Genomic DNA, 72,089 nt, shown 5'->3' with positions numbered 1-72,089 from the left:
ACATAATTCCCTTGGAAATCTGTGGAATTGACTGAATTATCAACATGCGTTTTAACCACATGAGAGATGAGAATATTTCACTCTACTCCATCGTTAGCTATAGAACTTCTTCCACTGGCTCTCAGGATGGTGGGAGATGGACTGTTCATGTTTGGCTCATATTTTGTGAGCCACCTTCTCAGTAGGACAAAGAGAAACTATTTGAGTCCCAACTCTAGAATGATAAAATCAGCCCATAATAAGATTAGTATATTGAAAAAAGACAATAAACGAGATATAGTTCAGAAGAAACAAAGGGAAAAAAAAAGTCAAAAAATTAAGAATAAAGCTTAAACAAATCTAAGTCAATTTATATATATATATATATAAACAAATAAAAATAAAAATATCACACATAGCAACATAAATAGCAGACAAATTGGAGCTAAGGGCCAAAAGCATTATACAAGAGAAAGAGGGACACATGTACTTACAAAATGTAAAACCCACAAAGACACTAAACATTTATGAACTGATGACAAGAAGCCAAATAAAGGAATAAAAATTACTTTGAAATGGAAGGACAACTTCATAAAAGTGAAAGTTTAGTGAATAATTTAATATATCCTTTCCGGAACCTAAAGAGCCAAATATACAGAAAGCAATGTATTGCAATAACATAGAAGATTTGAATAATGTGTAATCAAAAATCTTAAATGTTTGTGTTTACAAACATTACATATATGTAATTTTGTTCTTCATAGAGAATGCAAACTCTTTTCTTTTATGCGTGCATCACTTACAAGAAACTATCATATACTTTATTACAAAGATACTCTTATTTAGTTCTGAAAGGGTAGATGTTTTATATGGTGTGATTCAATGAAACCAAAAAATCAAGAGTTGAAACATGATCAAAGAAGATTTATGTATTTAAAAATTTAGAAACATTCTTCAAAATATCCACAGGATACTAGAAAATATTAAAAATGGAAAGTAATTGCAAAGAAATCAGAAAACAATGAAAAACAGAACAATTTAGTAAACCTATGGGAATCAAGTAAGAACGCATTTGGAGAAATAATTATCATTGTAAATGTATTTATTATAAAAATCAGAGTAAAATTATGTAAATTAATACAAGTAACGGCTCTATCTGAAAGTTCACTTTATGCCACTTTGCTTATATAAAGACCTACCTTTGTACCTGTTTTCGCTAATCAAAAGAGATCAGAAGAAGATTTTGGCCTTTACGAAACAAGGCAAATAGCGAAAATACTGTTCAGTGTTTTGTTTGCAGCAAGCTGTTAAGGAGGCTAAGCAGTCAACCACACTGTGGTGTTTCCAGCCCTCCATATCAGCCACATCAGATGAGGAACTTTGACCTTCCACCTTGAGGCAGGCTGACAGAGAAGGTGTAGATGTTGGTGAACTGTCTGCCCTGATGGATTCAGATGATTATGAGATGTTAATAGTTGACCCCTTCCTCTCTCCTACACCCCAGTCTCCTGTACCTCCCACCACCCCAACCTCCAATGACTCAGCCTAACACCCCATCATCACCACCACCACCTCTCAGCCTTCCAGGGTGCTCGCTCTCTCCCCAATTCTGGTAAGTGAAACTATACTGTACAGACATTATTTCTACTTTCTGTAGGCTGTGTATTTCTCATATTCCTGCTTTTAGTATATGTTAGTGTTATTTTAGCTTTTGTGTGTTGTTTGGTATGATTTGGTAGGTTATTTTTTAGGTCTGGGAACGCTCAAAAATTTTTCCCATCTAAACTAATGATAATTTCTCTTTACTTTATGCCATTTCAGCTTACAAAAGTTTTCATAGGAATGCTCTACTTTCAGATAATGGGGAAAATCTGTGTTTAAATTAACAAATTGAACAAGACTACAAAATAAATCAAAGAATTGGGAAATTAAGTTATAACTAATGAAATGTGAAAAAAAGGAAAATAATAGAACTCAATGATAAAATCAAATGCATTTTTTAATCAAAAATAAATCTTTGGCAGTTTAAATTATGTTAAAAAAGAGAGACAGAATTTATAAGAGTTTTTGTTGTTGCTTGAGGCTCTGTTAATTTTCTATCCACAGTCGTTCTGCCCATTTCTGTTGCTTGTAAAACTTCAGTTTTTTTAATTGTCCTCCAAGTGATCAGGTCTTCAAGAGAATCCCAGGTGGTGAATCTTGATGGGTCTAAACAAATACTAACAAACTCAATCATCTTGCAAACACCTGGTTTACTTATGGACACATGGTGAAATTCTGGGAAATAAGAGATGAGGGAAAGGCAACTTGATGGCTTTTGATAAAAAAAAATTTTTGTCTAAAGTGGGACACTAGATAGGGATATTTTATTTTCTGCCTAAGGATACTGTAATTTGTATGAAATGCCTGAAAAGTTTCCAGCCATTTTTGGGGCCATGAGGGGTGTCAGTCAAAGATTGTTTCTTAAAGTATGATGCACCCAGCAGCATTAACATCACCTGGAAACACAAATCCCAAACCTTGCACCCATTCTAGCCCAGAGCTTCTAAAGCAGAAACTCTGTAGTATAACAAGCCCTCCAGGTGATTCTGCCGCAGGTTAAAGTTGAGAACCACTGCTTGGAGAGATGAAGCATCATCCTAAGAATGGCTGAGGGTAAATATTGAAGGAAACTGGGTCGTGATCATATTGTGGAGCTGCTGATTTAATGAGACCTGGGCCTGTCCTATCTCCAGAATTTTCTTTTTCTTTCTTTTTATTTTTTAAAGCAGTAAAATGATGTTTAATGCACTGTGTGACAGTAAAATTCTAAAATCCATAGTTTGGTAAAATCCATACCTTTATAGAGAGTTTTCTTTTTGCCAATGTCTTAGTCATCCATTTGAGCCCACTGCTGAGAAGACTGCTTGACCTCAAAAGATCCAAACAAGAAAATGGGAGTAAAAATAAAACCCTGGTCTATGCACGATTACTAAGCTTTGACACCTTAATTATTTTTCTATTTATCTTTTTCCTTTGTATCTTGCATTTTTAAAAATTTTATCACATTATGTCCATAAAATTTTTTACAATTAGGTACACAGTTATTAGTAAGCAGTGACAAAATTTTAATTATTATGACATATCTTGTTGTTTAAAAAGGTTATGTAATTATCCAGATTTCTTTTTGTTTTTTTTTTACTTGTTGCTTAAAGCATCATAACTTAAACTCTTAGAAGAAGATAAGCAAACCTACAAATGAAAAATTAAAATTATAAGAAGATATTACATGCAATGCAATGACAATACATTAGAAAATCTAGAGAAAATTGATTTTTTTTTAGCAAAACATAAATTAACAAATTTACATAAAAGGAGTTAAAAAACTTGAACAGGCAAATACTAATGAAGATATCAGAAGGCAATTAAAGCTCCACCTTTAAAAGAAAGACTTGGAACATCAATGTTTTAACAGCTGATTTCTATTCACCAATTAAAGAAAAGGTAATTTTCTTATGAATATTTTAGATTATACCAACAATTGGAATTTAACATAAACTTCATGTCTTAACAAAAATAAAGATAATTCAAATTTATAGTCACTTATAAGTACAAATAAGGCAGGCAAAATAATATTTGGTGTATTGAATTCAGCAATTCATAAAAGCAACATAATCAGTCAGCTTTTATTCCAGGAAATTCATTGCAAGGAAAAATTAAAGAAGAAAAACAAGCTAATTTCACAGTAGATTCTAGAAAACTGCCTGATAAAACACAGCCATTCATAGTAAAATTCTAAGTAAAATAGAAATAGAAGGAAAGTACTTAAATAGGATAAAGTTAATTTTCAAAGCACAGTAAAATCTATCAGACAACATGATGAAATGCTGAAGCCTTTTGCATAAATTCGAGAATAAAAGAGGAATGCTTTTCCTGACCTACTGTTATTCATGATCAGGGTTTTTTACACATTTTGGAAAGAAGTGCTATGAATATATATATTTTTGAAGAAAAGATTATAAACTTAGGGCCGGCCCCATGGCTTAGCGGTTAAGTGCGCGCTCCGCTACTGGCTGCCCGGGGTTCGGATCCCAGGCGTGCACCGACGCACCGCTTCTCCAGCCATGCTGAGGCCGCGTCCCACATACAGCAACTAGAAGGATGTGCAACTATGACATACAACTACCTACTGGGGCTTTGGGGACAAAAAAGGAGGAGATTGGCAGTAGATGTTAGCTCAGAGCCGGTCTTCCTCAGCAAAAAGAGGAGGATTAGCGTGAATGTTAGCTAAGGGTTGATCTTCCTCACAAAAAAAAAAAAAAAAGAAATTTATAAGACTTATAGGAAGTAAACACCAATTTTTAAGGACATTGAAACTATAAGAAGACATGGATAATTATACTATGCTCTTAATGAGAAGATTTAATTTCAAGAAAGAAACAGTACTCCAAAAATAATATATAAATATAATGAAACTCCATTGACAATCCCTGAGGAAAGTTTTCCAGATTCTAATATTAATAAGGAAGTCTACAATTCCATTAAACAAGAAAATATGAAGAAAAAGAGAATTATGGAAGACTGAGTTTATGAGATATTGAATTTTTCTGTAAAACCACAGTAATTATAACATGATATTGTCACAGGAATAGTGAATTAGATCAGTGTAACAGAATACATACTCCATAAAGTTTAATATAGAAATGTTTGCATTTCAATTCAATGGGGAAACGAGATTTATTTATTAATGATCTCATCTTAATTAATTATCCATCTGAAAGCAAAAACACACTTTCTAATTTTTCATCTCACTGCTATAAATAGATAATTCCCAATATATCAGAGATTTAAATGCAAAAAAAAAAAGACACAAAGAAAATTAGAGAAAATATTAGGAGAATACTTGAAAAAACATGGGATGTAGATCCTTACCTGCCACAAGGCAGAAAGGAAAGCCATGATAATAAAAGAAAGGTATCCGTGTTTAGCAATATGAAAAATTTTAAAAATATAGCAAAATATAAATTAGGCAGAGTCAAAAGGCAAATGACAGGTGTTAAAAATATTTGCAACCTATATGAATTGAAATTACAAATAATTCTCAATTTTACAATAGTTTAAGAAATAAATGAGAGAAATATGATCTGGAGAAAAATCTGAAAAGCATATGAATAGGAAATTCACCATAAATGTTAAGAAAAGGTGCTCATCTTTAGCATCAGTAAAGAAAATGCCAATTAAAATAAAATATCAGATTGACACAGGAATGCCTTCTATTGCTAATGGGAATGTGGGCACTCTCACACCGCTGAGCAGGTATTCGGAAAAACATATCTATCAAAATTTTAAAATATGCATAATCTTTCATTTCATTGCATGAAAATTTGCGATGTTAGCCTACAGAAATGACGTCACTCTTGTGCAAATATACATATACGTATATATATATGTAAGTGTGTTGTACATAACTGTTTCTATTGGCCAAAAATTGAAAATATTTACTTCATGGAACAACTAATAGTTATCTTGGCATTATCATGCTATATTACATAGGATTATTTAATATTTGTTGCATGATAATTAATACTTTTTAAGTAATTTATTCAATTTACTACTCCTCCAAAGTACTATCATTTCAATGTCTTCCAGTTCAATAATACCACAAATTTGATTATTATGTTAATCATTAGATCTTCCATGACTAATAAAATTAGAGCATAATATCTTCCTTTTCATTGAAATGAAAATGGAATATACCCACATTATATTCCATCTTTTACTGAAGATGGAATAGGCCTATTCCTATATCATTTGAAATTTCTCCCATAATGTTGGTGCACAAGTTGTTTCTTGACTGAATTAGTGATTATTTTTAATGTGAATATATTTCAACAACTAATTTACATTGAGGTTATGTTTTAGCACACTTTCAGAAAATATATTAAGGTTAATAACTATCTATTGGAGGCAGTGTAAGTATTTTCTGAGATTCACATTTTAGGTATATAATTTGTGAGGTGATTAGTACAAATTTACTATATAAATTACTTTTAATTGTAATCTACAAATAGTTAATCCAGATTGCCAACTGATTTGGCAAATTCAAATACATCTATGTTATTCTCATTGATACTGTTACACCATTCGGTAAAAAAAATTCTCACTCTGAGTATAAGTGACTCCTGTAATCATAGCTGTATCTCATTTGATTAAGTTAATAGAGTGTCTGAAATTGTGTATATCAGGAAGCTATTGAGATAATCTCAATGTACTTAAACTTCTGCTAATGTATCTCTTTCATCTCAACATTTACCAATTAAACTATGTTCCCATAAATCTCTTAAAAATAACACAGACAGACAGATAAGCAAGAAAAAAACAAATGGACCTGTTTTATGGTATCAACATTTTAAAGCTGGAAAAAGACATTAAAAAGTATCTCTTTTGAACCTATTACTTTATAAAATAAGATACTCAATTATAGTACCAAGCATAAAATCCTTTCTAAACATAATAGACACATTAAAATTCTGTTAAGGTTAATTTAAAAAAAATATATGTAGGAAGTTATGTAGATAATTAACAGGAGTGCTGAGAATCTAAATTATATTTTCTTATTCAAAAGTCCAGTCTGGCCTCAAATGTGCATGATCATAATACTTACCTGATGCGTTTGTTAAAATATATGTTCCTAAACCTTTTTGCTGGAGATTTCAACTGATTCAGTAGTTCTGTGTTTGTTATTGTGATCAGGGACGTGAGGAAGAACTGAACAATAGAGTTCCTGTCAATAGATTGGGATATTGCCAAACTTTAAATTTAACCTAGTAGATATACAAATCAGTCATATCTATTCTGTAGCATTTTCTCCTCCACTCATTCTTTCTCTGTAAAGAACACTCAACTCAGTTACTTGCCTTTTTTTTAAATAGGGATCACTATGAGCAGTAGGCTTTCCTTTCTGACTCTACTCAGAGTTAATATCGATATCTCCTCCTCTAAGATTCTTAAAGCTTCAATTAAACAAAAATTCGCTTCTCTTACTTAATAGGTTAGATGTAATTTTTTAACCTAGAGGCATATATGAGCACTTTATTTCACATATGTGAAATGTTTGTTGACCCACAGATATAACAAAACTTTGAGTCTATTAAAGTCATCAAACCTCTCAACAAATAATTAAGAACATATCCAATAAAAATATATTAAATCATCCATCGTTTATCTCTGTTTATTGATGAGGACTTCTCTGACTTTTATTAGCACAGTAGGAGAATCCTGTGTTGTTGCTAATATTTATTTTTATTTTTTTAGTATGATACCAATAGAGTAAGAAAATAGCGCAGCCAGAAATGAATTCAGATTTTGCAACAACTGGTAAGGTGGTTGAATTGAACAATCACAACAGGCAACAACCAAAGACAACCGAAGTAACCACACTGGTGCATATCAACTTTGATTGTATAAGGAAATTTATCGAGTGTTTAAATGAGCCAGGCTCTCTGCTGGGTGCTCAAAACAGAGAATACAGTAGTTGTACAGATGATTGCAATTCAGTGAGAAATGAGTATTAGCATTATAAACGCCTGGAGTCGTTCTTATTTCTTCTACTCATTATGTGTAAGACTTTTTGTAAAGATAATTAATCTCTGTAGGCTTCAAATATCTTATCAATATACAGGTGAAAAGATATCTGTTTTGAAGATTTACTATGAAAATTAAATAAAACTTCTCTTCTGAGCTCGAAGCCCATAACTGTAGCTCAAGCCACAACTGTCTACAAACATATTCTTGTCGACAGTTTCAAACCCAACTGTCCCAAACTATTGTACTTAGTATAATATCTTTCATTGATAGAGTATCTGTTATAGTTATTTAGTACTCATTATCATAAAGGTCATTTACAATTATCACAAATAATAACTTACACTACACAAAATGGAGACGACCAATTCAGCAGGGTTAGGAAAAGTTTCAAAGAGAAGATATCCAATTTTAGCTATGACCATGGATAATTATTTGTTAGACGTAGAGTGGGAAGTATGATTCTGGTAGAATGGAAACGAAAAGAGAATAGAAACTCGCTCAACTATACTGTATGTTCTTTGTGTCTTGCTCTTTGTTGTGTTTATAGGTCTTATTACAGTGCTCAATACGGTTTTTTGTTTTGAGTGCCAGTTATTGTGCATGTGTGTGAGAAAGAGAGAGACAAAGAGACAGAGACTGAAAGAGAGGGAACAATTTAGCACTATTCCTTGATGACTAGTCAACAAGTGAATGCTAATTTTTCTCTCCCCTTTCTATTTCTGTTTCACTTTTTGTCATTCTTTACTTTATTTCTTTTCATATCTTGGTATTCAATATCCCTCCTTTACTCCTCAATCCTTCTCCATCCTGCTCTAAGGCACTCTTGCAATCACTAAGTGGATGCCCTGGGAGTAACATGTTAGAATATAATTATGACCCTATTGAATCTCCTGGAGAACCTTAGTGCCAAATTCCTAAGGATCTGTTCTGGATAACACATGGCATTTAGAGATAAATGAAGGATATATAAATATATAATATATTTCAAAATTATTGATTCATCTTTATCTTTGATTGCAGTAATAGCCAAAAAGTTTATTGTACATTATTCACAAAAGCACTTGATATGGCCCTCCACACATAGAGATTTGCCTTCAAATCAATATTCTTAAGCAACTCACATCTACTACTTATTAGAATAAAATGAGATATTTCACAAGGTAGCAAGTACTTGGTCCTCTGAACTGCGTAGCATGAAAATAGAAAATTAATAAACATATATACTTATAACAGCATGGGATTAATATTGGCAATAGTTTTAACTGTTCTCTCCAAATTAAAAATATATATATTTTTGAAATTCAAGTGGATTTATTTGTCTCACCAAGATATAAGGTGTTCACTTTTTTCGTGCTAAATTAGAGTGGGAAGGGAATACAGGTCCTTAAATGAGAAGAGAATGTAGAGTTTGGAACAGCAAGAAGGGGAACTTTATTTGGATGAAGATGAGATGAAAACTGGTTGAGCACTCAGAACATCGACTCCACAATGCCTACTGCTTTCAGTGTCAATGTGAGCGCAGAGGCTCTGAACCGCCATGGCTGATGGTCCTGAAATATTCTCAACTATAAAAAAGAATAGGTTATTCAAAATTTTATGCATCTATATATCAATAACCACTATCTATCTATTTATGAAAGTGTAAAGGGACTGTTTGAGCATACACAATTTTTTACGATGACTTTTTGTTTCTTCTGGCTTATTTCCCATTGTGGGCATGAGATGACCTCTTCTGGATTAGGGAGATGATTCAGACCCCCTTGTTGGGACTAAAGCCTAGGAAGACTTCTCCACAACCTGAGTCTTAGAAAGCCTCTTGTATGTCTTCCCAGTTAAGATATATAAAAAGATTTATGTCAGTCTTCTCGGTTTGCTTTCTACAATGAAACCTATGGTGGCTTTTTACTGTGTCAATTTAGTTAAGCTGGAGCTATGTTTCCCAGATTTCCTTCACTGAATGGTTTCAAGTTAAGTTGGCCATAAGAAAAATTTGTATGAGGAGAAGCAGCCCCATTTTCCACGCTCTGAAGCTTGCTGTGGGGCCAGGTGTTGTTGCTGCTTCCACATATCTCTCGTCTATTGGCTCAACTAGTTGTTTGTGGGCAGCAGTCAGACCTACAGTCCTGTTCCCACCGGATCTCCTCCTTCAACTTTGAATCCTGGACCAGCGGGTGTGAGGTTCCACAGTGAAGGGTGCCAGGCCATCGTGTGGGTCACCTTCATCACAAAGGTTGGAGGTGGCGAGAGACAGATATGGCTTCCAGTTAGTCCTTACTCTGCCTCCCACTATGCATTTCTTTCCTTTCCTATCTCTAGACCTGAATTTATTTGTCTTGCCTAAAAACAGATGCCGAGGCCATAGCCACCAGACTGCTGAACCCGCTCCCACAAATGCACAAGGTCTAATTCTCATAATACATTTCTTTTTCTGTATCACTAAGAGTGCTTCTCCTCTTATCAAACCTTAATGTGTACAAAAGATTTTACATCAGGCTGTTTAGCTACCAGTCACATGAAGACATTTGTTTTTCTCTCATCCACATTAAAAAATGGAATATTTCATGACCAGTTTTACACGTACAGCTAAATGCATAAATAAAATGAAAGATAAGGCAGATACTAAGAGAATCGCAACTTTTTTCTGTCCTAGGAGGTACTGCTTCAAAGCTATGTGAGGAGGATTATCCTCTTTTGGAGAAGCAATCCAGATGCACACCAGGGCCACACCTTCTGGCCGAGTTTGGGAAGAAACACCTCCACAGAATACAGGCAGAGTATTGCTTTGTTTTTTGGAAGGTAAATCTCATCAGACCGTATTACTCTACATTATAAGGAAACCATTGTTACTTTCCCATGGGAGCAAACTTAGTTATTCAGGGTCTCACAGTATTTTGCTGGAGCGAAAGGAAAAGAATATTGGGTCAACATTTTGTCAGTACTTTTCATTGTTGATTACCCCAGGCTGAGTCACGAAACTGCTATTCTATAGACTCTCTCCCCACCCTTGGTCCACTGATGGGTGACCAAGTAATTCAAGGATATGTCACATCAACAGAGCAGCTGCCAGGCCATGAATGCCATTGCAGAAATTAGGAAAAGCGTCCCTCAATGCTGAACAATCCCTACATGGTGGCTTTGCACTTATATTTGTTTAAGATACAATTATAATGTTCCTTGAAGACCATTAGCATTTTTTCTAATAAAGATGCTCTGCTTCAGGGTGTCTGTCACTTGCAAACATTTTTTGATGTTAGTGTACCTCGCATCTTTGACCCTCCTCTATAGTTATCACACGTTTTGTAGTTATTTCTTCAAAAGAGAGAACTAATATTTAATGTTGGCCTTTCCTAATATCTTAGCTTATGATTTTTTTCTTATTTATAAAATGTGTTCCAAGAGGTCAGTGTTACTGATACACAAGGTTATCAGCCTCAAATACCTGTTCGATATTTAAAATAAAACCTCTTGGAGGAAGTCCAACCAAACAATGGTCCCTTCCTCCCTTTTTAATTTTCTCCCTTCCTCTCTTCCCCTTTCCTTCCTTCCTTCCCACCTTACTCCTTCCCTCTCTTCCTTCCTTCTTTCTGCCTGTTACTAATTTCTTCCCTCTTTGGAAGGAAAGAAGCTTAGCCATGACTGTTTTTTTTAAGTTTTTTTTTTTTTTTTTTTTTTTAATTTTAAGCTCAGACGCTCCTATTTAAACTATCTATATTGGTAAATTTCCTGATTCTATCCACATTCCTCAACCATGCAATTGGCTTCCTATTGAAAAAGCAGATTATTTGATCCCTCAAGATAAAGAATAAGATGTTATAGATGGGGCAGAGCATACTAATTTATAATTAGTATAATAATTAGTATCTTTCTTTTCAGTAAACTTATTTGTGTATTAGTTTCCTCGCTTACAAAATGGGGATAAAATTTGAGGACACACTTAAAAGATACCTAGGAAATTGGTGCTACATAAATAGTGAATGGAAAAGAAATAGTGTAATTACACTGAAGCCTAAAGATAACAACATCTTATTTATAGATTTCTACCCTTTTTTTGACTGAATTGTAAAAAGTTCTTACCACTGCGGTGTGTAGATTGACTTGTGAGCAAGCACTCAACAATTTAAAATTAGCCATTTGTATTCATTCAGGTTCTTCCTATTTATCTTTGATTCACAGAAGACAGGGATTTAATAAATCAATAAATTTCAAACATATTTTACGTTTTCCTTTTATATTTTTAAGCATTTATATTTTCAAAAATAATAGACGTAAGGTATGTTGAAATATCTTTTTCCTCAAAACTTCCAATTTATATTAGGGCTTTATTAAGGTAGTATATGTTGATAATTCAATGAAACAAATGAGTCATTTAAATAAGAAAGAATAGATTTTTCAGGATCTCCATCACATCTCTCAATATATTGAGAGGCAAAATTTTAGAAACAAATTTTGAAGGTAATTCTGATTTGCCTTTGCAAGTAACAGTTACTTGGAATAAGCCAACTACTCAGATATTGAATTAATCTTTCTTTCATTATATAACTCATTCCATTAATAATGTAGCAATGAAATATGCTTACATTCTAGCTCCACTTCCTATTCAGATAGGTCGGTATTAGACAATGTCATGCTAAGAAAAATATACACTTCCCTTTCTTTTCATCCTTTTTTCCTTTAAGTAATTCGCTATTTATCCCATAAGCAGAGATCCCATAACTATGTCTCCCATAGTTAACCTGTGAATATCGTTTTCTCCTATCTCCATGGTCAGTAGTTCTCATTAACTACTGTTTGGAAAAGCATTGACTCAGACACCAATTATTTTACTGGAGAAAAAATTTGCCACAGAAAGTAATATCTCATTTGCTGAGAACTATTCTTCATGTCATGCTCGTTATCAAATAACTGGTATTTCTTGAAACCGCTTTGTTAAATTGGTTATGTAAAGTTTTACCATGTTTCAGAGTTGATGGATTTTTATTCTCCCTTGTCTACTTTTTTCCCCAAATTAAATGATTTTTTCTACATTTTCATTTTCTAGAGACTTGACTCGTATTTATGGATTTTGCTTGGATTAATGTTGTTCGTGAAATAAAATAAACCTGGAGTTTGTCTTGTACTGAATAGATTAGTTTATTCATAATCAAAATAAACTTCATGTGCTCTTACCACTTAGCTTCCGTTGGAAGCAAATCTTTTTTCCACTCCTTCATTCCTGGCTTGTATCTATGAAAATAATGTGCCTGCTTAGATTTCAGTTTATTCATATACCAGCAAAAAAAGTGTTTAATGGGTTTCCCACATTTCCAGCTCTATGCTTTTAAAATGTTATGTTTGTCTTCTAGGCCACCCAAAGGTACATTAGCTATTGAAAAATTCATCATTCAGAAGTTCCTCATCATAAGTAATTAGAAATATAAATAGTTAAAAAGACTGATAAGAAGAAAAATATTCAAGAGCCATGTGTCTGTTTTGCCCATAAAAGAATATCAAAACATCATGAAAAGGTTGGCAGCAAGTTTTTTTTCTTTTAGTATCTTCTCTGAGTTCAAAATAAGAAGTAGCTACAGATGACAGGATGATATGTGAGGTACAAGAAGACCTTTCCATCCAAAATCAATATCTTCTTGTACATGACACTAGCTAGCTACAGCTACTCGACTTTCCAGTTTTCATTTTCATGTTAGTGACATTTCTGAAGAAATGACATTTGATTTATTTTTGTTTTGTGTCTGTTTTTCTCTTTATTTTTAATGGTCGTTTGTGGATTACTCTTGCTTCTTGTTCCTTAAATCCCGACTATTGTCCAGCACCAGTGATAACAACATAAACATTTGGAGGAGTAAATTCTGCGACATTTCTTATCATGGGATTCTGGAAGGAAAGAAATTTTCTACTTTAGACTCCTTTCATTAAGAAATAGGCTTGAGGGGCCGGCCCAGTGGCATAGTGGTTAAGTTCGCGGGCTCCGCTTTGGTAGCCCTGGGGTTCGTGGGTTCAGGTCCCAGGCATGGACCTACACACCACTTATCAAAGCCATGCTGTGGCGGCATCCCATAAAAAGTAGAGGAAGATAGGCACAGATGTTAGCCTTCCTCAGCATAAAGGAGGAGGATTGGCAACAGATGTTAGCTCAGGGCTAATCTTCCTCAAAAAAAAAGAAATATATAAAATAAAGAAATAGGCTTGAAGAGGTAGATTGTCTTGCCCAAACGTATGTAAGGTTAGCAGCAGAGGCAGATTCAGAACATAGCCAGTCCTCTTTCCATTACAACATGCTATTCAATTTCCCGTAATTACAAGAGCGTGCTCCACTATTCTCCCAGACTTCTTGTTGACGCTGGCAATGGAGCTTTGCCTTACTGGCTTTCAGTCAGCTGTCAGGGTTGAGCAGCCATCTCCAAACGTATCCATCTCATCATTTTTGTGCTTGTCAGCAGCTACCTTTTCCATTTCACTCTGTCATAATTTTTGAGGTCCTTTACAATATTTTATGAAGGATGACCTTCAGTGATAGTTTCACACTATGGGAGAAGTCTTGAGAGGATAAGTTCATGGTTCTGTATATGACCCAAAGAGAGATTTGTCCCAATCAGTCACACAAGCAGCCTTGCTTGGATCTAAGGTACAGGTTTAAAAGTGAGCTCAATTGAGGAGGTGAGTAACTTGGACTTTTAGAAAAGAGTTGTGACACTCCAGGCTGGAGATGCTTGTGGAAAGGTATAATGCCTTGGTCAGGAAGCTATTCTTGTTTGCTCTGAACCCCACTAATCAGCTCTGATGTGGACTTCCTACTGACTTCAAAGGATCTTTGGCCTGGGTAGGTAGGAAGAGTGCTGAGAAAAATGGAAAAGGAAGTCTGTGGTGGCTGAAAGTCACATTAATCCTCCTTGCTGATTCAGTTAGCCAAGTAAAAGGACAAAAAAGCAACAAGAAGAGATGCTTTAAAATACACGGAAATAAATGTGGAAATAAAAGAGGCACATGAAAAAAACATCTCTTTGGTCAGTGGTTCCTATTTTGTGAATTCTTGTTCTATTTTCAATGTGTCTCATTTCTAAAGCTTAGTAAGTGTCCTTTCTTTGAGCTTCACATCATACAGAAAAGGAAGGGCAAAAAGGTTTGTCCAACATAATACTCATGTGTAAGTGTCACCTACATAACTCTGATTAGTTATATCGGCAAAATTGGTTCTTTGTTTTTCATAATTAAATGAAACAATTTTGCACTATGTAGTGAATTTTTAGCTCACTTTATTTTTTATGAAAACCTTAATTATAGTGATAAACATTAACTGCAGATATCTACTGAAAACATAAATAATTTTATACCTTTTATTTTCATGTATATGTATATGTTTGTGTGTATGTGTGTCTATATATATAAACTCTAAAAGAAATTTCCCTTGTCAACAAACTGACTTAACACGTTTGACACAGAGGAGATAGAATTTATATACATAGAATTATAGTATAGTCAAATTGTCTTTAATATATATCTACTCTTTGTCTTTAGCGTTTTGTGCAACATGTATTTTAAATTTAGATAGCAAGAAATTAGGATCCTATGATATGTAGTAAATTACTTAACCATAGTTTAATTTCCTTGAGCAAGAATTTCATCATCTTCCCATATATCTACCACATTAAATATTTCTTTCGAAACAAATTATTGTAGTTAAGACTCTTTCTGAAAAAAAAAGTACAATGCTCACAGTTTTCTCCCAGTTACAGTTATCATGTTATCATAATAAGTTTAATGGTCAGAGTGTATAAAAATACATTTAAAAAATTGTTTGATTCAAGGTAAATAGATATGATGAAATATATATGGCCATCCTTTAAAATTATACTATTATTGTAATAAAAATCATCAGCATTTATTGTAATCTTTCAGTTGCTAAAACCTGCCTCTTTATTAAAGCTATTCTTCAGGAAAATATGCATTTTTATTTTTTCTCAATGTAATGAAAAAAGAATCTTTTATTTTTTCCCAACATTATTGAGATATAATTGACATAACATTGTGTAACTCTAAGGTGTACAACTTGATGATATGATACATGTATATATTGTGAAACAATTACCACAATAGACAATAGGGTTAGTTAACATCTCTATCACCTCACATAATTACCGTGTGTGTGTGTGTGTGTGTGTGTGTGTGTGTGTGTGTGTGTGTATTGAAAAGATTAAAGACCTAATCTCTTAGCAACTTTCAGGTATATAATACAGTATTGTTAACTATAGTCACCAGGATGTACATTAGATCCCCAAACTTATTCATCTTATAACTAAAAGTTTGTACCCTTTGAGCAACATCTCCTCATTTCCCCAAACGCTTAGCCCCTGGCAATCACCATTCCACTCCATTTCTATGAGTTTGGCTTTTTCAGATTCCACATCTAAGTGAGGTTATGCAATAATTTTCTATCTCTGTCTGACTTATTTCACTTAACATAATACCCTCAAGGTCCATCCATGTTGCCACAAATGACAGAATTTCCTTATTTCTCAGGCTGAATAATATTTCATTGTGGTATAATAATATACCAAATCTTCTTTACCTATTTATCCATAGATAGACACTTAGGATATTTCCATATCTTGCATATTGTGTATAATGCTGCAATGAATATGGGGTACAGATATCTCTTCATGATAGTGATTAAATTTCCTTTGGGTATACATCCAGAAGTGGGATTGCTGGATCATATGGTGTTCTATTTTTAATTTTTTGAGGAACTTCCATACTGTTTGCTAGAGTGGCTGTACCAATTTACATTATCTCCAACAGTGCACAAGGGTTCCCTTTTCTCTACATCGACGCCAATCCTTGTTATCTCTTGTCTTTTTGATAATAGCCTTTCTAACAGTTGTGAAGCAGTATCTTGCGATTTAGATTTGCGTTTCCCTGATGATTAATGACGTTGAACATCTTTTTATGTACCTATTGGCCATCTGTATGTCTTTTTTGGAAAAATGTCTATTCAGAGCCTCTGCCCATTTTTTAATCAGATTGTTTGGTTTTTTGCTATTGAGTTGTACGAATTCCTTATATATTTTGTATATGAACCTCTTATCAGATAGATGGCTTGCAAATGTTTTTTCCCATTCTGTAGGTTACCTTTTCATTTTGTTGATGGTTTCCTTTGCTGTGCAGAAGCCTTTTTATTTGAAGTAGTCCCACTTGTTTATTTTTGCTTTGTTGCTTGTGCTTTTGGTGTCATACTCAAAAAATCATTGCCAAGACTAAAGTCAAAGAGATTTTTCCCTATGTTTTCTTCTAGGAGTTTTATGGTTTCAGATCTTATGTTTAACTTTTTAAAACATTTTGATGTTCATTTAATCCATTATGAGTTCATTTTGTGAGTGGGTGTAAGATGGGGGTCCAATTTCATTCTTTTGCCTGTTATTATCTTGTTTTCCCAACACTATTTATTTTTTTTCAGTTGTACAACACAGTCGTTTGGAATTTATTTACATTACAAAATAGTTACCCTGATAAGACTAACAACCATCAAAACCATGGTGAGATATCACCTCACATCTGTCGGAACGGCTATTATCCAAAAGACAGCAAATAACAAGTGTTGGCAAGGATGTGGAGAAAAGGGAACCCTTGCGCACTGTTTGTGCAGCCGCTATGGAAAACAGCATGGAGGTTCCTCAAAGAATTAAATATAGAACTACCATATGACCCAACATCATTTATTGAAGAGATTATCCTTTCCCTATTGAGCGCTCTTGTTTCTCTTGTCAAGTACTAGTTACCCGTGTACGTGAGGGATTACTTCTGGGCTTTTGATTCTGTTCCATGGATCTATGTGTCTGTTTTTATGCCAGCACCATATTTTTTTGATTACTCTATCTTTGTAATACAATTTAAAATCAGGAACTGTGATGCCTCCAGCTTTGTTCTTCTTTCTCAGAATTGTTTTTGTTATTTAGGGTCTTTTATGGTTCCATATGAATTTTAGAATTATTTTTTTTCTATTTCTGTAAAAATTGCCATTGGAATTGTGATAGGGATTGCACTGAATCTATAGGTGGCTTTGAGTAGAATGGACATTTTAACAGTATTAATTTTTTCTAATTTGTTCCTTGTCTTAGAGGGAAAGCATTCAGCCTTTTGTTGTCAAGTATGATGTTAGCTATGGGCTTGTCATATGTGGCTTTTATTATGTTGAGGGGTGTTCCTTCTACACTCAATTTGTTGAGCATTTTTATCATGAAAGGATTTTGTATTTTGTCAAATGCTTTTTCTGCATCTATTGAATGATCATATAATTTTTATCTCTTGCTCTATTAATGTGGTGCATCATATTTATTGATTTGCATATGTTGAACCATCCTTGCATCCTAAGGGTAAATCCTATTTGATCATGCTATATTTACCATTCAATTTGATTTTCTAGTATTTGGTTGAAAATTTTTGCTTTTATATTCATCAGGGATATTGGCCTGTAGTTTTCTTTTCTTCTGGTGTCTTTATCTAGCTTTAGTATCAGGGCAGTGCTGGCCTCATAAGATGATTTTGGAAGTGTACTTCTTCTTCTAGTTTTGGATGAATTTGAGAAGGACAGGTGTTAATTCTTCTTTAAAAGTTTGGTGGAATTCACCAGTAAGACTATCTGGTCCAGAGCTTTTTTTTGTTGAGAGATTTTTGGCTACTGATTTAATTTCCTTACTCATTATTGGTCATATTTTCTATTTCTTCATGAGTCAGTCTTGGTAGGATATATGTTTCTATGAATTTATTCATTTATTTTAGGTTATCCAACTTGTTGGTAGTGTACCTTTTGCCTTCCCTAGAGTCGTGTTGTATGCTCAAGTTTGTGGTTTCTGCCAGGCTGTCAGGTTTGGGAAGACTTTCTGCACACACTCATTAGCAGTCTACAAAAGCTCACTCTCAGTGCTATTGGGAGCATGGGCAGGGAGCTGGCCAAGGGGTGGGGGTTATGTGGGTGAGGTTCATGGAGCACAGGGGATGCCAAGGGCAAGTTGGAGGATTCACAGGTGAGGCATGCCTGGCAGCTCCCAGGCAGGCCTCCAATGGAGACTGTGACAAGGTTAGTAGGATCCTCGTCCCTTTGATGTTTCTCTCTGAGCCCTCACTGCTGTTTCCCTAGCCACTCACTGCACCTCAGTCATATAGCTCATGACTCAATACTCTGGTTGTGGAGAGAGAGAAACTAGTCTCTTTGGCAGCATCCCACACAGCTAGGGAAGCCAGGCACTCATTCACATGCTCTCACTTTCCCTTGCTTGGAGAAAACCAAGGCTGAGAAGGGCTCTCTTTTCGCTGAGCTATGCTGCCTTTGGGGAGGGGTGATGTGGGTTTAGTCAAACAGTTCCTCTTACCCTCTTCAAATCATTCAAATCATCCAATCTTGTTTTTGTTTTTGTTTTTCTTTTGATACAATGGTGTATTGAAACTTCTCCACTCGACTCCTGGACTTCCACAAAGGCTCTCTTATCTATAGGTTATAGTCTAATTGAGTGTTCTCCAGGGGCTCCAGGACCAGGGCTGAGAAGGGCTAGAACCAGTTCAAGAGCCACTTCAGGGTCCACAGGCAGAACCAAGGTCTGTATGCCTACTACCCAACACACAGATGGGTGTTGGGAGAAGTCCCAGGTCCCTTGGCATATGGTGCTTATAACAGAACCAAAGCCAAATGGGGCTATAGCTGAGTTCTCAGGAGTATGGAGCTGTTTCTGGGTCTATAGATGGAACCATGGTTGGAGAGTCAGCTGTCTGGGTACAAGCCTGTCTTCTCAAAATGGCTCTTCTCATTCTTGGACTGCACTAGGGTTTCACAATCTCCTATCTGGATCCCACAACTCCCAAAAAGGCACATTTGTCCATGGATGAATGCCAAATTATTTTTGTTGGTGGAGGATACAAATTGAGGATGTCTTATTTGGTCATTTTGCTGACATCACTCGTTCAGAAATCCTTTAGATATGATAATTTTGAAGTTAAAGTGAATTTCAAGAATATACTCTGAGTATAGGGAAATGGCTGGTGGGATTTCTGAATCTGAAAGAGCACTTACTTGGTTGGGAAAATTGTTACCTCATTTATGCAGTCATGCACCACATACTGATGTTTCAGTCAGTAGCAAACCTCGTATCTGTCAGTGGTGCCATAAGATTAATATCATATAGCCTAGGTGTGTATTAGGCTATAGCAAGTAGGTTTGTGTAAGTGGTGTAGGGGAGGAAGAAATTTTCCTCTCCCCTTCTAGGTTCTTCTGACTGGGCTAAGAATTAAATTGACATGAGACAGATTAACAGGAGAAAAACAAACAAAAGTTTAATAACATGTACACATGAGAGAAACCCAGGAAAACTGGTTGAAGCCCTCACCTTAAATTCCATCCTCAGCTAAAGACAAAAGATGATATTGGGGTTGGGCAGAGTAAGGGACTTCAAAGGGAAGGAAGGCAATTCACAGGTAAGTGAAAAAGAGCAAGTGTTTGGAAAGCAAGTATTTGGCTGCATGGAAACAGAAATGCTCATGTTAAAGAGACACATTTTGGGGTTGCAAATTTGGTTCCCCTTCAGTACACTCTCTGATGTTCGCACAATGATGACATCGCCTATTGCATTTCTCAGAACATATCCCTACTGTTAAGCAATGCAGGACTGTAATCAGTTTAACATCATATATGGATGCTAAATGCTTATTGAGTAAAATCTTAGTAAAATAATAATGAATTCCTGGTTTTTCTAACATTAACTAGGATATATTCCTAAATTTTATGTACTATAAAGTATATACGAAATATTATATAATAAATATATAAAATGATAGCAGCTGAAGTATTTTTGACGTCAGGTAAAATACTTAGAATCTAGTATCTAGTTGTGCTCAGAAATGTTAGCTATAATTATCAGTATCATTATTGTTATTGCAAAAGAAGTAGAGAAATTTCACTGTATTTCTTGCTTCAGTTTCCATTAACATTATAATCTGTGCGCATTAATGGATTTGTTAATATGTAGTGACTAGTCAGTGCTGTATGAGTTTTGAAGCATGAACTCTGAGCTAATGTTTACATTACTCAGAAATAACATTCCTGTTCTTTGAATCTACCGCTAAAATGGTTAAAATATAATTTTTTCCAATGTGATAAGCCATAATTCAATCCTATTAAAAAAAAAAACAGCTAGTGATTCAGTCCAAGAGTCAGATTTACATGATATAAGACCAGACTTGTAAAATGAAGGACCTGCTCTATTTTTTGTTGTTGTAGAACTGTTGGTGTTAATATTAACCACTTTGCCTTCTAGTTTAGATTAATCACCATTTTTTTGAAAGAGCTTATAATATGAAAAAAATCTCAGAGAATGATAAGATAAAATTAAAGATATGGATCACAAATCTTAAAACTTTTAATTACTAATATATTTCAGAAATATTTATACACGTTTTATTTGTAATTAAACTTTTTATTTTGAGTTAATTGCAGAGCTACTTGTAGTTGTAAAAATAATAGAGATATTGCGTACCCTTTACCCACTTTCCCCCAATGGTAACACCTTGCAAAACTATAGGAAATTATTATAACCAGGATCTCGACATTGATACAGTCAAGATACAACACATTTCCATCACCACAAGGATCCCTAATATTGCTTCTTTACAGCCACACCCAGTTCCCCCTCTTTATCTGTTAGAAACCATTCTCCATTTCTGTAATTTTATCATTTCAAGCATGCTATATAAATTATATATTATGTAATCTTCTGGATTGGCTATTTTTCACTCAGAAAAATTTTCTGGAGATGCACTCAGGTTGTTACATATATGAATATTTCATTACTTTGTATTACCAAGTGGTATTCCATGATATAGTTGTATCACAGTTTGTTTAACCATTCACCCATTGAAGGACATATGGGTTCTTTCCAGTTTTTGGCCATTACAAATGAAGCTGCTATGAACCATCATATATAAGTTTTGTCTAGTCAGAAGTTTTCATTTTTCTAGAATAAATGCAGTTGTAGGTTTATGTGTCTATTCAGTGTTTTTTGTTTTTGTTGTTTGTTTATTAGACACTGCCAAACCGTTTCAAGTGTGGCTGCACCATTTTACATTCCCACCAGCAGTGAATGATTTATCCAGTTTCTTTGTGTCCTCACCAGCATTTTTATTTTGGACATTCTGAAAGGTATCACGTTGTGATTTTTTTTTTATGTTTCCCTAAAGGCTAATGGTGTTTAACATATTTCCATGTGTGTTGTGTGTATTTATTCTGTATATCATCTTCAGTGAAATGTCTGTTAAGGTCTTTTGTCCATTTTCTAATTGGAATTATTTTCTTTTTGTTTTTTTTTTACCTTTGAGTTTTGATTTCTTTGTATATTCAAGATACAGTCCTTTGTTGGATTCGTGTTTTGCAAATATTTTCTGCCAGTCTTAGCTTGTTTTTTCATTCTCTTAACAAGGTCTTTCAAAGACCAGAAGATTTGATGGAGCCTGATTTATCCGTTTTTTCCTTGCATGGATTTTGCTTTTAGTGTCAAGTCTAATAATTCTTTGCCTAGTCCTAGATCCCAAAGAGTTACTCTTATATTTTTTCTAAAGGTTTTTAGTTTTACATTTTACATTTAAGGCTGCAATCCATTTTGAGTTAATTTTTGTATGAGGTGTGAGACTTAGGTCAGTGTTCACATTTTACCTGTGGATATCATCCAATTGCTCCAACACTATTTGTTAAAAGGGCCATCTTTCCTCACTGAGTTGCTTTTGCACTTTGGCAAAAATCAGTTGAACATATGTGTGTGGATCCTTTTCTGGGCTCTCTATTCGTTGCATTTATCTATAAGTAAATCTCTCTTCCAATACTACATAGTCTTGATTACTGTGACTACAATTGAACGTGGATAGACTGATTTCTCCTATGTTTTTCTTCTTTTTCAAAATTGCTTTTGGTAATTAAAATTCCTTAGCAATTCCATACAAACTTTAGAGTGATTTTATCTACATGTAAAAAATATCTTTCTGGGATTTTGATAGGAAATGTGACAAATCTTTATATGAGTTTTCCCCAAATCCATCATTTTTACTATGGTGAGTCTTCCAATTCATGAAAGCAGTATGTTTCTTTATTTATTTGATCTTTATTTCTTTCATAAACACTTAGTAGTTTTCAGTATAGAAGTCTAATACATGTACATGTTTTGTTAGATTGACACTCTGAATTTCATTTTTCTTGATTAATTGCAAATATATCTAATATCAGTGTCCAGAGGTCCATTGCTGGTATATAGACCAACAATACATTTTTGTATGTTTATCTTGTATACTGTGACCTTGCTGGAGTCACTTAGTTCTAGGAGACTTTTTTTGTAGATTCTTTGAAATTTCCTATATAGCCATCATATCATCTGCAAATAGAGTCAGTTTTATTCCTCCAGTTCCATCTATATGCCTTTCATTTTTGTTTCTTGACTTATGGCAGTGGCTACAACTTCCAGCACTATGTTAAGTAAGAGTGGTGATAATGCACATCCTGGTCTTCTTCCTGATTTTAGGGGGGAAAATTCATTTATTCACCGTTAAGTGTAATGTTAGCTATTGTTTTTTGTACACCTCATTTATCGAGTTGAGCAAGTTCTTTCTATACCTATTTTTTTCTGAGCATTTTTATCATGTATAGGAGTTCAGTTTTGTCAAATGCTTTTGTTTTGCATTGACTGATAGAATCATGTAATTTTTCTTCTTTACCTTGTTAATATGGTGGATTACACTGATTAATTTTCAAATATTTAACCATTGTTGAATCCCAACTCCACTTGGTCATGGTCTATAATTATTTTTATATATTGCTGAAATCTATTTCTAATCTGGTGTTAAGGATGTTTGTATCTATATTGATGAAGTATATTGATCTGTATTTTTTTCTGAAGCCTTTGTCTGATTTTGGTGTCAGCGTAGTTGTGGCCTCATAGAGTAAATTGGGAAGTGTTCTCTCCTCTTCTATTTTCTTTGGGGAAAATTTTTTGAAGGATTGGAGTTAATTCACTTTAAATGTTTGTAGAATTATCCAATAAAACATCTCAGCTTGGAGATTTATTTTGGCGAATTTTTTAAAAATTATAAATTAAGTTACCTTAATAGGTATAGAGCTATTCAAATGATCTATTTCATATTGGCGAGTAGTGGTAGTTTTATGTTTTCTCAAGGAGTGGTCTATTTCATCTAATTTGTGAAATTTATATGTGTAGAGTTGTTTGTAGTATTTTCTTATCTTTTTGGTGTTAGAAGGTCTGCAGTGATATCTATTTCATTTGTGTTATTGGCAATTTCTACTTGCTCTCTTTTTTTCTTTGTTAGTTTTGCTAAAGGTTTGTCAAACATATTGACATTGTCAATGGATCGACTCTTTGTTTCACTGATTTTCTTTGTTGCTTTTCTGTTTTCTATTTCATTGATTTCTGCTCTTATTTTTATCTTATTTTCTTCCTTCTGCTAGTTTTGGGCTTATTTTGCTCATCTTTTGCAAGTTTCTTGAAGAGGTACCTTGGATTATTGATTTGAGATTTTTTCTATTTTCTAATGTATGTGTTTAGTATTCTACACTTCTCTCTCAACACTGCGTTAGCTGTGTCCCACAAATTTTGGTATGTCGTATTTTCGTTCTAATTTAGTTCCATGTATTTTTTGTTTCTCTGTATACTTCCTCTTTGACCCATGAGTTATTTATAATTCATGTGTGTTGGATTATAAATAATCCATATGGGTTATTTAATTTCCAAGAATTTGGAGATTTTCCTGTTATCTGTTATGTTGTTGATTTCTAGTTTGATTCCAATGTGCTTGGAAAGTATCTTCCATATGGTTTCAAGTAAATTTGTTGAGGTTTGTTTTATGCCCCATCATATTGTCTTTCTTGGTATATTTCCCATAGACACTTGAAATGTATGTGTATTATGCTGTTGTTAGGTAAAGTGTTCTATAAATGTCAATTATATCATGTTGGTTGATAATGTTTTGAGTTCTATTTCACATAGATATTTCTCTCTCCAATTGTTCATCAATTGTTGAGAAAGGGTTGTCGATGTCTCCACAGGTGCTGTAATTGTGCCTTCATCTTTTCCTCCTCTTTGTTCTATCAGTCTTTGCTTTACATACTTTTCAGTGCTACTTTTTTGGTGAACATACATATAGGATTTCTATATTTTTCTTGAGGATCAACACTTTTAACATTATATACTCTCTCTCTCTGTCTGGTAATTTTCTTTGCTTTGAAATTCACTGTATATAATGGTATAGCCACTCTTTCTTTATTTTGATTAATGTTTTCATGATAAATCTTTTCCCATTATTTTACTTTCAATATGCTGATAATGTTATATTTGAAGTGAGTTTCTTACAGATAGCATATGGATGGGTCATGTTTTTCAATCCACTCTGCCAACTTCTGTGTTTTAAATGGTATATTTAGTTCATTTACATTTAATATAATTCTTGATATGTTAGAGGTTATGTCTGCCATTTTGTTTTTTGTTTTCTGTTTTTTTTTTTTTATTTTCTGTTTACTTTTTCCTTCCTTCCTGTACCTGTAGGGTACTGAAACAGCTTTTAGAATTCCATTTTGATTTATCTATAGTGTTTCCAAGTGTATTTCTTTGTATAACTTCCTTAGTGGTTGCTTTTGGTATTGTGCTGTATAAACACAGCTTATCAGTCTACTGAGATCATTATTTTTCCATTTCAAGTCAAGTGTTTAAACTTTACCTCCCTTATGTTTCCTTATCTTCTGTTTATGACATAATTGATTTAAATATTTTCTCTATATACTTTTAGAACCAAATCAGACAGTGTCATAATTTTTGCTTCAACCATCAAACATAACTTGGAAGACTCAAAAGAAGGAAAGTCTATTTATTTATCCATATTTTTGCTTACTGTGTTCTTCTTTCTTTCCTGATATTCCAAGATTCCTTTTTGATTGTTTCCTTTCTGTTTAAAGAACTTCCTTTAGCCATTCTATTAGGGTAAGTTTGTGGGCAACAAGGTCTCTTAGTTTTTATTAACCTGAGAATGTTTTGATTTCCTTTTTATTCCTGAAGGATGTTTATGATGGATATCGGATACTGTGTTGGTCATCCTTTTCCTTTTGCACGTGAAACATGGTGTGCCACTTCCTTTTGGCCTTCGTGGTTTCTGATGAGCAATCAGTTGTCATTTGAAATGTTTTTCCCGTATAGATAATGTGATTCTCTCTTGCTGCTTTCAAGACATTTTTCTATGTCTTTAGTTTTCAGAAATTTGAATATAACTATGACTATGTCTCGATGTGGATTTCTTCCAGTTATCCTGTTTCGTGTTCACTTTGCTTCTTGCATCTGTAGGTTAATGTCATTTGCCAAATTTGATGTTTCAGTCATTAGTTTTTAAAGTACTTTTTCAACCTCACCTTCTTTTCCTCTTCTTTCAGGACTCTGATGACATGAACTTTTGATGTTTTGTTATAGTCTCACAGGTTTCAGAGGCTCTGGAACTTATGCAGGCTGATAAGTCCAAAGGCAGGAAAAACCTGATGTACCAATTCGAAGACAGCCATGCAGGAGATGTTCTTTCTCATTCACAGGATGGTGAACCTCTTTGTTTTATTCAGTTTTTCAACTGATTGGATGAGGCCCATCCACATTGAGAAGGGCAATCTGCTTTACACAGTATACCAATTCAAATATTAAGATCATCTAGAAACATGCTCACAGACCAGACACACCCAAAGTAATGTTTGACCAAATGTCTGGGCACCCAATGGCCCAGTCACGTTGACAAATAAAATTAACTTTATAGATGCCTTGTTATAATCTGGCAGGGGTTGAAGTCTAGGCTTCCCCTTGGCCTTTGATAATGGGTGGGAGTAGCACCACAGATTTAAAAAAAAATTATGGTATTTAGCTACAGAAAAGCAGTTATTGTCTAAAAGTTTTCTATTCTTCTCAATAAAGAGAACAAGTTTTTGCAGGGGCTTTTATTGTCTATGGCTGTTTGAGTTTCTGGGGGACTGGCATCTTCAGCCCCAAGTCTGAGATGTATAAAGCAAAAAGAAAACCAAGGGAACTTACCAATGTGTCATTTTTTGTGTCTTGAGTTTCCTATCCACCTTTGAATGTCTATATTGGTTTTATATATAATGTCAAGGTTTTTAGGAATACTTAGTTAGAAGAATAGGGAAAAATATATTTCCTCCATCATCCTGAAAGCAGAACCCACAAGAAATAAATTTTTGAATGTTTTGATCTGTGATCCCATCTACATATCACAAGGTCAAGAAGCAGCTTGGCAATTATCACACACAAGCTTCTGAGCTGGCATTTTATACTGAATTTTGGCTTTGTTTTTGACTACATTGACTAGAGAGTTGCCAAATTATCAATTCATGCTATACTTTGTAGACACAGTCTTTAAAAGTAACTTTAAATATGTGAATGCTGGTCTTCAGTATTCATGAGCCATACTACTTTTTTTCTCATTTTTGTTCCTGTGAGGCATACGGAAACATATTTGAAGTCAATTTCGGAAGGTTGTTCTGCTTACATGTAAAAGCCATTCAAGAAATAGACCTTATGGGAAATGAAATGATCCGGGCTGTGCTGTTTAAAACCTTAGGGGGAATGTATTTCTATGCTTTCTTTTAAAAACCTTGAAATAAATGAAAATGTTTCAAGCATAATTTTTTCTAGATATATTCACTTCTTTTGAAATGTTCCTATGTTTTTACAGTGCATTGTCTTTTAGCAACAATTTTCTCTGTGACAGTCCTGACTATATTTATAAAAGGTTATAAGAATGTAGTTATCAAATGAATACTTTAACTAGGCCTGAAGATTTAGAGGTCCACTCACAAATATTTAACTTTTATATCCAGCTGTAGTTTAAATTAGAATGCACTTTATGCCAGTGTTATCCTTCAATATATTTCAATAGGGTGAATTCGTAATGAAACATTTAAAATGCAATACTTGAAAATGTAATACATATGACTTCTAAATATATGATGAGGATGATTTTAAAATAAATACATGCTCTATTATAAGATGAACATTTATTTTAAATTAGTTTTCATATTTCAATGAACCATAAAATCAAGAAATTGTAAAATGCTAAATTAAATTTTGATAAATAGGAAAGTATCAGAAGATTAACTTACTATTCTGGATATATCGGAATATTATTTCCTCTTAAATGCCTACTGCTAGAGATGAGAATCGTGGAATATAAACTTCTGTTTAGATTTATCATTGAGCCATGCCTAAAATCCCATTTGGCAAATGTCATTAAAAGCCACTTCAAATTTATTGTATATGTTTTACTCCAATAGAAATTTCTTACTAGAACTTGAGAAGGGAATCAGGGTTCTAGTTTCTTTTAGTTTGGCATCTCCCCTTCATTTATTGAGCAGTTACTCTGAGATACTTTATGTCATTTAATCCTTACAACCCCCTAATGTATACATGTATCATTTGTAGACGCAGAAACTAAAGTTTTGAATTAAGACATTTCTTCCAAAATTCTTTCCTGTCATGGCACATAGTTCAATTACATTTTGTCAACATTTTTACCCTGAATTTTATCTTCTAAATAATATTTTCTTGCATTGTCTGAGTTGTAATCATATTTAATTTTTTTTTAAATAGAGCTTCTAGTTTTATTTTTATATTGAAAATATTCTTAAGGTATTTTCATTTTTAAAAATCATTACTGACGTTCACATATTCAGACTATTCTCTGCTCCCAATTCTCATGAAGTAGATTGTAACTACTTCATGAATGCTCCACATTGAGTAAAAGTATTTGTTTTCCTTAACAAGTGTTTAGTAACAATGAGCTTTATTCCTCCATTAAAAAATATAATTATAATATATACAATATAGCTACATAATTACAAAATATAGTTATACAAGTCACAATTTTTTATATATGTGCACATATATATAACATTTTTTAACCAATAGGATAGAAAATGAAGGACTTGTTTTAGTATATTTTTTAGAGAATTTATATGGAGAATTTATTCTGCTAGCAATGGCTGATACTGGATTAGATATTCTCATTTTGAATTCAAGTCAAGTATTATTTGTCTGAAACTCCAGGAGAATCACAAGCCCTCACTGTATGAAAATAGCTAAGTGTGTTTCTACATGTTTAATGTTTTTCAAGCTTTAAGTTGATGTTTTTATGTTCCTTGATATATTTGAAACGTAGAAATATTTACCGTTCTTGGAGTAAGAAGCCTCAATGTGTGAGTAATTTTTTCAAATGGCACAAATACATTTTTTTGTTTGTTTGTCTATGGAGACTTTATTTATTTTCCCCGTGATAGTTTACCATTTTTAGATTATTGGACTTAAAATTATGTAAATTGTTAATAAACATCCAGGACTTGATAATTCATCCAGTGAGTTTCTTTCTCATCATTAAGGACAGGTGTGGTCTGGACAGACTTTCTTTTTCAAAACTCATTTCGTTTTCTTTTATTTTGTTTTGATAGGGCATAAATCTATACCATGCCTTTCTGTGATATAGATTTTCTGACTTTACGTCACTGTTTATGTTTTTCTTTTGCAAATGGATAGCATCTGGAGATTCAAATATTACTGGACATTCCACTTCAATTATATTATACTTAACAACTCTTCTTTCAACTACATTGGTTTTCAGCATCGGCTGTTTACTGAAAAGCCATTGACTAGAAATTTCTTGGCTCAGTTCTAAAATTGGGAGGACACTGGGGGTTATATTTTTTTCTCTACTTTTTTATATTTTATATTTTTCTATTTAATACTCTAGTCTTTCTTCCTTTGCATTTAATTATAGGAAAAGCTGTAGACTTGAATTCTTCTGATTAACTGCTGCTTACAAGATGTACAAATAATTTTATATTTGTTTTACAGTCTCAAACTTTAAATATTTTTCACAAGTTGATATTGAAAATATAAGAACTCCAAAGTAATAACACTATGATAGTACCAATATCCAAATACTTTCTGGGATCTAAAGCAACTGAAAAATTTTAAGAAGGCTTTATTAGAGAAAAGCAGTCCTAGTAGTTACTATCAAGAAATAGTATTGATTAGGGAATGTGTAATAATAATATCTTCTATTTACCTCTCAACTTCTGAATCAATTAAAAAATAAGACAGAAGTCACACTTATAGTGATGAAATAGAAAATTTGGCCTAGAGCTGCAGCCAAATGTTTTCTAATATATATCCCCCTCACCTTTTGCTCTCTTGAATTAAGTTGTTCTGCTGGGTCAGAGACATCCCCAGAGGGACAGAGAGCTTACTGAATTCAAGAGAAAGAAAATACGTGCATCCTGAGAACATGCAGCCCTGAAAGATTCAGAGAGAAAGAACAGAAGAGTTGACATACACCTGTGTAGTTTATTCCTCCATGTTTGACCATGCACCTCAGTTCTTGAATGACGAGCAGTGAGGCACACAAAAAATGGTCCTTCCATATTTTTCCTTCTCAGGGACTTTGGCCAATGTCTTTCCCTTCTATGGGAAATGGAGGCATGAGCAATAATATATTCTAGCAAATAACATTTTAGGAATGCAATTAAAGTTTAAGAGGACATTGATTTTATTTAAGCCCTTAATATAACTTCAGATGTATGTGTTATCTCTTCCTAGGTAAGGTAATTTGCATTTTAAGATGGTTTTTTTTGACAATGAATTCTTAACCATAGGGTAACCGGAAGCTGTGGGTACTGCTGTATACTTGCACTGTACAAAGGCATCAGGCCAAGAGGAAAGTGAAGAGGTAAACTCTAGCACTGTCTATGCTTGCCAAATCCTTTGCTCTGTTTTGAGGCTGAGGCAGCCTGGAGGAAGGGTCTTGTATTAGCATGCTTAAAAGTGCTGCTTGTTTTGCAACTTGCACAAAGACCCTCTCTATAAGGTAGTGGAGGCCCCGCTTGACAAAAGGAGGTTAAATGAAGATCATCTAAGAAACAGTTTTAAATAGATGGCTATCATTTTAGAGCAGAGGGGACTTCTAGAGGCCTGTAAATCATATCTCACAGGCTGCTGTCTTGCTACTTAATAGTGGCCTTGACCGTAAAGAACAGTGTAGCATTTTAAGGTTTAAAAAAAATATCTTTGCTGGGGCCGGCCCAGTGGCGCAAGTGGTCAAGTGCGCGCTCTCGGCTGCAGCAGCCTGGGATTCACTGGTTCGGATCCCAGGCGTGCACCGACGCACCGCTTGTGGAGCCATGCTGCGGCGGCGTCCCATATAAAGTAGAGGAAGATGGGCGCGGATGTTAGCCCAGGGCCAGTCTTCCTCAGCAAAAAGAGGAGGATTGGCAGATGTTAGCTCAGGGCCAATCCTCCTCACAAAAAAAAAAAAAAATCTTTGCTATTTGAGGCCTTGGGTTGTAAACAATCCTGAATGAGGTTGCTATATGTTTAATATTTAAACACTTCATAAATACAAATGTTCTGATAGGCATAAAAGGGACAGCTTCTTGCTAGAATAAAACACCTGCTTCCTTCTGAGACATCTGCCCCCTGCTCATGTAGCATAATTATACTGTGTAGAAAGAAACTCAGAAACAAGATAGCTATCAGCTATCACGTTTCTATAACTATCCAGCTAACCTTATGTATAGCCTTAAAAAGTGGCTTTCATTATAGTAGACTTCTATTTCTTTTTAATTGCTCCCATTTTTCTTGAAGTCATTAATATTCAAAAAAATTCAGTCATTGCACTTCATTTCCTTTTCGAGATTCTTCGATGAAAGACTTCATAAAGCTATAAAATTTAAAGAATTATTTCCATATTGGAATAGTTTTTAAAGCAGGATTCGGAAGTCTTGCTTTACACAGAATAAGCCTGGCCTCTTTTGATACCTAACAGCTGAAAAATTACTTTCGAGAAAATGTCCTTAGGTTCAAGGCCTTTGTCTCCTCTGATAATTGCTCAAATGTCCATATTTTACTTCATGTTTTGTTCTCTTGAGATTTTTCTTTCATTCTAATCACATGCAAAATTCTGAGTACAGAAAATATGTTTTAAATTTAGAAATTTATTTCAGAAACATTGGCCTTTCTCTCTTTAGAGGGCAATGTTGAAAGTGCTATTTTGCATTCGTCTTTTTTATATATTTTGCTCTGTGAACCTCTGCAATTTAAAATACTTCAGTTTCATTTTTATAATAATAAGGGTTCATTTATTTGCAAGTTCTGGTAAAAAGATACTGTTGGAGATGTTTTAAAATTTAAACACATACATTAGAATGAATAATCTCATGTTTTTTAGACATTTGAGTTATATCTAGAATAGCATTTATGCAAGTCTAGCTTAGTAAATTTTCCAAAGTTATATATTAACATAATTTTAAATGTTTGCTTCTGTCACTTTTTCTTTGCTCGTATGTAGAAACATTTTTACAAACTTTGGGTCATATATTAAAAATACTGTTATCTCTTATTTCCACTTAATTTTTGTCATGAACATTTTCATATGTTGTTAAATACTCTTCAAAATCATATATAATAATTGTCTTCTTGTCAGCAGGTTGGTATGCAGGGAAAGTCTTACTGTCTTTAACGTTCCATTTTAATGGCACAGGTCACCTTATTGTCCATTAGAAGAATGACATTTCCTTCTCCCTAGGCCATTTTTTCAGTGATAATCCTAAACCGTTCTCATGCATGTGTTTGTCCAAAGGCTGTCCTGATCACATATGTATTAATGATGAATCCAGAAGTGAAGAGGAACTCCTGTTTGAAAGATGCTTTCAGTACCACCAAGCAAGTGTCCGGTGTCCTAATGGGCACCTAAAAAATTCAGTGAATTTTGCCCACTAGAACTGTAGCCCCCCTCTGTGGTTAATTCTCTTCACTTCACTTCTTCTCTTAAGACTGAACCCTGTCCTATTCTCAGAGATCTTTGAAGGTGAGAAGAGAGAATGAAGCCCCTCACCACCATCCTTGTTCTGTTCTCTGGTAAGAATGTTATTTTCTTATATGGGACCTAAGTTCCCAACAGTACAATCCTTTATTTTAATTACATAGTCTCTTTCCTTAAAAATGCAAACCTGTCCCCAAGACACTTGGTCTAATGGATTTTTACATCCAAACCTATAACCATATTCCTCTTCTATCACCTGCCGGGAAAGAAGTGGAAGAACACCAATCCCAACACTTTCTACTTCCATGACAATTTAAATTCCCAGGACTCACTGTCCTTCCGTACTGCAGATTTGTAACCAAAAGATTTCTGTACCTTGTGTATATCAAAACCAGATTTTCCCCCAGGGACATCCTTTTCCTGTGGCCTTCTCAATCAGTTTTCCAAATTTTCATATATGGAAATGTCTCAGAGCTTGGAGATGATGTCAACCACCTTCTCATCCTCCAACCAAATTTCAGACTACACATATCCTTAAGTAAAAACTTTAATGCTTTGAGTCTTGTCATTTGCAGCCCCATTTGTCAGAGTAGGATCTCATTTTTTTATCCTCCAATCAGACTTATAAGCTCTACATATTGATAATTTCTCAATTAAAATAAAATTAAAGATACATTTTTCAAGATATTGTGCTCCTAATGATTTGTAAGGCTTCTAAAATTTTTTTTGCAGGAATAAAGCAACACTTCAGTATTTCCAACTGGAAAAAAAACAAAAAGAGTAACAAAGACGAAAGAGAAAAGAGTTGTCTTGGAAAAGAGAACGTAATACACAGACTCCCTGCTTCAGCTAACTCCTTATGCAGAGGTCGCCTTTCCATCTCCTCCCGCCTGATTCAGTGACTGTTTACCGTAAAGGATTAGGGTCCTTAAAATGTCTATATTTCATCAATTAAAAGAAATATTTTCTCACATGTTATTTCAATTGGTGGCGTCTTCGCCAACCCTCCACTCTTCCTTCGCCTCTCTAAGCACCACTTGTATCATTGGTACTTTTTTCAATTAATTACGACTTTGAATAGAGGAAATACAGTTACTTCTGCTGCTTATTATTATTAGGGGGTGGATTCTTTTGGCAGCAAAGTTAATTCCAGCTTTTTCATGAGAAGCTTGTGATCTTAAAACCACTGACTTTGCTTCACAGGCTGCTACTCTTTCCAAAACCTAGAGTGCCGTGGAAGCCCAATGAATTAGAAATGGGAATTTTACCACTAATACTTTACAAATTCTGCGAGCCCATCTTGTCTCCTTTTTTGTCATTTTTGGTCACTAATGACAATTTAATCTCTTCCCTCCACTTCCACTTTAGCACTTCTGCTTCTCTGATCCACCTTTGTCTTCCTTTCCTTCTTCCTAAATGTTCTACTCTGCAATCTGAAACATACATTCTGTGTTTATGTTAAGCATACAGTCTATGCTTAAAAAATCACCTATCCTTTCAGTTTCTTTCACAAAATTACTCTATACCTCCTTGTCTGAATAGAAACTGATTGTTCCTAAGACCACTGTCTCAGCAGCCTGCTCAGCATTTCTGCTTGCTCTCCTCTACCCAGTTATTACAGATTTGGGAAGTCATGTTGGTATCTTCCTCCCTCTCAAACCTACTCTAAGATCCCATTTACCCACCCATATAGAATGGAAATTTTTACAGATTTGAGAGCCACATTATCTAGGAATATTACCTTGCTAGTTTCTGCCTCACTACCCTAGAAACTACCTCTCACTTGCTGAAGAATTTGCCTCTTTTCTATCCCAAGAAATTCATATTGTCCTAGGTGATGTCAACTTTACAAGGACACCTGAGATATCACTCTTTCCTCACAACGCATTAACCCCCTAAATCCTATAAGCTATGGATTGAATAGAGTCCTCTCAAAAAAGACATGCTGTAGTCCTTACCCCCAGTACCTCAGAATGTGACCTTGTTTGGAGATAAAGTTTTTATAGGACTAATCAAGTTAAAATGAGGTTATTAGAGTGGACACTAATCCATCTGGTGTCCTTTCAAAAGGAGAAATTTGAGAAAAGAGACAGACAGGCATAGAGGGAAGATGATATGAAGAGATGTGGGGAGATGTCTATCTACAAGCCAAGGAGAGAGACCTGTAACAGATCTTTCCCTTATAGCCCTCACAAGAAACCAACACTGCCAACACCTTGATTTCAGACTTCTAGCCTCCAGAACTGCGGGACAGTAAACTTTTGTTGTTTAAGCCATCCAGTTTGTGGTACTTGGTTATGGCAGCCTTGGCAACTAATACACCATACTTATTACCAAAACTGCTCCTGTCATCTAATTCCAAAACCACAACATGTAACTTAACACCCATGACTGATAAACCTCACAGATATTAACATCAGTAATCCCATACCTGACTACAATCTTTTTACCCTTGAAATCTTCTCACTTAATATATACTTTGACTCTATTAAGCCCATTAGCCTTTTGACATGTTTCTCTACTCTCAGTCAATTCTGTTCTGTCTTCAGTGATTCTCTATTTAACTTAGGCAAGAGAATTCATCGTTTCAACCTCGGCTGCTTTGCTGTTGTCATTGTATGGCTTTAGATACTGCATTTTATTCCTGGATTTTTGATTTTCTTCTCTCCTACATTTGAACTGCTTGGTGCTGCCGAAAAAAAAAATTTCATGTAACCACAAATATGTCTCATACAGCACTAGATCTTTATCAAAACTACTAAATCTCTATCCTTCTTTTATTTCTGCTCAACTCATCATTTATCTTAAGTACAGCTTCAAAGCTTCTCTATTCTCCTCCTACTTCTTATCCACTTTTTACTTTCAGGAGATGACCTCATCTATTTCTCTCGATAGTCAAATACCATCATACTCAAACTCCCGAAATTTCTTGCAGTTTCAATGACAAATCCAACCTCTGCTGCCAGCATAATTGCAGTAACTATAACATAACTGTAAAGTAGCTCCTTTGATGTAGAGTCTCTATGTTCAAGATTTCACCATTCATATCTCCATCAACTGGTCATTCTCTTTTCTTTGTCCTTTCTTTTCCATTGGCTCTTTTACCCATTAATCAACAACTATTATATGACACATCTACTCCTATCTTTTAAGTCCTTCCACTTTTATCCATTCCCCCTAAAACCATTTTATTTTGGCAGTTGTCCTCTTTTGCCTGAATTATTCTAACATCCTCCTAACTTGTCTTGGTCTCTATTGTCCAGTCTTGCCAGCTGCTGAAATCCAATCCGTTCTTACAATCCATTTCTTGCAATCTCAATGATTCTAAAATGTAAATGAAGTCACTTCTTTTCCATTATTTTAACCCATGGATGTTCATTGAATTTAGCAGGAAGCCCACACCAATTAGCATTATGTAAATAGGCTTGTTGTGCCCCTTGGTTTGCCCTAGAGACTCCTGGTTTATACTTATTGTCTCAGCATAATTATAAATCACACCCCATAACATTCAAAACTTTCCTGATTTCGATGATAAATTATCCTCGCTATGGATCCTTTTATCCAGCTCTTGATACACAGTTCATCTTTTTTTTTCTGATTTCTTTTTCAGGAAACCCAATTTATTAATACATTTTAAAAAATAGAAATTTTAACCAACATGTGCTTCTCTTATATATAAGTTAGAAATAATAAAAAATGTACCCCAATCAGTTCCAACGCACCGACATATTGCTTTTGTTCAAAAAACAGCTTTATCGAGATATAACTCATATACCATGCAATTCACGCATATTAAATGTAAAATTCAATGGTTTTGATATATTTACAGAGTCCCTAGGTCCTTGCTTGTTCTTCAGTTTTTGATATTATCATGCTATCATCAATGTAGTGTATTATCACACTCAGAACCTGCAGGAGTCCAAATTCCTCCTTACCATGTGACAGTTAAGCTGGTGAATTCAACTAACCCCATGGCGATCTAGCAAATGTAAAAGAGGATCCTTCCTGCATGAAGACAAACTGCAGTTGGCTCTTTTTTGATATCAAGATCAATAAAAAAAAATTTGTAAGATAAATCATTGAGTACCTTTAGCTCGCTGTAATTTGTTTTTTCCACTGATGAAATGAAATCAGCGACTGTTGATGCTATAGGCACTACTACTTTATTTAAGCCTCAATATTATACTGTTAGTCTCCATAACCCATCTGCCTTTTTTCACAGGCCACACCAGGCTATTGCACAGAGAATTTATTGGTACCAGTATTCCAACTTTTAATATGTTCTTAATTGAAGTAGTAATTTCTTCTTGTTCCACCATGTAGCTGATATTGTTTCATATTAACAACTTATGTGGGCTCAGGCAAATCTCTAGGTTGCAATTCAGTATGTCCAATTAATACTGGCCAAAGGGCAAACTTATATGTCTTATGTTTAAAACATTAAGTAGGGGAAGTGTTCACATATCTAAACATAGTATCCATCCCAATAATAGATTCATGTAAAGAAGATACAACCTCTTCACATAAAGTCAGTTCAAAAATTCCAATTTTCTTCCAAACTTTACCTTAATTTCATCAGCCATTGCATCCCCCATATCATCCCAATCTAATTGGAAACCCTATTAGGACTTCATCAAAGGTTTTAGAATCACAGTGCATTGGGCTTCTGGGGCAAGAAGACCCAGAAAGTTTTCTTCTTTACCACTGGCCAAATTACCTCTACATGTCCACGTGACCTTGGGAGACCTTGGACTCTTTTTCAATCCTCATTCTCATTAATTTGCCAGACTATTGATCAGATGATTCAAAGTCAGGTTTCTCATTGTCCTTTTTGTCTTCTGGCTTTTTAAATTTCTCCCAACTAGCGTAAATAGAGGCGGTTTTCTTAGAGCCCTTCAATGTTGGGAGACCAGCAGGGCCTTCCATTAGTCCATACCACCACTGATAATGCTGCATCAACACTTTTGTTTTGAACCCATCAAAGTCTGCTTAATTCATACCATTTCTTAACAATGGTGTTAAGATTTCTACCCTGCTGGGACAAGTCTCTTGGATATCCCTTCTCATTTTTTGAACATCTCTAAGACCCGTAAGAGGAAGCTGACACACCAAATTTAATGTTACTTCTCTGGTCATTGGTTGATTTTGCAGCAGCTAGTTTACATGGAATGATCATGCAAAAGGGTTGCTTAATCACACATCTGCCATGAGTTGGGTGAGAGACATATTAAGTGAATGGACATCTAATTATCATAAAGCCAATCCAGTCTGGTTTGTATATACAGCATATCAGCTGCTTCATCTGGGTTGTTCCACTTGGCATTTATAGGAGAGGAAGGATAATTCTCTCTCTCAGGGTAGACAAACTATACAGAAGCTTTTATCCAGTTTCCCATGCTAACTGACCCCTTGGGAACAACCTGCTGTGTGTTTGGATTCTTTATAGCCATATATAATTGTTCAATAGTAAGCTGTGAGTCCTGCATCACCCAAACATGCTCCTCTATTCTGCAGCATTCAAAACCAAGGAGACTGTTCCTAAGTTAGTCCATCTCACAATGAATTTTAGTAAAGGTTCTTTAGGAGGCTAATGATATTGATCTACAAAATGAGACAACTCCTTTACACTCTACACACAGGTTTCAGTAGTTTCTCGGTTTTACTCACCCTCATATTACCTGGACTAACTTTTTGGTGACCAGAGGTCATAGACATGCTGTCTCTTGTTCCAGCATAATTTATGATAGCATTTTAAAAATAAAACAAAATGAATTTAACAAAAAGTGGACTAGAAACTGAAAACTATAAAACATTGCTGGAGAACATTAAAGAAAACCTGAAAAAATGAACAATACATTTTACATTTTAAAAATGCTTACAAATAAGAGGGGAAGTCCTTAAGGTGGAAAATAAGCATTACTGCTATATTTGAAAATTATTTGAATGTCTGTTAATTATTGATACTGATTGTAACTACCACATATTTCTTATATTGATTGAATAGGTCTAAGAGTATGATCCAATATTCTATATGTCTCATATCATTTCATTTTTCCAAAGAATTTGTAGAATATTTATCAAAAATATTGCCAGTTCTGGGCTGGCCCCATGGCGTAGCTGTTAAGAGTGCGCGCTCTGCTGCTGGCGACCGGGGTTCGGATCCCGGGCCCGCACCGACGCACTGCTTGTCAGGTCATGCTGTGGCAGCGTCCCACATAAAGTGGAGGAAGATAGGCACGGATGTTACCTCAGGGCCAGTCTTCCTCAGCAAAAAGAGGAAGGTTGGCATGGATGTTAGCTCAGGGCTGATCTTTCTCACAAAAAAAAAAAAAGTTGCCAATTGGCTTGAAAAACAGTCTTGGCCTCAGAATCTACTGTTAAGCAGGTCTCAGGAACTAATTAACGACTGCATCTGCCTTAATGTTTTTGCATGATATTAGGAATTCTTTAATTTCTTAGCAACTACTGTCAGGAAAGGGCAATGTCCTACTTTAACCAATATAATGTCCTCTAAAAATATTGTAATTATTCAGATACCAACTTAAGGAGAAAAATAAGTTTTCGATGATAAAATTGAAAGACAAGCTAATTCAACAGTGCACAATGGGATTGAATGGTAGTTTTAAAAGTCTGTTCATCAGATCTCCAGGGTAGTGGTCTACCTGCTATATGGCATGATGCTCTTACCTCCTCTACACACAAAAATCTCTAATAATGTCTCAGTTTGCTTGGGGTATCATAACAAAATACCACAGACTACGTGGCTGAAACAACAGATATTCATTTTTTCACAGTTCTGGAGGCAGGAAAGTTCAAGATCTGTACTTCAATTGATCTTTCAAATCTGATTCTTTATTCTCCTGATTAAAAACCATTGTGTGATTCTGAGGAGCTTCAGGATAAGTCTCCTTAGTGTAACATTCAGTATACTTTCTGACCTGGCTCATGTTTACCCTTCCAGTCTCAAGTCTTACAATTGTTTTCTCATATTCTAAGCTCCTGCCATGCTGAACTATTTGCCATCTCCCAACTGGATCATCTTCTCAGGTTTTCAGAATTTTTAAAATGTACTCCTTCTAGGTGAAACACTCTCTAACACTTTCTTCTTGTTTCTTAGCAAATTTTGGTTAGTTATTTAAGACTCCTCTTAGATAGTACCATATTCTTTCCTACACCTAACCCCTTCCTATATCTTCAACCATCTTGATTTGTATATACCTTTCAACTAGCTATTACAGTAATTGCCCATTTACCCATCCATACGAATGAGGATGTATCTTGTTCTTTAAATCTCAACTTCTAGCACAGTGCTAGACCTACAGGGCTGCCACATGTACAGATGTTAGCAAAACTCAGAAAATGAGCTCTGAACTTCCAGGTGGATTCAGAAGCTGAAGTAGGCCAGATTGTATTTTCTCTGTTAGCTACAACAATATCTCCCATTCCACATGCTCTCCTGTAATATGACTGTGGAATTTGTCCCCTCAAGAAGTGTAGTCTATGTTCCCTCACTTATCTTGAATTTTGTCTTGATTTTTTTCAGTTCATCTTTCCATAAATGTATGGAGCCATTTTACTACAAATGAAAAATAAAATCAATCCTTTCTTGTATAAGTTGACATTTTTGCCTAAAGTCAGATGTTATTTTGTTTGTCGAATAGAAGGAAAAAATATCAAGTCATTTGAGTTTTTCAAGTATCTGGCAAAGAAAAAGGAAAATATTACATCTTGTTGACCTGCAGCTTTCGCAAAGACAAGATATTATTACCCTTATGAATTCATATGCATACTATTATATAACAAGCATATTGTGTATATAGTAATAGGCATATTTAAATAGGAAAAAATCTTTTGGAGATTATCACATTGAAATATATGAATTATACCTCATATTTTTTTTGAGGAAGATTGACCCTGTGCTAACATCTGTTGCCAATCTTCCTGTTTTTTTTTTTTTCTTTTTTCTCCCCAAAGTCTCAGCACATAGTTGTGTATCACAGTTGTAGGGTTGTATCTCTTCTATATGGGATGCCGCCTCAGCGTGGCTTGATGAGCGGTGAGTAGGTCTGCGCCCAAGATCTGAACTGGTGAACCCTGGGCCGCTGAAGCGGAATGCGCAAACTTAACTGCTACACCACCGGGCTGGCCCCCTCATGTTTTTAAGTAAGTATATCAAGACATTCTTCTGGACTTTAAATGAGAAACATTCTTTGACAAAGTAAGCTTTTAAAAATAATCTAAAGACAATGTGTATTTATTTGAAACAAAAATGAAAGAAAAATTTACTCAGTGTCCTTCTGATTCAAGAAACAAAATGTTTTTATTTTTGTACTCTATTGTCTATAAACATTCATCAATTATAAAGTAGCTGCAATTCTAGAAGATAAAAATTTTTACGGTGTCTAGTTACATTTATGGCATAATATTATGTTATTATTATCTTAAATATATCTATTTATTATTATAAATATTTTAAACTATTTCAAATGACATCATTTTCTGGAGAGATTAACCAAAATTAATAACATTTCACATACTATTGGCCAATTTTTCATTTTAAAAATAGTATTGTCTGGGCCGGCCCAGTGGTTAAGTTTGCATGCTCTGCTTCGGAGGCCCGATGTTTGCAGGTTTGGATCCTGGGTGTGGACCTACACATCGCTCATCAAGCCATGCTGTGGCAATATCCCACATACAAAATAGAGGAAGATTGGCACAGATGTTAGCTCAGGGACAATCATCCTCACCAAAAAGAAAAATGAAATAGTACTGTCTAGAATATATTTAGACATATGCTTTTTGGCCATTCTTTTGAATTATTTTCTGAGAGTCGTTTCTCGAAGTGACAATATATGTGTCATATATGTAAAAATTCTTTATGACCCTTGACAGATGTTAACATATTGCTTTCCAGAATGATTTCTCAAGGTCACTGGCATATTATGTGTGTTCTTGGATGAGTGAAACTTTGTAGCCATAAGCTCACATTTTGAAGGAATTTTGCTAATTTCAAAATGTGTGAAATTATATCCATTCTTATTTAATTGAAAATACTTTTCTTAATTTTTAAATCTTAGGACTCTGTTAAGAGTTGACTTTTTATAGTCTTCATATGGAATCTCAATGTTTCCATGAATCATATAGTTAAAAGTTCTGGTTGTGGAGTCAGTCAGGACTTTATTTGAATCCTAAGTCTTCCATGTAGTAGCTATGTGACATTGGGCAAATAACTTGATCTCGTTACATTTCAGATCTGTTATCTGTAAATTTTTTTTAATAATATGCCTGAATATTATGCATATCATAAGCTATCAATGCCTTAAAAGAATGCAGTCAGTAAATATTAACCTATTGTTATTATTACTATTGTAATATTTTTGCTTGTCAGCTAATTTGGATTATGACATATTCAAAAAAACGAACAATATGTGGCTTATATATCGCTGTAACCTTGGTACTTAGCACAATACTTGGAACGTAGTAAATCCTGTGGACATAATTGTTAAATAATTGAATAAGTGAATGCATATGATAAAGAGTAGCACTTCGTGTATACTCTTAAAATATATTTTTAGAGAATTGACTTTTTTTTTTTTGAGGAAGATTGGCCCTGAGCTAACATCTGATGCCAATCTTCCTCTTTTTTTCCTTTTTTCTCCCCAAAGCCTGAGTAGATAGTTGTATGTCATAGTTGCTCTATGTGGAATGCTACCTTAGCATGGCTTGATCAGCAGCGCGTAGGTCTGCACGCAGGATTCGAACTGGCAAACCCCGGGCCACTGAAGCAGAGTGCACGAACTTAACTGCCACGCCACTGGGCCAGCCCCTTAAAGTATATTTTCATCAAATATATTTTTCAGAATTAATTATTCAACTTAAAATGGCCTATATAGAGGTAAAATAGATACTTAAATTTAAAAATAGTTTTGTGGAAATGATCTAATTCTCATTTTAATTTGCATGATTAAACTACACTTTATCAGGGATAAACTTACTATGGAGGCTTTATTAAACACAGATTGTGTACAGCTCTGTGAATATTAGATCAGTATAAAAGCCCTACATGGTAATTTGGATTTCATCTCTCCAATCTTAAAAATTAAATTTCTGCATGAAATATCCTACAACAAATATTGGAAGTTTTAAGAATCCATAATTTCTAAGGAGAACATGTATAATTTTATTGTTAGCTTTTTATGGAAAATAGTTTAGCATTTATTGTTATCAAGAACATAACAGTTGATAGCTGTTTTATTTGGAGTACGTTTTGGGTTCAGTCCAATCTGTCTACAATTTCTATAAAAGCAGTGAAAATCATTACCATTGCAGTTGCTTGATTGTGGCCCCATTATAATGGGATTAACATAAAACGTCTTGAGAAACATTTCAAAGTAATAAGTTATACAGAGTAATACGATTTGTAGCTGTCGGTCACTAAGAAATATTATGCCAACCAGCAACATCGCATTAGAATAGGATTTTCTCGTTTAGAGCTTAAGAAATTGTTAAATAAATGTACTTGTCTTATCTCATTTTTAACTATTTCAGAGAAAGAAAAAATGAGTAAAGATTAACACTAAAACTACGACACTCTGTGAACTATACTCTAAAGTTTAAATAAATTTTCACAACAAATATTTTAAGTGGATGAAAAAGAAATTTTTTTATATCAGAATAAATGAACTATTTTGTAAAATTTACTTAAATAAAGACAATTTAATGGCTAAATGCAAATCATACAAAAATGTATATAACCTGAAACTAATTTGAAAATAATTTGGAAAACAGCCTAATGATGTATTTATAGGATATTTTATTCTGGGATTAAATTTTTTTTAAAATTTCCAAGTAAAGAGGTTTAAATTATGAATATATGAGAAATAAAATTCTATGATTTAAAATGTAAAGCCATCCATATGGAGGAAAAGAGGCAAATGAGAGAGATAAGAAGACTAGAAAAAAACAGAAACAGCTTACTGGGAAAAGGTTAGTCATAAGCTTTGAAAGGAAAATAGCACAGATTAGACCAAGAAGTGTTAGCTTGAATTGCTTCTCCTTGTCTGTACTGTTTTAAGTGAAAGAAGGAAAATAATCAAGGGATAAATAATGTCTTGAGTGCAAATGGCTCAGCTAATGGCCCTGCTGTAATTAGAAGAAGACAATTCCTAGTAAGTAGGTTAGGTAACAAGAAGAGACTAATTAATGATCTTGGGTTAGGGAGAAAATGAGACAAACCCAAGGCCTATTCAGAATAGACATAACCAGTGCCAGTATTGTCTCTTCTAAGACTATTAAGTGGGAAAGGAACCCAAAGTTAGTTGTTGCCAAAGCTCTTAGAAACTGTAGGGAATTCTTAAAAACTGCAGGTAGGGTTATATCATTGTGTAAGAATAAGTTTTCTTATTTTGAAAGAGAAAATCAAGGATAGTGAGATGTGATAATGACTGGGAACATAAGAGTGGTTTAAATTAAAGTAATTTTAATAATTGAAAAATAAAAAGGAAGTCAGTTTAAAATAGTATTGAAAAAATAGGTAACTTGGAAAAATAGCAAGTTAGAACATTACTTAAAGCATATATCAAAGTAATTGTGTATTAAAAAATACTAGAAAGAAATATAGATAAAGATTTATCCATGAAGGAGCAGAATTTTCTAAGTACAAAAACACTGGAAGATATTGCAAAGAAAATTTGGTAAATATATACTAAAAATGCTAATGATACATATCGCTCAGTGGTGAGGTGATTTGGTGCTTGATTTCTTACTGAATATTATAAACTTTCCTAAATCTATTTTATTTCATTTTTGACATCATTTAAATTAATAAGCCTTCTGTCATTACACAATATGAAATAAACAGCATCGTCTATGTACTCTTCTTCCCCAAAATATTTAACTTAAATTCAACCAAGCCCACATCTAATGTCTAATTTGGAGAAAATATAGATAGAGAGGTAAGTTAAAAGTGATAAGATAAACAAGTTAATGTTGATGTCACAGCAAAAAAAGAAAGAATGCTCAAGTTTAAAAGATACTGAAGATACATAATAAGCAAATGTAATCTCCGGTTCTTAAATAAATTCTAATTTTAACAAACAAATTGTAAAAGATGTTTTGGGGACAATTGACCAAATTGGAATATGTTCTGGGCCTATTATAGCCAATTTCTTTATCAATAATGATATTATGATAATTCATGGAAAATACTTTAAAAACATAAAACCATCTCCTTAAAATCACTGATCAAAGAGTATGGAAATAAGCAGAACAAAATTAAAGACAAAATCAAAATTAAGAAAAGGGAGAAAATTCTAGATTTATGATAGATTTTTCTCAGTCAAATATTGTATTGTCAAACATGGTACTGACAGAGATTGTCAGCACCCCACATATAAACCTGTGGACTTACAGTTTCGGTGTGCTCTAGACAACTTCTAACCATGAATATTTGTATCTTTGTGGATGATGGTTTTTTTTTTTGAAGGGAGGGGTCACTCTTCCTGCACGTGAAGCAGACCAGAAGTGGTTACAGAGTTAACAACTCCTGTGAGCAGCCTTCAAAATATGAGTGATGAAAATTAATATGTTAATAGTAAAAATTCCTTGACCCTCAAGAGGAATAATGCTATGTGCTTTGTACCATTTCCCAAACATTTTCTATAGGATTAAGTTTCAGTTGCCCACTGCAGTAACTGGCTTAATAATACAGTATCGTCTATCTTCCTTTTTGTATATTAATCTCCATTTCTCTGCAGGATTGCTCTTGAATCATTGTGTCCTTGTCTGAATCTATGGAAACCCACAAGAAGAGATTTGGTACCAAAATGGGACCTAAAAGCAAATCCTCAGGATAGGGTCGTGAGTGGGATGCTAGGCTGGCCAGATGGCAAGGACTATTATGCTGCAGGTAAGTGGGGTGGTGATACTGTATTAGCCTTGGCATATGGTAGCATCACAATTGCTAGGACCCTCATCTGTGGAGATTTGGGATATGATACATTTAGGAGATGCATGGGCTAACCTAATATCTCTAGAATTTAAGGTATGTGGTGGCAATAGTAATGATAAGGTTTGAAGAGTAGGATGGTTTTATGCTGTTCTGCACCATCAATGTGCTGAAGGGAAGAAATGGCAGGCTTAAGTTAGCCAATCTTCAACTCAAGGGTATGGTGAGAAGGCCAGAAGACCTCAATGATGGCACTTAAAAAGACCTTTATTGCCAAAACTGGAGCTCAGATTGGACAGAAAACCTAACTCAAGATCTGACTGCGACAGTATCAAGAAAAGCCTTAATTCACAGTTGTAGCATGTCTCTAACACTAAGGGTACTGTCAGGGAAAGAGTGAGGTCCTGGGACCTGGGATGGGGCCATTTGTGTGCATGCACTGGGAGAATTTAAATGCTTAGATTTTCTTGAATGTACTGAGCCATTGGAAGTGGGTTGCTAGAACAGATACTCCCCTCTAGTCTGCAGACTATGCAGAGCCTTACCTGAGGAGGGAAACCTCTTCAAGGTGATCCATACTTCCTCTCATGGCTTCTACATCAATAAGCAGTGAAAAGTTGACAAAGGCCAACTGTGACAAAGGCCAACTGCTTTAAGAGAAAAGATACTATTCATGAAAAGAATTGAAGGACCTAGGGCATAAGTATGGCAGGAACTGTGAGAAAATGAATCTTCAGGTTGCTGAACTGGGATGGCGGATGGTGTGGTAGAATATCAGGCTAGATAAGAGAGATTTCACTGATATGCTGTTACTCACACGTGTGTCAGGATTTATGTCCTAGCAAGGATACCTAGAGCCAATGCACTGCTGGGATGTCTACATGAAGTTTAGAAAAAAATGATGACCTACAGCAAATGAGGTTTTGAAGAATTGCTTTGGCAGAATGAGGAAGGGGTCAAAGGACTCAGAAAGGTGGGCATGCTGGAATGGATTTGTTTCATAAGAGTAGAGAACCCAACAGCTAACTGTGTTCCCCAAGAGGTTCCAAAGAACTCTTCTTTCACTAACCCAAAAGGAAAGTGTTAATAATATGGTCACTGTCGTTATTGAAAAGGTCAGTGGTGGCTGACCTCGGTATGCAAGGGTTAGTATCTCTTCATCTCCAGAGGCAAGATGAACATAATTACCACAATGGGTAGCAAAATCACAATAATGACTAGGGGTACTGACTTCCATAGATCTGTGGTGATGGTCATAGTTTTCATACCTGAGTCAGTTCTCAGACTTAACTCATTGCTGGAAGTGGAGTTTGGGACCCCTGAGGAAGGACTCTGCAATGCTAAAACATATATATAGACTAGCAGTTCTCTCACAGCGGACTCAAAATACCATCATGCCTTCCCCCTGCAGCTAGGGTGGGAACATGTGGAGTCTGGGAGACAAAGTCCTCACTGAGGTCTGTCTCAAAGTAGTTCCCCATATACATAATAGTTTTTGGAACCCTAAAATTGGTCGCCCAACCTGTCCAGGAATATCTATAATGGTAGAAAGGTACAAGTGGAAACTCCTGAAATCAAATCTTGGCCAAGAGAGAAAATTAGAAGCAATAGCACATCCCAAGTAGAATGGCAGACGTTAGTGTTGCAGTTGAAGACAAAGCATGTAGCATGATGGTCTCCAACACTACATGACTAAGGATTAATTATTATTGTATTTTGTAGTCATATACATCTGGGAGTCATTTCATTGTTAATAAAACCTCACTCACATCTTTGTAGATGTGAAATAAAAATTTAAACGGCTCTATATTCATTTTTTTATAAGTTACCGAAGAATAATAAGATTCCTTTTTGCTGGCATTATTTTTAACTGCTGTTGAAGTGAAAATACAAAATCTGTGAATGTAAGAGTTAAGTGCCATTTTTGAAGATGGAAAATATTTTTCCATTTGTTGAATTTAAATATACAAAAATGTTTAACATGCATTGGAAAGTGTCTTTGTAAAGGATTACACTAGAAAAGAATGTAAAAATGATCAGTCTTTTCTTCTGAAGACCCAGAAATTCCTTATCTGTAGGTGACCTAAAAGCCAACTATTTTTATATGCAAGAACTAGTGAAATGACTAACAGAGGAACATTGTATTGGGCTGTACTTTTACAGCAGCATTTTAACTTCTTGCAGAGTTCTTAAGGAAAGCACTATAATGTGCATTGCCCGTGTAGAGGGAAAATACATACTTCTATTCTTAGATGAGTGTTTCATAAAAGCTCTTTATTTTTTCTTTCTTGGAACAGCTTGTGGTGGCTGTATTCCAAATCAATTATGGGTTTAATGGTCAACTAGGCTAAAATATGTCATATGCTATTTTCAAAAGTTTTCTTTCTTCTTTAAGATTAGTTGATATTTAAAAAATGATATCTATTATAAACAAAAACCTATATAATATGAGCCACAGTTTATCATGGAAAGTACATTTTTACCTTGTAGGAGACATAGTTGTTTGCCTCATACTTCCTTTCCTCTTTTCTAACAGAGCCCTTGTTTGTCTCAGGTAACCATCTCTCCACCATAGCACCTTGTGCGTCAGAGAAAGCTGAGCCACTGGCAGCTGCAGATGACGGCCTAGTAATTTAAAAGTAAGCTCATTCATCTTCCTAGTGTTTGAATGTGATCAAATTCTGGTCAGTCAAACATGAGGCAAATTCTGCTTGGAGCTTCTGGAAATAATTTCCTTGTCTCTAGAGAAAATCACAAGAAGAGATGGTCTCCCACCCCACCTGACCCTGGATGGTGAAAACTAAAAGAGTTTTTGCTATTTTAGAACAGTCTCAAAGACTTAGCCAGTACAGAGGATGGCAGATGGGAGAGATGGAATGGCCAACTAACCATTAAGCTTATGATATTTTCGATGCGTGTGAGGGAATATATTTCCATATAATACAGCTAGTTTGTTTTGAGTTGTCTTCTACTTATAGCTAAAAGAATCCTGCATGTCTAATAACTGCATGTTCCATACTGTTATTTTTTCTGTATTGCCCTATCTTCTTTTCCTTTATTTCGTACCTTCCAGGTGCTTATACATTCACTTCCAAAATCAATAGTGTCTCGGTAGCATCATAGATTACTTAAGGAATCAAAATTTATATGGGAAATCTTAGAATCCATTATTATCCAGAACTGTTTTTCTCTTTGAAAAACAGTGAAATACAGCTCAATAGTAATTATAACCACTAATTATTGATCTTACAATGTGCCATAAAATATGCTAGGTAATTTTCACATGTTGTTTTTATTTGACTCTTACAAATTCATAAGATTGGTGTTATTTCCATTATGCAAATAAAGAAACTGAAACGCATAGAGTTATGCAACTTGTCCAAAGTTGACCATAGTATTAAATATAAGAACCAGGGTTTGAACACAATACTTCTCATTCTAAAGCCCTTATAATTTCCTCAATGTCATCGCTTTAGTGAAACAGAGAACCCAACCCAAGTTAGTTGCCATTTGGAATTCCCATTAACTATTTTGGAGGTGAGGAAAATTTTCCCATTACCCATTTGGAGAAATAAAGTGCACTCACCTACTGTGGCAAAAATGATAGCATGATTATAGTATCTGTATTTTGTTATAATAATGTTGTGAAACAAATAAGCCCTAACGTTTCAGTGGTTTACATCAACAAACATTTACTTCTTGCTCACAGGAGCTTTTTAAAATTTGACAGACTGTGCATTGGCTGGGGCAGATCTGTTCGCAGTTGCAGGTTGGATTCAGATATACTCTATGTATCTCACTTTCTGGGGCCAGCAGCTAGCTGGGACATCCATGCTCTTCTCATGGCAGATGGCAGAAGCACAAGGCCTCCAAGGAACTCATACCTCTTAAAGCCTCCAGTGAGGAAAGGCACACTGGTGCATTCACTTGGCCAGAGCAAATCACATGGAAGCTGGCATCAATGGGGCAGGGGCCTGTACTAGGTGGTGGTGGTGGAGGGGAAGGGAAGAGTATTTGCAGAACAATAACATAATACACCATAAATACCAGCATATTTTACATATTAGCTACTACGTCTAAAAACCAATGACTTGTTTGCTTTTTAATTACACTAGTTTTTATAATTATTATTACTGAAAAATATATATTTTGACACAAAACCAAAAAAAAATCCTCAAAGGGTATAAAATGACACCCACATCTCCATTTTGCTGAAGAAAGCACTGAATTTTCTTCATATTTACTTTTTCTTATGAATTTAACTAATACATTTATACAACTATCTAATCTATTTAAAAATTTGACATAGTATCTATTAATTCCCAGCCATGAAATGTAAGACATGTGGACACTTAACACAACTCCTTCTCTCTTTCCCTTTGTTAATTTGAACAACAACAACCACAGCAAACCAATTACATACTGTATACACATAATTATCCGAGTTTAATAACGTGCAATTATGCTATTTAAGTGTAGGTTTAACTCAGACAGTCAATTATTTTTATATAAAAATTCTCTGGTTAGAAAAGTCAGTGTGGCTGCTCAGTTTGATTATCTTGGTGACTTATTCTCCTCCCTTACTCCACCATATCCAGACCTCTCTTCTGTCGTTTTGTGTGACTGAGCACAGTCAGAGGGTTTGATCTTTCTGAAGACTCTTTTATCCCTTTCCACTTGTCCTTGAATCCTCACCACACTGGCTCCCTAGTGACAGAGGAGGGCCAAGGGTCCCCTTCAACAAGCATAGGTGTGATGGGTGATGTTGTCCCTCAGGAAATCCTCACCATGAGCAATAATAAAGGAACTCTGAAGCACAGCACCAAGAGGATCATTTTCTCAGGAAAGAGTATTTTCACAGCTTCTAGCATGATCAAAAATGAAGCTGTGTACCCAGAGGCAGAAGAAATCAACAGAAGATGTATTAACATTTTCACTTTACCTGTAATTCATGCTAAGATTTTTTGGAGGAGTAGTATAGATAAAGATGCGTTTTGTTATAGTCTCAGATCAAATTGATTAAATAAGAATGGTCGGAAGGAATAAACATGCAAAGGAAATAATTTTAACTTACTAACTTGCATGATTCCACCTAAAGGAATAATTTCAGATCAAGAGGGCATATGTGTACATCTATTTTTCCCTTCCAAGTTTTTTTAAAAAAACAATATAAAAAGATAATGTGTATAGTCCCATTTGCAAGTAGATGAAATGCTGGTGGACATTGTGATAAATTTCTCAATAGGGCTGGCTGAATGAATAGTTCAGTTTTCAATATCTCGTTCATTAGATATAAATATACTATATGATAAGATATAATTAGTGGATTATCCTGCATAAGCCAACTAGATTCATTGTGCCTAGTATATATTGAAATAATTGCAGTTTATTTTCCAATTTTATCCTTAAGTTTGTGCTGTAGAAAGAGATTTTTAAAACAAAATGTGATAAGTAAATACAAGATTTTCAGATGAATAAATATAAAACAATCTCCACCAATATATAGAATTTAATTATATTAAATTCTAGAATTCATAGAATTTTCATGATAAGTAGTAAAGAATTGCTGACTTATTCACATTCATGATTCTACTAAATACATTAAGCAACTTCTCTTAATTAATCCTTTGTAGATATGAGAACACCCTTAAGAAAGGGTACCCTTAAACCCACCAGGATTTTTAAATTGTCCAGGGTTATAACAAGGAAGTCTATCTGGGAGATGGAAGGAAACAGATGTAAAGTGATGTGTAGTTGTCTTTCTCAGAAGGTAAATGATTTTCTACACACCATGGAGAGATATTCTCAAGCACTGGACACATATCTACAAGTTAATACCGTAACAATGGAGGGAAATCATTTGAAGTCGTTATGGCACAGTAGGGATAGATTTAAAAGGGATAAATATCTTCACATAAGGAGTTTTTGATCCATAAAATACCTCCACACAGAAAATAATTTAATGGAGATATGTTCTTTTTTTCTTGGAATAAAAGACTAATCTTAACTAAAGCCAGATATAAACCAAGATTTCCACGGTGGCAGGATTAGAGCTTTTAATTCAAGATTATAGGATTCAAACTCTAGGATTTTCTGATGAAACTAAAGGTCATAGCCAATAGAATAAAGCCTTGTTAATTGATGAATTGATGTTCTGACTTCTCAGTCAGTTCAAATTCATGAATTTGTCTCTACATTACTGCCAAGATTTTTGATAGGAACTAATGATTGCTGTAAAACCTCCCTTATTGGGAACCCATTAATTATAGAGAAAGAGGAGATAGTAGAAGTAATTTAACTGGAATTCTAGCAAATATAGTTTTTGAGAGAAGTAGTCAAAATATAGCTATCCTACACAGTACTCCAGTGTGCATCTAATTATCACTAAAATGATTATTTCCCAGTTTCTACTCACAATATGGATTTTGATGTATTTCATACTATTTTTTTATGTCAGCACTATATTACCAATACATGTTCAAACATGGTTCTACCATGCCTTTGTCTTTTTCTTCTGTGATGGTGCTTGTTTGACTTTAATATTTTCTGTTCCTATGTATCAAGTGGCACACAAGATATGGTACTACTGGCACCATGGACAGAGAATCCTTGTTTGGGAAGCTTTCTTGTGCATTGTAGAGTATTTAGTGGCATCTCTGCTCTCTACCCACTAGATGCCAGTAGCCACCCCCTTAGTTGTGCGAAACAAAATTGTCTCTCCAGACATTGCCAAATATCTTCTGCTGGAGGAGGGGCAAAATTGTCCTTGCTGAGAACCGCTGGTACACACAGATTTTCAGATTTGCCCTGAGGCATATCATTTCCTTCCTTTCCCTACATTTATGGAACAAGTATCTCAATTGGTCACACAGTCTATGCACATACAATGTTTGGTGAAATTCTTGGCTCTGAAGTAATAGGACCAAGTGAAAGGGAGGATGACCAGTTTTGATTTACATGCCTTTGTTCTTATCATTAAATTTATTTTTTGCATCTTCAGAATAAGGGTATTAAATATTACAAAGCCTAATCGTGTAAGCTTCCATTGGGATAAAAGTCAAGTCAGTAATTAGTCACATCCTTCACCACTACAGCTGAGAAACTCAAGTAAAGTAGATAAAATTATTCTACCATGTTTAGAAAGTTCATAACCTTAGGCCTCAGTGCAAGCTTACTCCAGGCATTGCATTCCATTGACTTCAATGAGTTCAATCCCTACCCAGTACAAGGTTTCAGGCTTCAGTGCAATTCCATCTTCACAGGTGCTTCTCAGAATTAATTGCTATTTTATAGGTAATTATCATTTCTATAATTAGATTAGGAAAGTTGGTAATTTAAAAGATGGCTAGAATTAAGGAGTGACATTATGAAGACTGACACTGCCATCATGCTTCTTAAATTTTCTTAAACCTCTTGAAGGATTGGAAAAAGGGGTGAGAAAAGACGTTATTAAAATAGTAGTCTGGTTTCAAAGAGTCTCAACTTTAAGATAAAAGTCCAGTAAGAATTTTACTTTATAATTCCCTGATATTTAAGCCCTAAAATCCGCATATGCTGGAATTGCTTCTTTTCAAATAAATGTGTGGCATGTATTAGTATTGTGATTTTATTTCTTTGAGGAGTGAATTGATGGGCACTAAATACAGTAATAGCAGCCTTGTCCATTATTGCTGTGTGCTGGCTCCTGTCTGATGGAGCTCCCCTGTGGTCTTGTCCACCTGTTCTAAATTGACATCCAAATGCTCTTTTCCCTGGGGCTTCTTTTCAAAATATTTGCATAGAAGAAAGGTGATGCCTACTCCCAGCTTTGATATTCCAGTAATATCCTTACTGAGATCTGGGGCCATTACAATGTCCCTTCGGAGGTGATTGGGGTTGCTATACTCTTATTGCCAGAAGTTTACTGTTAATATCTACCTGGAATATATAACGTGGCAAGATGCGGCAAGATATTAGTTGACTCAAAGATCAATAAAGAAGTGTAACATTTATTTATATATATACATATATGCTGCTGATAAAGTGAATTAAAATTTACTGATATATATTTTTACAGAAAAGTATGGGAAATTATACCAATTACAATTTCAGAGTCTTTGTGCTTTTTCAGAGTAGGCTATCTCTATAAATCTGGAAATATAAGTACAATAGTATATAAATAAATGGAGACATTTAAATTTCAATAAACAAGACACCATTCTAATTAAACTGCTTAAACTGCTTTTGTATTTCGTTTGTACTTAGTTTTGCGTCTATTTCTTATCATTTTTAAAAATTAAGAGAGAAATAACACTGAGATAAATAGGCTCTGCGGGCCCAGCAATATTTCACATTCCCTCTAGGAAGATAATATATATTACTATATACAGTATAGTATATATATATATATGTATAGTAACAACTAGTGTATATAGTTGTTTAAGACAATCATTTGAAATATTGTTTTAGCAATTCAATTAATTTTCTGCTTTAGTCAGTCATCTTTTGGAATATCAAACTCATCTTGCCCTGTATTTTATAGGCGACTAATTTTGTTCACAAGTAAGGCCAGTTTTACATGGGATTGAAATGTACAGCCAAATATGGAGTGTGGAAATAGGAAATTTCCCAAATATGTTAAAATATCATCCTCATTGTTGAGCAAAGTGCCAGAAATCACCACCCTTAGTTATTTCTCTGGTTTAAAGTGCAATCTACTGAAAACAAGTTTGAAACACAAAGATTTAGTAAAACAATATATTAACTTACTAGTGCTTGTTCTTGCATAAGCAGGTATAAGTGATCAGACCATCGAGCTAATAATCCTCCTAAAGTATAGGAGAGGGACATTTTAAATTTTCAAGTAATTTTGAATTGCTTGAAAATGAGAAAGGATAGATACTGCAGTGGAAGACCAAGGATAAATAAAAAGCAGAATGTGATCTTTGTTGGCAGTTTTAATGAAAACAAAGTCAATATTGACAAAGCAAGATGACTTTTTATTTACTACTTGATATAGGACTCAGTTCAAGCTCCTCAGTATGGAATACAGCACCCTCTGCAATACCACTCTTTTTGCCTATTTGATAATAGAAGAGCATTAGGGAATCTACATCTTAACTTTAATTTTTACACCCCTCGCCAACTTCAATTAGAGGGAAATTAATTCCTGTACTAGGAGTAGATAGTCCCATGATAAAGTGTACAGCAATTATCTTCCTTTTATTCTATATTCTAATTAAATTTTCTTTACTATTATTGCAGAACAAATGAAATAACTTAGAATTTCACAATTTAGATAGGTGATTTTATGTAACATCAATTTTTTAAATGATTACATTACTTTTCTGCCTCTGGCTCAACATGTGACATAGCTGTATATGTTAGTACATACAAAATTATAATTATTTACTTATATTTATAAATTTTGCTTATTTAATAGTTCTCACTTGCAGTATTGCCTTCTTTGCCTTTCCCACATTTGAATAGTCAGGCATGCTTACTCACTACCTCAAGAAAAGAACGTGAGAGGATAAAGAAGCTAAAACATGAGTCACTTTTGAGACTTTAATTTCAAAAGTCTGTACCAAGAAGGGAATAAAAAGAATATAGAATTTTTTAGAAAAAAATTAAGAGTAAGAATCCTGTTACTCCTGGTAACCAGCCCCCTCCCCACGCTCTCTTCCCACATACCCTAGAGGAGAATAGGATTCCCTGAGCAGAAACAAAACAGAGTGAAGTGAGTGGTATTGAGTGTTAGAGAAAGCGGCTCTGTACCCTTTTCTTTGGCCAAATTCCAGGTAAATTTTTGATATTCAAGCATAAAAGAGACCTGTTTCTCATTTCCTGTGAAGAGCCCTTGAGAAATTGTAGGAATGCAGAGATCAGAAAAGAATATATTGTCTCTGGCCATATAAGACCTAAAAAGATTCAGATACTCTCCCAAAGCTTGGCCTGAAGATCCTTTAAAATAGTCATTTGTACACCTATAATGGAGAACCAGTAAGACCAATGGTTACCTCAGAAGATCCTAGCACAGACATTATTAATTGGACAATTTATTGAACCAACCATATATAATGTGCCAAACATTTTTATAAATAGTGAGACACAGCAGTGATCAATGCCCTCAAAATCTCTGCCTTTGCAGAAATTACATTCTAGTGACCACTGGCGGCATTAAGAACCAGATATTCCTCCCTGACTCTTCAGTGCCACGTAAATCTTCCAGAACGTGAACTGAACTCATAGGGAAATGAAAGTCTGTGTAAGTGAACACAGAGAGTGGGCTCTGTGTAATGAGCACAGAGAATGACAACACACTTGGAGAAGTATGGCAATTAAATTGTTATAGAAAATCTAGTAAAATTATAATTCATTGAATACCTGAGTTCGTGGACTGAAGATTATATCTCCTCCTGATTATATGCACTAACTGTTGCGCTACAAAATTTGTAAATAAGACAGTTCTATTGTACATTATTTTGTGTTACTGCTGTTGTTGTGATCATTTATTGAGCACATTCAACAAACACAGTACACAAGGTAGAGAAAGATGGAGTATATTCTTCCAGTATTCATAAACTTCTTTAAATCGTTCAAAAAATAAATGTGAACATAAAAAATTTATTTGTATTTGGCCAAAGTGAAGAGACATAGCGTTATTTCTTGAGGATCTCCCAAACCAAAAAGTATTGAGTATATATATCATTAAGGCATATTACAGAGCAATAAATCCTTCATATACACATATTGAGATCAGCATAATATTGTAATCTGGAAACATTATTTTCTGGAATATACTTCTCCCTTGATGAGTTTGAATCTTATTTTCACCATAGAAATGATGTTAGTGATACTCTTTATCAAGAGTCTTATATAAAATGTATAGAAATGACAAATTACTTCTTTTAATTGAGATATAATTCACATACCATAAAATTCTCTATTTTAAAATATACAATTCAGTAATTTTTAGTATATTTGACAGGTTGTGCAAAACCGTCACCATTGTCGAATTCCAGAATATTTTATCATCACTACAAAAAGAAACTCTGTACCAAATAGCAGTCACTCCCCATTCTGCCCTATGCCCATCCCCAGGCAGCCACTAATCTACTTTCTGTCTCAATGGATTTGTCTATTCTGGACATTTCGTATAAATTGAATCATACAATATGTGGGCCCATGTGACTGGCTTCTTTCACTTCGCATAGTGTTTTCTAGGCTCATCCATGTTGTGGCATGTGTCAGTACTTCATTTCTTTTTATTGCTTTAAATGTATTCGTTCCATTGTATTGATACTACAATTTACCTATTCATCCTTTGATAAGCATTTACATTCTTTCCACCTTTTAGCTATTATAAATAATGCTTTTATAAATGTCCATGTACAAGCTTTTGTGGGGGCATATGTTTTCAATACTCTTGGGCATATACCTAGGAGAACAATTTCTGGGTCACATGACAACTCTATGTTTAACTTTTTGAGGAACTGTCAAACTGTTTTCCACAGAAGCTGCACCATTTTACATTTCTATCAGCAATAGGTCAGAGTTTTAATTTTTCCATATGCTCATCAAGACTTGTTATTTTCCATTTATTTGACTACAGCCATCCCAGCAAGTAGAAAATGCTATCTCATTCTAATTTTGATCTGCATTTTGTTAATGATTAATGGTGCTGGGTATCTTTTTGTGTATTTATTGACCATTTGTATATCTTCTTTGTAGAAATATCTATCTAAATTCCTTTACCTATTTTTAAGTGATTTATTTGTCTTTTCATTGTTGAGATGTAAGAGGAGTTTATATATTCTGGATACTACGCCCTTATCAAATATAGATTTGTCTTTTCACTTTCTTGATAGTGTGCTTGATGCACAAAAGCTTTTAATTTCAATGAAGTCCAATTTCTCTATTTGTCTGTTAGTGTTGCTTTTGCTTTTGGTATCGTATCTAAAAATCCATTGACTAATCCAAGATCACAAAGATTGACAAGTATATTTTCTCCTAAGTGTTTTATAGTTTTAGCAATGATTCATAGGTTTTCAATCAATTTTGAGTTAACTTTTGTATGTGGTGTGAGGTAAGGATCCAAATTCATTCTATTGCATGTTGATATCCAGATGTCCTAGAACATTTGTGAAAAAGACTATACTATCCTCATTGAATGGTTTTGGTGCCTTTGTTGAAATCAATTGACCACAGGTTTACCTCTGGAATCACAATTCTATTCCATTATTCTTCATGTCTGTCCTTTTGTAGTAAGTTTTGAAATTTGGAAGTACGAGTCCCCCAACTTTGTTCTTTTGCAAGATTGTTTTTGTGAGCCTGGTTTCCTTGAATTTGTATGTGAATTTCAGGATCAGCTTTTTTATTTCTGCAAAAAAAAAAAAAGGTAATTGGAATTTTGATAGGAATTGAATTAAATTTGTAGATCAATTTTTGGAGTATCATCATCCCAATAATTTTATGCCTTCCAATCCATAATCAAGGGATGTCTTTCCATTCATTTAGGTGGTATTTAATTTATTTTGGTAATATTTTATTTTCATTTTCACCACACAAGATTGCACTTCTTGTGTTAGATTTATTCATAAACATTTTATTCTTTTTGATGCTAATGCAAGTAGAATTTTTAAAATTTCATTTTCAGATTGTTTATTGCTAGTGTATCAAAATGCAACTCATTTTTTAATATTGAGCTTGTATCCCGCAATTTTAGTGAATTTGTTTATTAATTCTAATATATTCTTGTGGATTTGCAGAAGTTACCTATGAATAAGATCCTGCCATCTGCAAATAGACATAGTTTTGCTTCTTCCTTTACAATCTAGGTACCTTTTTTTTTTTCTCTTCCCCAACTTTCCTGGTTAGAACCTATAGTACATTGTTGAAAAGAGATAGCAAGAGTACTCTGCCTTGTCTTTTTCCTGATCTTCAGGGGAAAGTCTTCATTCTTCACCAGTAAGTATGATATAGATTTTGAAGACATTCCCTTCCAATTTTTTGAGTGTTTTTGTAAAAAATTGCTGGATTTTGTTAAGTGTTTTTATTATCTCTATCTATTGAGATGATCATGGTGTTCTTCTCTTGATTCTATTAATATAATATATTTCAGGGATTCATTTTCTTGTACTGAGCCAACTTTGCATTTGTTGGGTAAATCTCACACTGTCAAGGTGTATAATCCTTTCTATATGCTGCCAGATTTGTATTGCTAGTTTTTTATTGAGGATTTTTTGCATTTATAGTAATAAGACCTATTGGTCTGTAGTTTCTTTTTTTGTAATGTCTTTGTCTAGTTTTAGTAATATGGTAACACTGACTTTTGGAAGGGGTTAAGATGCGTCCCTTCCTCTTCTATTTCTTGGAAGGGTATATAAAGGATTAAAATAATTCTTCATTAAATGTTTGATAGAATTCACCAGTAAAGTCATCTGTCCTTTTAATTTTTAAAAAAATTTGTGTACAGTAAGATTTACTCTCTGTGCTGTAAATTTCTAAGTTTTTATTAATGTAGCGTGTCATATTTCCACCACTAAATTTTAAACAGTAGTTTCATTGTCCTCAAAAATCCCTTTTTCTTTACTTGTTCAACCCTCTTCCCTCACTCTCCCCAACCCAGAACACCTAGTAACCACTGAGATATTTACTATTTTTATAGCTATGCTTTTTCCAAAATTTCATATGAACAGTATGTTGACTTTTCAGACTGGCTTCTTTCACTTAGCAATGTGCATTTAAATTGCATCCAGGTCTTTGTATAGCTTTATAACTCATTTGTTCTTTTATCGCTGAATAGTGTTTAATTGTATGGATGCACCACAGTTTGTTTGTCAATTCCCCTTGATGGATATTTTGGTTCGTTCCACTTTTTGATGATTTTGAATAAAATTACTATAGTTATTCATGTGCAGGTTTTTCTGTGGACATACATTTTTAAATAAGTTTGGTAAATACCTAGGACTATGATTGCTTGATCCTATGGTAAGATGATGTTTAGCTTTGTAAGAAGGTTGTTTCCTAAAGTGGCTGTATGAGGCTTAATTCCTACCATCAATGAGAGTTCTTGTTGCTCCACATCCTTACCAGTAATTGGAATTGTTAGATTTTTTGTTCTGATTTGGATTTTAGCCTTTCTAATACGTATGTAGTAGCATCTCGTGTTTTAGTTTGCATTTCCATAATCACAAATGATGTTGAGTATTTTTTTCACATGCTTATTTGCCATTTTTATATGTTCATTGTCATTTATGTGTTCAGGTCTTTTGCCCATTTTTAATTCTTTTCCTGCTTTCTTATTGTTGAGTTTTAAGAGTTCTTGTATATTTCAGATATGTTTTCTGTTTTTATTATCCAGAATAAAATTGGAATAATAATTGTAATCTCCTCATCGGTAAAAAGTTTAATTGAGAAAATGCATGCAAAGATTTAGTAGAGTAACTGCACACTTTAAGTGCCAAATAAATTTATTTGGCTGGGAACAGCTTTGTTCTCATTTTACCTGCCCAAAGCCTAGCACAAACAAGGAGATCAATAAAAATGAGTCAAATTAATTAATGGGCATGTCTGAAAAAGGTGGAATTTAAGATTGTTTTTGGTAATACCTTTTTATACACTCTACATTTATATCAACTGTTTCGAGCTTAAACACAGTAAAATTAAAGACAAAATGTATGATCATACATACATTCAAACATTTTCTCATAAGTCTTCTGCAAAACATTTATTTTCCTTTTTCTATTATATCAGTTATTTTGTCATTCTATACTACAAATATCATAATATCTGCAACGATTTCCTCTCTATAGGTATGATTTCCATCCCATAGTATACTCTAGCACATTTTTATCTTAAAATTCATAACATCATGGTGATAAAACAATTGAGAAATACCCCAAAATCCTGAATTTTTAAAAACATATTTCTAAACATTATCTTTTTAATAAGTAAAATATATTATTAATAACCATTAGTTATTCTCTAGCTCTATGCTATTTTGCAAATTGTGAACCTTAGTATTTAAGCATATCCTGGACCAATCACACTTAAAATTATTTTAGACTTTTCAATTTGCATAGTTGTCTCCTAGATAAAGTAGGGGCAATCAAAAGGTTGGAACTCGATAAAAAGAAGCATTATAAATGAAAGAGAACAAACAATTAAATCAAGTGTCTGATTTCCAGCCTGTATCAGCACAAATGTTGGGCAAAAAAATAAACTTAATCAGTTAGGTGAGAATGCTGGTTCTTTTTTTTTTGTGATGAGGACCAGCCCTGAGCTAACATCTGATGCCAATCCTCCCTTTTTCTCTTGAGGAAGATCAGCCCTGTGCTAACATCTGCCAATCCTTCTCTTTATTTTTTTGCTGAGAAAGACTGGCCCTGGGCTAACATCCATGCCCATCTTCCTCCACTTTATATGGGACGCCGCCACAGCATGGCTTAACAAGAGGTGCGTTGGCGTGCGCCTGGGATCCGAACCCGTGGACCCTGGGCTGCCAAAGCAGAGCGAGTGCATTTAACCTCTGCACCACTGGGCTGGCCTCAGAATGCTGGTTCTTAATTAAACATGTAGGCCATCTATGTGAAATGCTTCATGAAAACATGTAAAACACACGTTTGGGGGCTGAAAGGATACTGGAGGTAATCTAACACAATATTTTCATTTTATGTATTTAGACACATGGAATCTGAGCACTAAATAATTTCAATGGCTTAGTCTATGTCCAAAGTTACGCAACTAACTAATTGCAGAAAAAGTAGTTGACCTATGGTCTCCTCTTACTCATTTTGTGCCTTGGAAAGATGACTTCACATCTCAAATACTCTTATTAGCCTATACTTTCAGGCTAATAAGAAAGAAGGTGTATTTACCCAAAAAGTAATTATATTTGCTTGGTATAGGTGGTATTCTAAAAATTAAAGTGAAGAAAATTGTTTCTTCAGTTAAAGCATAAACAAAAACATTTTTTTTCCTTTTGAGGGATCTAATCTAATCTAATAAAAATTGAAGAAGCTTAGGACCAACTGCAAAGTGGTGTGTAGGTTATGAGCATAAATTTTAGAGACAGAAAAATTTCTGAAAGAATATTGAGCTGCCAATAACAGCTCTGAAAATTTGCTCAGAACTTAATCACCTTAAGCCTCAGTGTTCTCATCTGTAAAATGTGGTCAATAAAATTATCACTACTTAAGTTTTTATGAGTATACAATGAGATAATGCGTAGAAATCGCTTTACCCAGAATCTTGAGCATGGTTAAGGCTTTAAGTAAATGTCGTTTCTTAATGTGATTTAAGTTAAACAATCCTTTTTACACTTTACATAAAGGAGGAAACTCAAGAACTTATTCTTGACGTGTGCATATGAGTGTGCTTGTGTGTGTATATATGTGTATACATTTTTTTTTTTTAAGAGATGCAGGATATAGACTAGAAGTAGAAACCACAAATTTGATCTTCAGTACTGACCTACTCAGCATAACAAAGCAGACTGAAGCATTTAAGTTTGCAGAGGAAACAGATTTTTGACAGATTGCTGGGAAATAGAAGACAGAGATAAGTTTTAGATGAAAATTAATAAATGCTAGATATAATTTGGAAACCGATGTATGATAGAATATTTCCATAGACAGACAAACAACATAATTTTAGTAAAAGTGGTTACCTAAAAAGGAAGCTTGAATGAAACTCTTAGCAGAACAATCTTTATTTTATTTATCCATTAAATATATGTATACGGGCATCTATTTTATGCCAGTCATGAGGAAGCTGCTGAAATTACAGCAGTGATCCAGGCAGATATATCCCCTATCCTCAAGATCTTTTTAATTTATGAAAGAAAAGAAATTAAACAGAAAATAAATATCCTGAAATTTACAGAGGGAAGTATTTTCAAGATGTGTAATGGACATATCTGATAATCTTCTTTAAACACTAATTTGTTTCTTCTTTCATATAAATATATCAGTAAGTTTATATTTATTGTGTCAATTTTGAAAATGTTTCTAGCAAGATTGTCTATGAAAGATTTAACTTCTGTTGTTTTAATTTTTTACTATTACAGAAAGAAAGTAGCAAGAAAGCTACCTTGGTTATATTTGGGTTGGTAAAAGATACTTGATGTTGTTTCAGGTTTAGAAGTAAATGTCCTGGCTAGAAAGGTAAAAGTGGTTTTGGGTAAAAAATAAATGTGGAAACCACATGGACAGAGCGTTCCTGGGACCACCGGCAACTTAAAGATCTGTACGCGGGATTAAATAAGCTAAAAAGCACTTAGAGACTTGAACAGGCGAGGGGCACCATGGGCAGAGTTTAACAAAGGAATCAGATATACAAGATGTGACTCAGCAGATCTGTATAACCGCTCAGGTGAACTTGTCTGAGCTTCGGTGGTGAGAACATGTAGCATTGAGAAGCACCAATGGAGCCCACTGAACAGACTTCAGAGGAGCCCCATTGGGCCAGCAGAACAGGCCTCTTCAGCACTTCATACCTTTCCACATTTTGAGGAAGTCTAAGAGGAAGGCAAAATGCAAAGAGAGTGGTAGTAGAATTTCAGCTCTTTTGGCCCATTAAAGGCAGCATCAATTTGAAAAGTAAAATAAAGAACGTGTGATCTTATTAGAATGCGGTATTTATTGAGCAGACCATTTATAATGATATATTTTTCTCAAAGTGTTTTACCACAAGTTCACTTTATTTAAATGCCCACAATTTGTGGACTTATATATCCCAAAAGAAATATATCTATTTATTACAAACTACTCCAAAATGAATCCAAAAGCCTCAGTCCTTAGAACGTGACTAAGCCACTAAACATAAAAGACTATTACTTGTAAAAGTGTCTTCCTTCTGTCATATATGTTTACACTTCCTTGCTACTTGCCTTCAAAAAGGGAAAAATTGACATTGTAAATAATGTACTGTTCTTTGAGCTAGAAGAGTCCTTAAAGGATCATCTGATACAATCAGTTGCATTAGTCTGTCTGATTAACAAGTATCTATTGAGCCTCTGCAAGGTTCTGAGCACACTGCTAAGCTGTAGGAATATAGAAGAGAAGAATTTTTAGCTCCAAAAATAGTTTATTATCCCATTTCATTGGTAAGAAAACTAAGGTTTGGCTAAATTAAATGACTTGACCAAGTCTGAGAGACTATAAAGAACTGAGTAGGGACTAGAACCCAGTTCTTATTCCTAGTGCTGTGCAACTGTTGATATACTAATCTGCTTTGCAAGCAAAGTCTTAAGATAACTTCAGTGTTTCATTCAATGATTTTGATATTACCTAATACTGTTTATTGATTATACTGAATTAACTCCTATGTATAAAAGAAAAATATTGTCTTACTAAGCTTTTAAAACTTCCCTTAAAGTCAACAGAAAAGGAGAGTGTGCATATCTATGCATTTATATTATATATCATATATATATGCATATATGTGTGTGTGTATATACACACCTATTCCAACACGTATATCCTACTCTATGGTAAAGTGAAATTTCAGGAGACTATACAAAGACCTTCTTATTCTACTATTCTACGTTGGTGATAAATGGTAGAAATACTATCAAACCACAGGTATGCAGGAGCATTTACCATACACAGCTACTAAATGAGACAGAAGAATTGTTATGGACACTGAGAAAGTAGCAACACTAATAAATATTGTAGATTAAACCACTAAAAGGTAATGAAGCTAGACATTCCCTGTTATTCTCTTCAGGCAAGATTCAAGTTGGAAACATCTACCTTATCGTTTAAATGCCTTGTGCTGTACCCTCCAAACCATAGGCAATATCCAGCAGTGAGGTCATTCTTAGGCAATAAAAATCATTTGAATACAATTACTTAAGCAAGTGAGCATCTGTGCCTTTATCTAAATGACCAAATGCTAGAAATCGAGAAGAGGAGCCAAGATGCTTTTTCTTAAAAAGAGGCAAAACATAGACAAAAACTGCAACACAGTAGTTAGACATAGAAAACTGGCTTGTTGCTTTTATGTTCCTTGAAAGCTTTTTTTTTAACCTTGTCTGTATCTCTGTCTTTTGCTTCTAAAATGATTTGCTATTGTAAAGTTATTTTTATCTAAATAAAACAATTTCCAAATATGATGCAAGAATACTTTAATTATGTTTTCTGTAAAATTGTGTTCTTTTCCTTTATAAAATTCTTGTACATATACTTCTTGACTTTCATTTTCAAAAGCTTTACGTGTGTTTTAAAGTACATACTATTTTATTTGATAGTGGTTTACTTCAATTTTTTTCTCAGAAAATATTCTCATAATATCAGAAAACGAAAGAAAAAAATTTTTTACTTAGTGATATCTAAACCTGATACGTTTTTGCATTATTTTGTAGGTAAATAATGCTAAACTAAGATCATTCATAAAGTAAGCTTATGTCTAAAGAGTAGGAACAGAGAGAGCGGCCTGGTAACATAGTGGTTAAGTTTGCTGGCTCCGCTTTGGCAGCCCGGGGTTCGCAGGTTCAGATCCCGGATGTGGACATACGCACTGCTTATCATGCCATGCTGTGGCAGGTGTCCCATGTATAAAGCAGAGGAAGATGGACACAGATGTTAGTCCAGGGCCAATCTTCCTCAGCAAAAACAGGAAGATTGACAACAGATGGTAGCTCAGGGCTAATCTTTCTCGCACACACACACACACAAAAAAGAATAGAAAAGGATAGACGATACACAACTTACAAATAGTAGACATTGAGTTATAGTCTAAGATAGACCAGAAGATTATACAAGGATAGAAATTTTTTGTACCTTGAACTTTGATTTGATATCTCACGATATAGAGCAAAAAGTAGAGAATTTGGAATTATAAGGCCAAAATTCAAGATATAACATTTCATTAAAGTAGTTAGGAAAATTAAATAGTTAAAATATTTTTAAGAATTAAAGGAAGGGAAAACCCCAATTTGTTCTTTATTAGCTAACTTGCTGGGATGTTTTGAGTGTAAACAAAATAACAAGAAGTCAATTCAAAATGTAGTTATTTTATTCTCATAGCAAAATATACTGCATGAAGAAAGTACTTCTGACAGACTTTTTTTAATTGTAGATGAACATTTTTCAATAATCTAAAAGGAAACTCATCATATGTGGAACTCGGTTAGCAGGAGAGAGGGTCAGACCATGCCTGGACAACCAGAAAGAGATGATGGCTGTTTTGAAGGTGTCCAAGAAGTAAATAATTGATGGGAATTCAAGCAACGGGTGCTCAGCATGAAAAATTGTAGTGACTGCTGAGAAGCAGAGCAAGCAATCTGCTTATCTCATAATTGACACCAAGGAAGTTCCTATTAAACGGTAGACTAGCACTTCAGCTACTACCATGGAGACTTTGGGACTCATATTCTGGGTCAGGATTTTTAACTTATGTGTCAAATACATTCCCTACCATGCCCACAGCCAGTTCTGGTAAATCATAGCTCTTAGTAGGCACTCGTGTTGTATACCACATGATTCTGTTCCTGGACCTTGCTAATTAGGGCTAATGCTACCTGGGGATGTGCCTCTGACTCGTGGGCTGGCAACCCAGAGTGTGGAAAATCAACTGATGTGTCCCACCTTTGAAAGAGAAGCCAAACAATTTCCCTCTTTCATACCTAAACTAAGAGATACCAAAATAATAATACAGTTTGCAGGGGATGCTGTAACTGAAAAGAGGTGAGAAGAACAGCCATGAAGTAACACAAGGAATCCACAATGAGAGAACAAACATTTTCACATACTCAGAGACACAATAAAGCAGACTGAGTGGCTTTCAGAAGAGTGAGACTCAGAAAAACTAGGCCATCCCTAGAGTACATAGATTGGAGTCTTATGTATCTTAAAATTATTCTCCCTTTGGTCTTGAGGCAATGTGAAAAATCCCTGTTTCTTTTATATAAAAATCCTGAAAAGACCAAGAGTTCATGACCCAGAAATATGGGGGGCAAAAAGTAATATCAATGATGAGGCTCCTGGGGAAATAACAAAGATAGCAACCAAATACAAAGAGACAGAGCTATCCAGCCCCTGAACTCCTGGGCAGTGACCCGCTCACGGGGCACCCGGGCCAGGAACAAGTCAAAGTTCAGAATGGAGACAGGGGCAAGATTATTTTGATATAAATCTCAGAATTATTACCTGATAATCCTTTCCCTACAAATTCTGTGAATTAATTACATGCTAAAAAATGGAGCTGAATCTAGCATCTAGTTTGGAAGTTGTACAGGACTGGCTGCATAGTTTGTGGGGGCCCAACTGGCAATGAAAATGCAGGGCCCCTTTTTCCAAAAGCATTAAGAATTTCAAGAGGGTGATAGCAGTGTAGTGAACCAAGAATGGGGCCCCTCTTACACAGGCTCCTGTGCGATTGTGTAATTAATACCCATGCAGCTGGCCTTAAGGAGTAGAGCAATCATATCAGTTGACCTTGGATAAATCACTTGATTGGGACAGCACTCACTTACGCCCAGGCCTCCTAATCCAAAATTTTTATTGTAATTATAAGGTGACTTTAGGTCTAGGAATACTTGCTTTGTTTGCTTATCAAGTATCTCTTTTCTAACTCAAGAAGAGGCGCAACAGTTAGGAGTAATGTTCAGGACATTCTTGTTATCGGATTTAAAATTCTATTGATCAGATTTCATAAGGTTCTCTTAAATTCAACTGCATAAGAGCCTGAGCTGGACTCAAGAGAGAACACGATCCAAGTAAAATTTTGTTACTGAATTTGAAGAAAAAATAGAAATTTCCTTCAGGCATCTGTTGGCTAGGGAAAATGTTCCCCTAATTTTTTGAAAATACACTTATTATTTTGTTTCTCCTGGTCTTTAAGTTATTAACCACTTACGTGTGGATTAAATATTTTGGAATGAATTATCCTATAATTTACTTAGTCTAACTCTTAGATTATACTTCATTTTCACTTAGGATACCTTCCGGGTCTATATGAGTTACAGGCCCCACTATATTTGATTCCTTAGTTTCAAGTGGAATATTAATGTATACTGTTTCATGCCAATTTCTTTGGAGAGAGAGGTTTTTAATTTACAACTTCCGTTGACTCTGCAGAACTGAATTGTCTTTTCCATGCCCTGGCCCCTAAGGATGAAAACTGTCTTAGTCAATGATACCAAGGGAACATAGCCTGAGGCAAAAATCAATTGCCCAACTGTACTGGGAAGTGAAAACCCACGAAAATTAGAGTGAGAGAGAAAAGAAAGTGAGGATGGGAAGGAGGGAAAAAAGAATAAAGTGGAACATTACTAGCCTCTCCAAAGCTTCATCAAAAACATTAAACTGAGCACTAAAGTGGTTGCTTATTCACTTGGCTTATCTCCAAAGGGGAAAGGTGAGGGATTTAGGTATGTGCCATCTCCTGTCTCGCATTGGTCAAATATTACCCCAAGATGCATGAATTCCTACACAATTCCTGTAGTTACACAACCTTTTAAGCATCCTTTTAAAACACGGTGCTTCATCTGGGTCTAGGTGGAGGGAGGGGCTACAGCCCCACCCAGCTAAGAGCAAATCTAGAAAGGTGAATAAATCAGGTAGGAACTTCAAGGTTATGTTAGCCCAGGTGCATTGTTTGGGGACAGGGGATACACTGTATCTCATCCATTTTTCTTTGTAGGCAAAGTAACCTTTTTACCTGTAATCTGAGTGTAATATAATTGGTAGTAAATACATTTCACAGGAATATACTTGGGTTAGTTTTAATTTATTCATTTGACAAGATATTCTTACCTTCTACTACATGCACTGGATTATGGAAGGAATATAAAGATGAATCAGTCATGGGCCCTACTCCAAATTTTAATTAGTCCATCTTAGATTTGCTGCCCAAAGATTCACAGGTGCAAAGTTACCCTTACTTGGACTGACTCTTTATAACAGAACGGGAAGGTGAATGTGGGGGGAAGAGTTGACAATTTTATCATTCTTTGTTTTTCTTCCTTGCTTTCCATTTTAAAATTGTCTTAGAAAGGACATTTATTTAACTAGTGGCTAAGAGGAGTTATATTGAAATCTTGTATATAAATTTCAAATGATAAACAATACCATGTTTTGATATTGTTTGAGACCAAACCTTTCATCAAGGATTCAGGTATTGTCTTGGTTAGTATTTACTTTTGTAACATAAGTTCTAGAATCAATCCTCTTCCTTACAACTAAGCTGTTTCTAGGCATTTATGACTCCTTTCAGATTCTCTTCTATGGGCTTTGATAAAGGGACTGTTTAGCACTCAGACTCACAGTTACAGGTGCTATTTATACTGAGTTTGTATTGAGACTGTGGGGGTAGCCACTGTTTATTGCTATGTACAGTTTAAGCATCACCATGAGATTATTAGTACACTTGGCATAAAAACCAGACCCTTTTGATGAAGTACTGGACTCTCAGATGACTGTAGTGAAGTGTTGTGAGGATAGCATACTAACTGTATTAGTTTTCCATTGTTGTTATAACAAGTTACCACAAATTAGTGGCTTAAAATAACACGAATTTATTATCTTACAGTTTTAGTGATCCAAAGTACAAAAGCCGTCTCACTGGACTGCAGTTATGGTGTTGGCATAACATCCTCTGGAGGTTTCAGGGGAGAATGTGTTTCCCTGACTTTTCCAGGGTGGAGGCTGTCCTCATCCCTTGGCCTCTGGCCCCATACGACACGGCCTTTCTCCCTCTGCTTCTGCTGTCAGATGGCCTGCTCTGTGCATTTGACCTTCTTTGCTACTTGTAAGGACTCTTGTGAATACGTCGGGTCCACCCAGACAATCCAGGATAATCTCCCCATCTCAAGATCCTTAATTTATCCATATCTGCAAAGTCCCTTTTTGCCACATAAGATAAACTATTCACAGGTTTGGGGATTAGGATACGGACATCTTTAGGGCAATTATTCAGTTTACCACATTAACCAAATTTAGAAGAATAAATAGTAACTCCCAAAATAGTTTGATTTAAGTTGCAAAATATCAGCTGTTTTCCTATAACCTCCAGTTGTGTTCTGAGGAGTAAGTGGTCAGCTCTTATCAGACTTCCCTTTCACATATCTATGAACTGGTGGCTCTGAATATCTCTTCTACTGGATTCATTAGCTGAAGGAGAATCAATAAACAATCTGTAGAGTATGCTTCACTAATGGGCAAATACAGTTAGTTCTGTCATACAATATTCTTAAACTAAGAATTATATATGTAACTATAAGTCTCTACTTCTTTGAACATATAAATATAAATAACAATCTACAAAATATAATCCCACTAAACTGGAATCATAATTCACTCTATTTTATACCTATTTCTTACCTATCTTTCTGTCTGTCTTTTAGCCATCTGTTCATCCATCTATTATCTGTTCTTTAATAAGCGAGGAGGAATTTCTCCTATAAACTGTCTATGATATTTACCATTCTATTTAACTGAAATTTCATCCCGAATGTCTCTTAAATTCTAAATTTCACCATATAGATCTCTTCTGTTTCACTAGCGAATTTTGTGTCTTGCCAATATAAAACCCAGATCAAAATAAAAACTTGAAATTTCTTCTTTCTGTGATTGTCTACAGCCATTGGCTTAGCCATTTCAGGCTGAAGTTATATTTCTTCTGTGCAGTTTCTGGGACTGAAGTACATTTGTCTTCTCTGGCTGGAAGAGTTGATTTAGTTTATCTCTTGTTCATTATAAGATTTTCAGGCCTTGTTTGAAAGGCAAGAGTTTATAGTTAATTTCTTGAAAATTCCACCTGCGATGAATGTTATTTTTAAGAATTTTATTTTTTATTTATTTCATTATTATTTATTAATTTATTTTTTTGGTGAGGAAGATTGGCCCTGAGCTGACATCTGTTGCCAACCCTCCTCTTTTTGCCTGAGGAAGACTGTCACTGAGCTAACATCTGTGCCACTCTTCCTCTACTTTACATGTGGGACGCCGCCACTGCGTGGCTTGACGAGAGTTGCGCAGGTCCATGCCCAGGATCTGAACCCGTGAACCCCGGACTGCCAAAGCAGAGTGTGTGAACCTAACCACTATGCAACCAGGCCGGCCCCTTTATTTTTAAGAATTTTAAGTAAAATTTTAACATTCTCTTTGTTTAAATTATTCTCTGGTCCCTTGTGTTCTGAATGTTCTGAATATTATGGATGAGTAGTGTTGAGGAGACAAGATGGGGTGACAAAGTGTGGTTCTTGTTGCTACTGCATCTTGGCCAAACCTAGAGCAGTATCGTCCAATAAAAATCTAACATAAGCCACTTAGGTAATGTTTTAACTTTTCTAGTAGGTATATTAAAAAAGTAAAAAGAAATAGGTAAAATTAATTTTAATAGTATGTTTTATTTATTCCAATGTATCCAAACTATTATCATTTTTTTTGTGTGAGGAAGATCAGCCCTGTGCTAACATCTGCCAAGCCTCCTCTTTTTTTGCTGAGGAAGACTGGCCCTGGGCTAACATCCGTGCCCATCTTCCTCCACTTCACATGGGACGCCGCCACAGCATGGCTTGCCAAGCGGTGCTTTGTTGTGCTCCCAGGATCCGAACCGGCGAACCCCGGCCCGCCACAGTGGAGCACACGCACTTAACTGCTTGTGCCACCAGGCCAGCCCCCAAACTATTATCATTTTAACTTGTAATCAGTTATGAAAGAAATAGTGCAATATTGTGATTTGCAAGAGATATATATATTTGGTCATTCAGATGACCAAAATACATTCCTCATATATGTTTGGTCTTGGTCTTACTGGTGCCTGGCTCACAGCTCCCAAAACTCTCAGAATTTCCTGAACCATAAGAGAATAGGAGCATCTTTTGTTGTAATATTTGGTCTCTTGTCCTCAATTCCTGTAATGCTCAGAATTATAAAGGTGAAATGGGTGTCTAGTTATTCTAACAAGCCTCTTTTCACCACAACTGGGTTTATGTTAATGAAGTGACTTTTAGAAAGCACCAGGGAATGAGGGCTGGTTGCCAGGGGAACCAACCAGGAATAGAGAGTTGCAACTTTAGTCCCACTTCCTGATTTCTGGGGAAAAGAAAGGAGCTAGAAGTTAAATCAATCACCAATGGCCAATGATTTAATCACGTCTAGGTAATGGAGCCTCCATAAAAACCCAAAAGGAGGGATTCAAAGAACTTCCAGTTTGAGGAACCAGAACGCTTCTATGTGCCGCCATGCCAGGCCCAAACTCCACGAGGACAAAATCTCTTTTGTTTGATACTCGGCCTATGTATCGCTTCATCTGGCTATTGATTTTTATGTTTTAATATCCTTTATAATAAATCAGTAATCTAGGAAGTAAACTGATTACCCAAGTTCTGTGAGCCACTCTAGCAAATTAATCCAACCCAAGGAGGGGGCATGGGAACCTCTGATTTATAGCCAGTTGGTCAGAAGCACGAGTAATGACCTGGGCTTAGATAGACATCTGAAGGGGCTGAGGTGGGGCTGGGGAGCAGTCTTGTACAACTAAGCCCTCAACCTATGGAATCTGATGCTATCTCCTGGTAGATAGTGTCAGAATTGAGTTGAATTGTAAGACACCCAGCTCGTATCAGGAAAATTGCTTGGTGGTATAAGGAAACCTCTCCACACCCCACACACTCGTGTTGGAAGTAGGTGACCGGAACCTTTTAGATAGTTTACTTTTTTTTTCTTTAGTTAAGAAATCTGGTGTTTATTTACACTTACAGCATATCTCAATTCAGACTAGC

Source organism: Diceros bicornis, chromosome 8 (genome assembly GCF_020826845.1).
Source record: "Diceros bicornis minor isolate mBicDic1 chromosome 8, mDicBic1.mat.cur, whole genome shotgun sequence".
Taxonomy (NCBI): domain Eukaryota; kingdom Metazoa; phylum Chordata; class Mammalia; order Perissodactyla; family Rhinocerotidae; genus Diceros; species Diceros bicornis.
The sequence above is the reverse complement of the archived record's forward strand: the minus strand, read 5'-3'. Positions refer to the sequence as shown.